Source organism: Lolium perenne, chromosome 5 (genome assembly GCF_019359855.2).
Source record: "Lolium perenne isolate Kyuss_39 chromosome 5, Kyuss_2.0, whole genome shotgun sequence".
Taxonomy (NCBI): domain Eukaryota; kingdom Viridiplantae; phylum Streptophyta; class Magnoliopsida; order Poales; family Poaceae; genus Lolium; species Lolium perenne.
In genome coordinates, this window is record NC_067248.2 from 240,996,245 (window position 1) to 241,068,333 (window position 72,089).

The 72,089-nt window shown below is 43.6% G+C and overlaps 3 protein-coding genes and 1 long non-coding RNA gene across 4 annotated transcripts; 1 reads left to right on the forward strand and 3 right to left on the reverse strand.

Moving 5' to 3' along the window:
• Window positions 1–16,175: 16,175 nt before the first annotated feature.
• Window positions 16,176–25,231, reverse strand: LOC127302438 (BAG-associated GRAM protein 1). The gene is made up of 18 exons (XM_051332909.2): window positions 24,799–25,231; window positions 24,666–24,707; window positions 24,457–24,554; window positions 23,558–23,633; window positions 22,836–22,964; window positions 22,710–22,756; window positions 22,221–22,344; window positions 22,013–22,129; window positions 20,950–20,979; window positions 20,767–20,866; window positions 19,760–19,866; window positions 19,394–19,537; window positions 19,213–19,317; window positions 17,707–17,853; window positions 17,426–17,479; window positions 17,154–17,217; window positions 17,001–17,062; window positions 16,176–16,516 (listed from the first exon to the last, which is right to left on the reverse strand). The coding sequence occupies exons 1-18, from the start codon at window positions 24,988–24,990 to the stop codon at window positions 16,376–16,378; spliced, it is 1,779 nt and encodes a 592-aa protein (XP_051188869.1). The 5' UTR covers window positions 24,991–25,231; the 3' UTR covers window positions 16,176–16,375.
• A 3,733-nt stretch (window positions 25,232–28,964) lies between these two features.
• LOC127302441 (uncharacterized) lies at window positions 28,965–29,698 on the forward strand. Its single transcript, XM_051332911.2, has 2 exons — window positions 28,965–29,152; window positions 29,234–29,698. The coding sequence occupies exons 1-2, from the start codon at window positions 29,028–29,030 to the stop codon at window positions 29,529–29,531; spliced, it is 423 nt and encodes a 140-aa protein (XP_051188871.1). The 5' UTR covers window positions 28,965–29,027; the 3' UTR covers window positions 29,532–29,698.
• A 301-nt stretch (window positions 29,699–29,999) lies between these two features.
• On the reverse strand, window positions 30,000–34,056 carry LOC127302440 (disease resistance protein Pik-2). Its single transcript, XM_051332910.2, has 2 exons — window positions 32,995–34,056; window positions 30,000–32,035 (listed from the first exon to the last, which is right to left on the reverse strand). Exons 1-2 carry the CDS (start codon window positions 33,985–33,987, stop codon window positions 30,194–30,196), a joined length of 2,835 nt encoding a protein of 944 aa, XP_051188870.1. The 5' UTR covers window positions 33,988–34,056; the 3' UTR covers window positions 30,000–30,193.
• Window positions 34,057–37,450: 3,394 nt separating this feature from the next.
• On the reverse strand, window positions 37,451–38,369 carry LOC127298315 (uncharacterized). Its single transcript, XR_011746114.1, has 2 exons — window positions 38,215–38,369; window positions 37,451–37,991 (listed from the first exon to the last, which is right to left on the reverse strand). It is a non-coding gene; the product is annotated as an uncharacterized lncRNA (long non-coding RNA).
• Between the last annotated feature and the right edge of the window lie 33,720 nt (window positions 38,370–72,089).

Here is a 72,089-nt window from a genome sequence, read left to right on the forward strand (position 1 = left end):
GTATTCTCTATTCATCGGATCCCAACAAACGCAACATATAGAATTACAGATAGATGATCTTGATCATGTTAGGCAGCTCACAAGATCCGACAATGATAGCACAATGGGGAGAAGACAACCATCTAGCTACTGCTATGGACCCATAGTCCAGGGGTAGACTACTCACACATCACACCGGAGGCGACCATGGCGGCGTAGAGTCCTCCGGGAGATGATTCCCCTCTCCGGCAGGGTGCCGGAGGCGATCTCCTGGATCCCCCGAGATGGGATCGGCGTTGGCGGCGTCTCTGGAAGGTTTTTCGTATCGTGGCTCTCGGTACTGGGGGTTTCGTCACGGAGGCTTTAAGTAGGCGGAAGGGCAAGTCAGGAGGGGGCACAGGGGCCCCACACCATAGGCCGGCGCGGCCAAGGGGGGGCCGCGCCGCCCTAGGGTTTGGCCGCCTCGTGGCCCCACTTCGTTTCGTCTTCGGACTTCTGGAAGCTTCGTGGCAAAATAGGCCCCTGGGCGTTGATTTCGTCCAATTCCGAGAATATTTCCTTACTAGGATTTACGAAACCAAAAACAGCAGAAAAACAGCAGAATCGGCACTTCGGCATCTTGTTAATAGGTTAGTTCCAGAAAATGCACGAATATGACATAAAGTGTGCATATAACATGTAGATAACATCAATAATGTGGCATGGAACATAAGAAATTATCGATACGTTGGAGACGTATCAGGCACGCGGTGGCGCCGGCAAGCACACAGCGCGCGGTGCCTCTCTGCGCGGGGAACGGCGGCGAGCGGCGAGCGGCGCCTTGTGATTAAGCGTCGGGACGGCGAGAGACGTACGGCGGCGAGCGGCGCGGTTGTTCGGCGGCTCGGGCGCGGCGACGGCGGCGTGAGGAGCGACGGCGACGGCGGGCAGGAGCTTCGCACGCAGATCGCGAGTTAAATCGTTCGCGCGGAGAAGAAGATGAACCGCCGCTCGCCGCGCGCGTATTTATAATAACCCCCTTTAGTCGCGGTTGGGGAGGCGACCCGCGACTAAAGGGTACCCTTTAGTCGCGGTTGGCCACACCAACCGCGACTAAAGGGTATTTTCGCCGGGTTTTTGTTTCCCGCGGAAAAATACCCTTTAGTCGCGGGTGGCGAGGCCAACCGCGACTAAAGGTATTTTTTCAAATTACTGTTCTTTTTCAAATTACTTTTCTTTTTCGAATTTCTTTTCTTTTTCAAATTACTTTTCTTTTTCAAATTACTTTTCTTTTTCAAATTACTTTTCTTTTTCAAATTACAAATAATATATCAAAAAGTAAAGAAAAATAAAACTAATTCATTTCAAAATTTGAAAAATACATATAATATATCAATAAATTCAGAAAAATAAAACTAATTCAATTCAAAATCTTAAAAATACAAATATTATATCAAAAAATTCAGAAAATTAAAACTAATTCATTTCTAAATGTTAAAAATACAAATAATGTATGAAAAAATTCAGGAAAATAAAACTAATTCATTTCTAAATCTTAAAAATACAAATAATATATCAAAAAAATCAAAAAAATAAAACTAATTCAATTCAAATTCTTAAAAATACAAATAATATATCAAAAAATCAGAAAAATAATATATCAAAAAATTCTTTCTTCCCGCCACTTTCTTCCCGCCTCTTTCTTCCCGCCACTTTCTTCCCGCCACTTTCTTCCCGCCTCTTTCTTCCCGCCACTTTCTTCCCGCCTCTTTCTTCCCGCCTCCTGTCTTCCCGCTCCCATTTTTCCCGCCATTTGTCACTACATATAGGTAGCCCGGCTTGGCCAGCATTATCACATCTCTACAATCTCTCATCACTCTCTCATGGCTTCCACCGCACCCACTCTAACCTACCAGCAGGTGGAGGAGCTTTGCGCCTCGAACTACCCTTGCCCTCCGGGCTACCGCATCCCTGCCGGCTGGAGCCTAAGCGCCGGCGGCGTGCCGGTCCCTCCCGTCCCTCAGGGTACTGCGCGCCGGGCGGCCATCACGAACCACTACTACCTCGACCTCACGTCGGAGCAGCGGATGAATCCCCGCTGGCATCCCGATAACCAGCATACTTGGGACGCCTTCTTCATCAATCGGCGTGAGAGGGCGCTCGCCAGGTATGAGGAGGACGGTCTGCCTCCTGGAAACTTCCACGAGGCCGGCCGTCGGCTATGGTGGTACGGCCGGACTCTGCAGAGCGTCATGGACTACATCACGGCCGGCGATATCCCCGCTGCGCTACCCTCGATTCGAGCCACGAGCGCCGCCCGGCAGCAGCGACGGCAGCGCAGCGGCAGCGACGCCGGCAACTTAGAAGGCGACGACTACCAGTACAACGGCGGCGGCTATGAAGACTACGAGTATGCATATTATACGCCTAGGCAGGAGTATGACTAAATCACTCCAAATTTCATGTATGCAGGAGTATGACTTAGTCACTCCAAATTTCCTGTATGCAGGAGTATGACTTAGTCACTCCAAATTTCATGTATGCAGGAGTATGACTTAGTCACTCCAAATTTCATGTATCATCAGTGCTATCTCGAGTCAATTGAATCATTCGAAAATGGACACCAAACACATCACGGGTAATATAATTCACATGATTCATTCAACAAAGTTTGGTACAATAAATTATTACACATCATTTCTTCCCTTGTGTCCCTACTTGCTTACGATTGTGCCGTATCCATGGAGCATCCTCATCATTTAACTTAATGCTTGGGTCGGTGTTCACTTTGAAGGGCGGAATTTCAGCAAACATATTATAATCTTCTGACATGTCTGTCTTGTCCTCCACTCCCACGATGTTTCTTTTTCCTGAAAGAACAATGTGGCGCTTTGGATCATCGCATGATGTACTGATCGTTTTCTTATCTTTCCGTTTCCTCGGTTTGCTACTCATGTCCTTCACATAGAAAACCTGAGCGACATCTTTCGCTAGGACGAATGGTTCGTCAAGGTAACCAAGATTGTTGAAATCCACCATTGTCATTCCGTATTGCTGGTCCGCCTTTACCCCACCTCCTGTTAGCTTGAACCATTTGCACCGGAACAAAGGGACCCTAAGGGAGGGTCCATAGTCAAGTTCCCATATCTCCTCTATGTAACCATAATATGTGACCTTTTGCCCATTCTCGGTTGCTGCATCAAAGCGGACACCACTGTTTTGGTTGGTGCTCTTTTTATCTTGGGCGATCGTGTAAAATGTATTTCCATTTATCTCGTACCCTTGGAAAGTCGTTATAGTCGAAGATGGTGTCTTGGCCAACATGTACAGCTGATCTACAACCTTATTGTCATGCATTAAATGTTTTCTCAACCAACTGCCGAAAGTCTCCATGTGGGCCTTCCTAATCCAGGATTCAGGCTTCCCAGGGTTGTCCGAGCGTAAAATATTCTTGTGTTTCTCAAAGTACGGAGCCACCAAGCTGGAATTGGTGAACCTGTGTGGTGTGCTTGATCGGAGAATGGCCGTCCATACATATCGTTGATTTCCTTCCGATCGTGCCTTTTCCACTTAGTCTCCCCTCGTGCCGCGATTGAGGAAGACCAATTGGCTTAAGGTCAGGAACAAAGTCAACACAAAACTCAATTACCTCCTCATTTCCATAGCCCTTGGCGATGCTTCCTTCTGGCCTAGCACGGTTACGAACATATTTCTTTAATACTCCCATGAACCTCTCGAAGGGGAACATATTGTGTAGAAATACAGGACCGAGAATGGAAATCTCATCGACTAGGTGAACCAGGAGGTGCGTCATAATATTGAAGAAGGATGGCGGGAACACCAACTCGAAACTGACAAGACATTGGATCACATCGTTCTGTAACCGTGGTAGAACTTCTGGATTGATTACCTTCTGAGAGATTGCATTGAGGAATGCACATAGCTTCACAATGGCTACTCGAACATTTTCCGGCAGGAGCCCCCTCAAAGCAATCGGAAGCAATTGCGTCATAATCACGTGGCAGTCGTGAGACTTCAGGTTTTGGAACTTTTTCTCCGCCATGTTTATTATTCCCTTTATATTGGACGAGAATCCTGACGGGACCTTCATACTGCTCAGGCATTCAAAAAAGATGACCTTCTCTTCTTTGGTCAGAGCGTAGCTGGCACGACCTTGAAACCGTTCCGGATGCCGGTCATCAGGGTCTTTCAAACTTTGCTGGTCCTATCGTGCTTCCTTTGTATCATTTGACTTCCCATACACGCCCAAGAAGCTTAGGATGTTCACGCAAATATTCTTCGTAACGTGCATCACGTCGATTGCAGAGCGGACTTCTAGGACTTTCCAATATTCTAGCTCCCAGAATATAGATTTCTTCTTCCACATGGCTGCGTGCCCGTCAGCTCCCTTCGGAACTGATTGTCCGCCAGGACCCTTTCCAAAGATGACTTTCAAATCCTTGACCATATCAAATACCTCAGCACCAGTGTGTTCCACAGGCTTCGGCCGGTGATCTGCCTTGCCGTTGTAATGCTTGCCTTTCTTTCTTACTGGATGACCTTTCGGAAGAAATCAACGATGTCCAAGGTACACGTTCTTCTTACAATTTGGCAAATGTACACTTTCAGTCTCATGTAAGCAGTGCGTGCATGCATTGTATCCCTTATTTGACAGTCCCGAAAGGTTACTAAGAGCAGGCCAATCGTTGATGGTTACGAAAAGCAACGCTCGTAGGTCAAATTCCTCTTCTTTGTGCTCATCCCACACACGGACACCAGGTCTGCCCCACAGCTGTAAAAGTTCATCAACTAATGGCCTTAGGTACACATCGATGTCGTTGCCGGGTTGCTTCGGACCTTGGATGAGCACTGGCATCATAATGAACTTCCGCTTCATGCACAACCAAGGAGGAAGGTTGTAGATGCATAGAGTCACGGGCCAGGTACTATGGCTGGAGCTCTGCTCGCCAAAAGGATTCATGCCATCCGTACTTAGACCAAATCTTATGTTCCTTGCGTCAGCTGCAAAATCTTTGAACTCTCTGTCGTTGCGTTCCATCTGCGGGGTGTCTCAACTCCCCGTCCGACTTACGGTCCTCTTTGTGCCATCGCAACAACTTGGCATGCTCTTTGTTCCTGAACAGATGTTTCAACCGTGGTATTATAGGAGCATACCACATCACCTTGGCGGGAACCCTCTTCCTGGGTTTCTGGCCCTCAACATCATCACCAGGGTCATCACCTCTGATCTTATAACGCAATGCAGTGCATACCGGGCATTCATTCAAATTCTCGTATTCACCGCGGTAGAGGATGCGATCGTTGATGCATGCATGTATCTTCGAACCTCTAAACCTAGAGGGCAGACAACCTTCTTTGCTTCGTACGTACTGGCGGGCAACTCGTTATTCTTTGGAAACATATTCTTCAACATTTTCAGCAAGTTTTCAAATGCCGAGTCAGCTACACCTGCATGTGCCTTCCATTTCAGCAAATCCAGTGTGCAGCCCAGCTTTTTCAGACCATCATCGCATCCGGGGTACAGCGCCTTCCTGTGATCCTCTAACATGCGATCCAAATTCTCCCTCTCTTTTTCAGTTTCGCAGCGTCTCCGTGCATCAGCAATGGTCCGACCAAGATCATCAACGGGATCATCACGTGCCTCTTCTTCACCTTCCCCCTCACCTTCCCCTTCACCTTCAGCATCCTCCATGAAAGTATCACCGAAATGAGCAAGATAGCTTTCATCGATGAAATCATCCCCTTCTTCATCTTCTTCCATTATAACCCCTCTTTCTCCATGCTTGGTCCAACAATTATAGCTTGGCATGAAACCGTGCCGAAGCAGGTGCATGTGAACATCTCTTGAGGAAGAGTAACCCTTCTGATTCTTACAGTTAACACATGGACAGATAACAAAACCCCCTGCTTGTTCGCATTAGCCACTACGAGGAAATCTTTCAAACCCGTACTGAACTCGCCGGAGAGTCGGTTACCGTACATCCATTGTCGATTCATCGCATTATTATAATATAAAATATATAATTAACCATCATGCATTTGTTAAACTAACTAGCTACAAACAATATAAATTAAACAATGAACTACACACACATGCATATTTTATCAACGACACATCAAAGGTTCAAGTTGCTAACCGCGATCGAGGAGGAAAAAATAAATGAGAAAGCTCAAGTGTGGCTCCAACACTTCATATCATGTTTGTTTCATGCTCTTGGGGCATTTCATCAAACACCTTATGTGCATAAGAGGAACCAAAAGCAAACCTAACACCCACTTGTGAAGTTTGTGAAGAGAATGGCTCCAAATGGCTAAGTGTTGGCTGCTGGATGGGTATATATAGGGGGGGGGGCGCTTTAGTCCCGGTTGGCCTGGCCAACCGCGACTAAAGGCCCTCGGGCACCTTTAGTCGCGGTTGGCCTGGCCAACCGCGACTAAAGCCCCCCACGTGCACCGGCTGGCCACCGAGCGCCCTGGGCCCAGGCCTTTGGTCGCGGTTCGTCTCCCGAACCGCGACTAAAGGTCCCATTAGTCGCGGTTCCTACAGCTTCGCGACTTATGGGGCTCACCGGAAGCCTGTTTTTCTACCAGTGCCTCTAGCCACATGAACCCAAATCTAACACTCATATTCACTTTTAGGCCCAAACAAGTACCATTTAGATCGAGCATCTACACTCACTTATACCACTAGCTTGATCGAATTCCTCTATTTGATATCATAATTTTAAAACCATGTGAGTTTCCACGTGATTTTTTTCATATATGATGAGTCTTTCTTAGAAGAACCTGACCTTGATCGTGGAAATTAACATGTTCAGTGCTGCCCTTCAGCCTACGATAATGTTCATCAACACATCAATTGTCATCATTATCTAATGAAACACAATACTTAATTCACATGGTCTAAACGAGTTATAGTGTATGATGTATAGTTCCATGATTTCGTGTTGAAATGAACTATGCCCGAGACGAGGTCTCAGAACAACAACTTGGGCGCTCTGAAGAAAAATAAAGCGGTGATCGTCTTCGCTGAACCATGCCCCTGCATGTGATGGTTGAAGCTATATATGAGTTATTCAAAACTGATTATAAATCCAGACTGTATTGAAGTTATTGATGTGATGAAGAGTGCCACACATAGAGACCTGCAGCTTCTATCTAGGAAGATTGCATGCATGTTTCTTTGTAGAGAGTTTAATGATGTCATTATTGTTCTAGGGAGTGTAATTTTGCAGCTCATGTTCTTTTTTTTTTTTTGAGGGGGCAGCTCATGTTCTGGCTAGAGAGACTGGATAATCCTCAAATATGGAAGGATGATCCACCTGAGTTCATTATTGATGTTCCGTGGTGGCTTTCTCTCAATAAAAATATACTACCCCTGTTAACCAACCCAAGACATTTTAATTAAATTCTGAAACGGAGGTATATTAACTCGGAATATACCATGCGCTGTTACTTGTTAGTAAAGGAACACAGGAAAAACGTATTGATCTTGGGACATCTGGCCGGTGGCCACGGTATCCAGGACAATCTTTAATTCATTGATCTGACGACGCTCTTCTAGACTCGGTCGAACTCGACGGCCAACGCGTTAATTAACCACAGTCCACTGTCCACCGTGAAATATTCGCGTTCATAGAAAGAATGAAATATTAACGGTGCTTCATGAAGTTGTCATGAATGGTTGGTTTGTGTCCAAACTTCTTGGCATTAAATTGGTAGTGTCTAAGGCTGGCCATAGTGGTAAGTATCATGTTGTAGTATCATGCATATGATACTTGTATATGGTACTATCTCTATAGTGGTTAGTATCATAAAGTAGTATCATAGTTATGCTATGTTATTACTTTTTAGAATCTCAATGCAAATGTGTGCACAAGATTTATTTGGCATTAACTTTTCTCGTGACATGCGCTATGATACAGTATCCACCTATGTTACTCTAATCTCCTCTCTCCTCCTTAATTAGCTGCCACATCAGCATTTTTGTGGGACCAATATGTATGATACTAACTATGATACTAGCACTATGGCCAGCCTAAAAGATTGGAGCTCGCTTGGTTGGACATAAGATTATTTTTCATCACGAAAATCTACTCGTTCCTCCCAGGCCTACTTCAAAAGATATTTTGGCTCATGCTTGTCTGGTTACCTTCGACATTCGTTTCCCTTCAGCACTTAATTAACCCCTGAGAAATATGGCCAACCAGTGTATCATATGAACTACTTGTAAGTTGCGAATAAAAATAGAAGTGATAAGATAATTTATGGTTTGTTTTAACAAAATAACTTTTGAAGACCTTTTTTATACCACGCCACTGTAAGTTACTGTAGCTCGGTGTAAAGTGACATAATTTGTTACTCTCTCCAACTTGTAAATTATCATATTTTCATACCAAAATTCCAAACACAGACGTTTCTACCTATACTTTTTTGTGTAGAAATTATTTTTTTGCGTAATTTTCTATGCAGGTACATATCAATTTTACTCAGTTACGACATCATGGTCAACATAAGATCTTTAGATTAGAAAATTCACTATTCATGCATACTATGGTTTTTTTCTATAACTTATACCTCCTTATTCATTGGAAAAAGAGGTATAATTGCATCAGGTGGTTCATCTATATATCCAGACATTTTGGATTGAACCTTTATCCAACCCCTGGTACTCGGATGGTAAAAGGACAGCGAAGTGGCACTTGATTTTTTTTTCTCAAGTTGCAGATACTATTTCCTAGATTAGCACATAACACCGCTATGACGATGGATGTTTTGAGATCTGAATAAAATACCATATCAGAAGCAATCTCCCGATAAATTCTTGATTGGAATTGGCGAGAAGTCAGCTTAACTGTACCAAGTCCTCGACCGTCCCAATCTCCAACTACAACGCAGAACTATCCTCCACAGTAAGAGGATCGGTGATAATGCAAGTATACCATTGGATCATATACTTAAACATTGAACAACCACAATGGAAAATATTCAGCTGCTAATTGCTCGTACAAGAAAAACAAATCTGCTACTTGATCAACACAAGTATGAAGTTATACATTTGAAGAATGGAGAAAAGCCTACTTGGTTGGGTGCGCAACTTTATTTTAGCCATGAGAGGTCATGTGTCGATCATGTCTGTCGTGATTAAACATAGAATAGTTCGCCACAAACAAATCAAACTTACAAATATGGAACCAATTCAACGGAAATTATTAAATTTAACTACCTTCCGACCTTGACGAAGGTTCAAAAGTCTCTCCGCATGCGACACGTGGCGCGTTGTGGTGCGAAAATTTTGCTGGGAAGTGATCTCCCTACTCACCAAGTGTCGCAAGGGAAGCAAGGTGGGGATGAGAGAGGAGAGAGAATGACATGTGATGGTTTAGTTTTCCCTTTATTTTTTAGATTCGTTTTTTTCAAAATAAAATATATTGAGAACCGTAAATTCAAATTACGAACCGTTTTCACTTTTGAGACCCTCGCGTAGATCTTCAAAACTAGATCCCATGTTGATAGATTTCAAGATACTTTTTTCGTACTTCCAATACTATGGTTGTACTCATGTTGTGTACCTAACTGCTCTTTCGGTACTTTTGTTTTTAGTGTATTTAGTGCAGTTTTTATTTACTCGGTCAGTGTACTTGCTCGTGTGTATGATTGTACCTGTACTTTTATTTTCTCGTGTGTGCGACTGTATTTTTTTACCAGTACTTGCTCGCGTGTGTGGTTGTACTTCTGTACATGTACTTACTTGTGTGTGTGATTGTACTTCTGTACATGTACTTGCTCGTGTGCGCAACTGTACATGTACTTCCTCGTGTGCATAGATGTACTTATGTACATGTACTTGCTCGTGTGCTACCACATATTTTTCCCGGATTCCGATCGGAGCGGATATTAACCGGTTTCGAATTCGAATGTGAATATAGTGACTGCAGATTCGAATCGTAAACGGGGCGGACTCGAACCGGAAACAAAAATATTCGGATGTATGCTCTTATCGATTGATACATATAGTTTTTGCAAATCTTGAGAGATTTGAACTTTCAATCTTATGTAGTTAAGAAAAAAAAGATACAATTTACGCGAAAACTCAAGTATTTATAGAATTTAGAGCTAAACATGCTCGCCAAATGAATTCGGTATAACCTAACCTTGTGAGATTGGCCTTAGCTCTTGATTCAAAATCGGATATCCGATTTAAAACATTCGAATTATCCTAATTGAATTTCGGATAATCCATATCAGCATGCTATTTTCTATACCATATCCTATACCGTATCCGGAGCACCACATCGGAATCGGACATCCTTATCTGTTGGATTCTTTAAAATCGAATATGGACAGCTTAAAACGGATTCGGAGCCAATTTCGGCACGAAAATTATCCTCCGTTTACACCCCTATCGATTGTACTTCAATACATCTGCTCGTGTGCGTGACTGTACTTCTGTATCTATACTTGCTTATTGGCGCGAGTGTACATGTACTTGCTCGTGTGTGCAACTGTGCTTTTGTACCCGTACTTGCTCGTGCGCGTGGCCGTACGTACGTGTCTGTACGCGCGGTCGGACGTACTAGAGCTGCTCACGTTCCTACTCGCGCGAGCGGGTCACGCAAGGCGGACACGTGTCAACCGGATTCGGAGCCAATTTCGGCACGAAAATTGTCCTATCCGTTTACACCCCTATCGATTGTACTTCAGTACATCTGCTCGTGTGTGTGACTGTACTTCTGTATCTATACTTGCTTATTGGCGCGAGTGTACATGTACTTGCTCGTGTGTGCAACTATGCTTTTGTACCCGTACTTGCTCGTGCGCGTGGCCGTACGTACGTGTCTGTACGCGCGGTCGGACGTACTAGAGCTGCTCACGCTCCTACTCGCGCGAGCGTGTCACGCAAGGTGGACACGTGTCAATCGTACGTACTTGTGCGGGACAAAGTTTCCCTTCGCAAAAGTCAGTCTCTATCTAGTGATGTCCTTGTTTGTGAACAATGCATCTAGGCATTTAAATCTCCATCTCCATCTCCATCTCCATCTCCATCTCCATCTCCATCTCCATCTCCATCTCCACTACTTTAAAAGAGCGAGAGCGTCCCATCCAACCAATCCCAACCCTTCAATTGAAATATCCAAAGGCTGAAATCTGTTGCATCTTTGATGCGAGCAGACTAGCAGACCACGTCTGCTCCACCCCTCCACTGAAAAAAAAAACGCAAACGTGCCTAACCGCACCTCCTGCTCACGATCCATGATTTCCTTTTTTTCCTCAGATCACGTAACTGAAGCTGTGCGCCCGCAGACGCAAGCCCTACGCACGCCGATGACAGCACCGTCACCGTCGCGGCCTGTCGCCGCCGCGCTTGTTCCTGCCAGCCGCCAAGCTTGATCCTGCACGATGCGTACGACACCTCACGCACGGCCGCCTGCTCTGCACCGTCGGGCGCCGACCGCTGCCACTGCGGCGCCATCCACCGTCGTGTCTCCTGCACCACGCTTCGCGCATGGCCGCTGCTCTGAACCGCCAGGCGCCGACCGCCGCCACTTCTGCGCAGTCCGCCGTCGCGTCCCCTGCACTAGCCTCCAACCGCTGCCAAGGCTTCATCTCTGAATGCTTCTTTTGAACTCTGCAAAATCAAGGTTTGATTTCAAAATTACAGAACGGCTGCCATCTACTTTCTCATGTTATCTTGGTATTACTGGTTATTCTGGATTTTTAAACCACAACCATAATTGTTCGATTAATGAGATCATAATGTCATCTTCTAGCCACAATCCATTCCAGAGATCATAATGTCATCTTCTAGCCATAATCCATTCCATGACATACAACCAACAGGAAAGAACAAGGTAATTAACAAGAACATTAAATATGCCAACGTCAATTAACCACCATTTTCTTTGATGGGGTCTGTGTGTATCTTAATGCTCCTACTATCAAGCGATCAACAAGGTAGTGTGTTGTGTCTAATATGTGTCATTGTTACTCTACACACCTCTTACCATCGTATATATTGGGCTGTTGTAGGGTTTGCAACATTTACCTTCCCAAGCCTATATTCTCACAAGGCCAGATGAAAGTTGCATAGTCAACGGGTGTGTCAAGAAATACGAAACGGATTTTGGCCAATCCAAATAAGGAAGTTGATAAATCCGGGAAAAGCACCAAAAACATTATTTGTACAGATGTTTTGGAGGGGTGAGGCAGGTACGCTCTTCTATGGTTTAAGTTGCATCTCTGTTTTCTGATAAATCCGGGAAAAGCACCAAAATCAAGGGGTGTGTAACTACTTTTGATGCTAACAATATTTGTTTTCTGATTGCAGGTCTTACTTATGATAATCTATGGACATTGAAGATGCATAGCATGCAGATGATCATGCTTTTCTGAACCTTGTTGTTAAAATGGTTGCAAAACAAACCACCAAATTTTACAACCCCGATAGCAACTACATAGAGCATGGCGAAAATAAAAGCCACATCAATATCATTCTCAAGTCATGGAATGTACAAACAGGAAACTAGGAGCATACAACAATCATAATAAAAGAATATGAAGGTAACAGACAGACATACCTAGAAAATTTGCAATTGTTACCACGGTGGCGGACCAATCAAAGCACCATGAAGTGAGCCGCTGACCTGTATCACCAACAATGGTGAAATGGCAAGGAAATTACATGAGGTCAAACCTGATGAGATAGTTATAGAAGTTTAGCATAGTGTACAGTAAATCATTACCACAAGGCCAGTTAATTTGCACTGATGACAGGTTGTACCATATTGTACAACTAAATACTATCTCTATTGTAGTTCTCCACATTTAGTGATTTCGCCTACAACTGACTAGAATATATTGTATATGTAAAACTGCATTCCTTATATTGTGTTTGCATCATTATCTTATTTTAGTTTCCTCATATATAGAAATATCCTGACCTTTATTTCTCATTTCTAATTTGCACAGTTGGAATTTTGTTTATGCAGCATATGTTGTTGCAGCTTCACATCCTCATCGCTCAATTAAGGTAAGTGTGGTTCGACTGATAATTTTTTTTACAACATTGGATCTTGGGAATTAAAAGAGCCAACCAGGCTACTGATGCTGTTACACCTCTATATTGTTTAAAGAAATCCTAACTTACTTAGTAGTAAAAGTAAGCTCTTGCAGGGAATGAACGAATCATGTATTTCCACAGCCCAACAAACTCTTTCACGCAGGAGAATGTGAAATGCTTTTGCAGAATAGCACTTTAATTTTGATGGCCCCGTTAAACTCGCCTCTTGAATTCTCTGGTAAATATTGAGGTTCACGCTTTGATTTAGAACAGTTACCAGCAGTCGATCCAGGGTTGATGGTGGCTTTTAAAAAGACTCCGGTTTACTGCCAATTGTTGAGGCAATGACATCAGTAATGCTAGACTGCTTAAATTTCTCCCTGTGATTACCCAGCCTAGGAAAGTACTTTATTTCACAGTTGAACAGCACAACTGTATAGAAAAATAGGTACAACATTATTCAAGCTCATGACCTGAGTTATCATCTTCTTGGATAAAAAACTCACTTCAGCACACGACACTGAAACTGCTTAAAATATTGCCGGTACAAGAAGTAATCTTGGTACTGTCTATATGTCACACTATCTATCAGTATTGTTTTTCAGTTCATGTTCTTACTTATATCATTTATTCGGGAACGTCAAAATTCTTAGCTGATAGTCAGTTCATTGCCACTACTGACTCTAGAGTCTAGACTAGCAGGAAAATTGAACGGAGAAAAGAAAAATGGTCAGAAAGTCATATTGGTACAGTGGATGCATGTCCAAACTACCCTACACCATATACAACTCATTATTATATTTTTACTTTTATTAACTTTTGATGATGTAGGAAAATGTGCACTCTATGATAAATTGGGCATGGCCATTGCCATGGGTTTGACTCATACAGCCGAAATTAGAAATCTATGAACAACTAAGTGCTATGGATGGACTTTTGAGTTCTCAAGCCGTAAAAAAACACACTTTCCACATTCATATAATCCTGTCATGATTTAAGGTTTTCATATTGATAAGCTGTACACCATCTACATGTAGTTGGAGGGCTTCTAGGGTAGCCTAAACTCATGGTTTACCTTCCCTTTCCTATCATTAAAGAATTGAATGCTATCTCTCATATCTAAGCTACAGATTTTATCATACTAACCGGTTTACCAAGTATTCCTAATCATGAAGTTGCACGAACACCAAATAATCCCATCACCAACAGAGATATGCAGCACACAATATATGCAAGCGGCCTGGTGCCCATAGTATCAAACATGCATATATAGAGTTCCACAACTGACAACTTGATTAGTGCAGTACATGGCACTGCACAAGCTCTCCAAGCATATAAGCAAGCATGATACCAATACAATTCATGAATCAAAGTACAATCGAGGGAGTAAATAGAAGATCACCCTTAAGAGTTGGAGATGCACGGAATCGGTAGTCCCAGAGCACGGCATCCTCGCCGGCGTCCCTCTGCTCTTGCTGCGATTCACCGGCGCTTGTCCCACGGGAGGAGGAGTCCGACGCCGTGGAGCCCTAAAACGCCCCACGAATCAGATGGAGACCTCCGCCGGCTTCTAGCTCGGCGTCGTCTGACCTGCCGCGAGCATGCCGAGATTGGCGCCTTCTGCTCTACACAGAATCTCCAGCGCCTCCCCAGGCTCTTCGGTGACCGAAATCTTGCGTGCCGCCGGCGCGAGGAAAGTGCAGCAGCAGCGGGGAGGCAGGGAAGGGGCTGGTCGTGGCGCCCTGACTGCACGAGGAGGGGGAGGGGCGGAACTCTAGACTCTAGAGGCAGCGGGTGAGGCAGGGGAGGGGAGGCCCTCGCTCCGGCGATGGGGATGCAGGGGATGGGGCGGCCCACGGCGCCGGCGGCGGGGATGTAGTGGAACCGGCAGAGGGGGCTTCCGAGAGAGTGGGATGTTGGAGTGAGGTCTGAAGGTGTCCGATTTGTGCTTTTTTCCTTTCTTTTCGCACGACTGAGTGATATGTTCGTCTAACACCAACTACACGTACCAAAATCTGTTTCCTTCTAACAAAATTAAATCTTCTAATATATTTTTGTTATTTTACTTGTTTAAATCTTCTACTTCCTTAGCTTTTTTCATCGCAAAAAAAAAAACTACTACTTCCTCCGTCCATAAAAAGTTGTGGGATATTTTGTCCAAATTTGAATGTACCTATACGCTAAAGTGTGTTTAGATGCATTCCAATTTAGACAAACTTTTGACATCATTTTATAGACAGAGGGAATATTTTTTTATCATTTCAATGGATTAAATAAAAATGCATCATTATTTTTTTATGTATGGCCATTATGTGGTTTGTAGTACTGAATGAGAGATATTTTATCCGACATCCCTAACTATGTATTTAGCTCGGTATCATGATATTCATCATATGTCTCACTATTATTTAAAAATTAGCTTTGTTGGTTTGTATGACACAATTCAGGACAAATGTTTTTATTTTTGTTGACTAGGAAATGAATGGTGATGGTGAGAAGTCGAGACTTCAAAGATGGCGAAAGCAGTATGGGTCCCTTGAATTTTGAAAGATGCCATGTGTCCATCATACGTTTCATGCGCAACTTACATTATAGGCCAATGTGACCAATTTAAATGGTTCGTTGAATTAAACTTAGAAAAAAACTACACATAATACATAAATAGGATTTATGAAACATGTGCCAAACTTTAAGAGACGTGCATTGCACGTCCAAGTTTACTAGTAAGTGCACAAGGGAGCATGAACGGTGGACTGCCAAAATTCCCTCTTTTTTTAAGGATAAAGGCAGTCCATCTGCAGTCGGATTAGATAGAATAAAAAAAATTATATACAGAAGAGTTGTACAAGCTTTTTAAGGAAATTCAGTTGGCATTGTGTCGCTTTTTTTCGAAATATAGTGGAACAAAATACAGCTACGGTTAGCACTAGCAGCAGTCTAGCAATGCCCGGCACAGAGAAACCATAACCGCGTGCTCACACACAGTTATAAAACATAATAAGAGGCTTGCAGCCCGCAAAGACCCATCAAACTATGGATATTGGACACAACAGCACTGCATATGTTTGCTATTTTTAGATGACTCGTTCATATTGAGACCTTACCTGCACTATGTTGGCCGCTTTACAAATATAAATTAACCAATTGGAAAAGAGTTTATATACTAGTATGAGATCTCGTAAACATTGTTCTTGAAGGCAGCTGATCATATCGAATTTTGGACTAGTTACAGTTACAGCTACAAAACCACCGTGCCTTCATCTGGGTATAACATTATAAACTACTATTAGGGGACGGTTGCTATAATCCTAAATACGACAGCATAACCACAAATAGTTACTGATCACCAGGTATGTTATCTGGATCTGCCGCCATGTTGTCTTGTTCGGTACGAACATCGTCTTCTTGGTTAGGGGGGTTAGCTTTGAGCATATATGACTCTGCAAATCCTAACATTTCTTGAACTTCCTTCTTGTACTGCAGGATATTGAACATAGTTACGTCAACTTTGAAGATTACTAAGCACAGATTTACCCAGGACACTTCTATCTTAAATTTCGAAATTCAAGACTTGGATCTCGACCCATGTGTCCTAAGCTATTTTAGTCTTAAAGAGGCTCTTAGAAACTGCAACATTCGATGGCTTATAGCAAGAAAATCAGTAAAACTACATAAGCTGCCAATCAAACAGTGATTTGTATTCCAATCTCAAATGCAAGTGCACACTCGGATAGGAATGCATTGCTAATCTGGGTGACCATTTGTATCTCATATCTAAGTTAAAGCTGATTCACTTATTTCCAAACGGAGGTAGTTGCTTAAATGTGAACTGAATAGCATGCAAGTTCAACACTAATCTTAAAATTCAAAATTTCACTAGTTTGTTAGTCAGAAATTCGGAAAAAATTACCATCAACTGATCATCTACAAACAAAATCTTAATTAATAGGTAAACGTATACCTCGTCCACAGCACCACTCTTTATCTTAGACTGCATTATGCACCATTTTTTGAAATGTGCACCTGAAAGTTCAGAGTCACCGCCACATTCATCATATTGCAAAATATCATTTGCAGTTTTGAGAAAAGACAAGAGTTAACACGAAGCACCAACCAGCACTTATTTTAAGACTGCACGAACTAGAATTAACAGTTTTCACAGTCCATCTGCAGTGTATCTGAAAAGTAACACATCAGTTAAATATAGCACTTAGTGGTAACACGGTTGTATCTGTAAAACTGTAAAATAAAAATATATACAATCATAATAGCAAGCGAGGATTAAAAACTGAGCTTGCCCAAAATTGCGATAGCATCAGCTTGCAACTTAAGTGCGAAAAGAAAAATGTAAATGTATCAGCCACATAAACGAACTGAACTAAGTACCTCAAAAAATGAACCAAAAGGAACATCATGTACTTGCTGCACAGTCTCAAATACCTACATATTAACCAGTGGAAACAAATATAATTTGTGATCTAAAATATATAACATAATGTAACTACTGCTACCTCTGTCCATAAAAGAATGTCGAAAGTTTATCTAAATTCTAATGTATCTAGGCACTATTTAGTGTATAGATACATCCAAATTTGGGCAAACCTCCGACATACTTTTATGGATGGAGGGAGTACCATTTAAGAAATAATAGCTTTATACAAGCATACCAGATCTGTTTTATCAGCTGAAAGAACCATATGCTGCCACTCTGTCATTGCTGAATACGGAGGGCACATAGGACTGTGGCATATGGATTTACAATTCAGTTCTCTCACTTGACCATCATACTCGTCTGCGACATGCCATTGGCCAAGCTACATTAAGGACCATGTTTGTTCAGACCAGTATCAAGTCAAAAGAACCAGTTCATAATAAGAGGATGAAGAGCATTATAAGCTTTTGTATTTTCTAACTGATCCAGCTGTTCAGGAAATGTTTATGCATATGTCATCGCTCACCATAGAACTCAGAATACGGAAGCTTATCGATTGTAGAAACATGCATGAGGGATGGCAACAAATTAATACACATGTAAAGTTTTGGACGGATCAATATAGAGTTATAGACTAGCATACAATATATGCAAACTTGAGTTTAAAAACTTCGAATGAGGCAAGTTGATTCAGGGCAGTAACCCTGGCATCGCACTGATTGCCTAGAAGAATTGCAAGAAAGTCCTACTTAAATGAAAGCACATAAGACCTAAACAATAATATCTAGGGAAAATGGTTATATGATTTATTTATTACCCAGGACATGCATCATCTTCCTATTAAGATGAGGCCCGTCGAAATGGGATTTTTCCCTACAGTTTCTTTTCAAATAAAAATGAGGCCCATCGAAATAGCGTAAAGGTACATAGACAAAACAAAGAATGAAGAAAAACTGAAAACAGTAAAAAGAAAACAACAATGTAGCTAGCTCTAGAAAGGACTATAAAGCAAAAAAAAATAAACTGAACCAACTACTCCCTCCTTCCGAATTTAGGATGCATATTAGGTTTGGTCAAAGTCAAACTTCATAAAGTTAGTCTCATTATGTATCAAAATATATTTACTTTTATAATACCAAATACATATAACATGAAAATATATTTCATGATGATTCTAATAACATTGAGATAATGTGGTATGATGCTATAGTTTTCTATATATTTAATTAAAGTTTACAAAGTTTGACTTTGACCAAAACTAATATGCATCCTAATTTGGGAGAGAGGTAGTATCTATCAAGAAAGAAAATGGTTATATCAAAAAGTACAAATAAAAGTAAAAAAAAAAAGGGCAATGAGGATTAATATTAGCTGCAACTGAGCATTAATTTTGGCAATCTAGTACTCCCTCCATCCTAAAAAGTATGTCTCAACTTTGTCAAAATTTGCATGTACCTAGATCTACACACTAAAACTCGTCTAGATACATGCATATCTAGACAAAGTTGAGACATCCTTTTCTTGAAGATGGGAGTATTATTATTAGATACTATTTATTGGGTTCAAGATATTAACCGCATCCACAGTTTTAAACTTTTCATCAATGCACCTTTTGGCCAATGTTCAATCATCCATGAACAGCTGGGAATGTAAGAATGTCCTTTCTTGGAAAAGCTCCAACGATGTGTACTAAGGACAATGATTCCTGTCTGAAAGAGCTGGCATTGTGCTGGATACTTACATTGATGTCTTTATCCTTACGAGCTGTCCGATATTCTGTTGTGTAGCTTGAGTCATCACTTAGTAGATTATTAAAAAACTGCTCTGCTGTACACGGAAATGTTCCCTGAAATGAGATTCAATTAAGGATTAGTTGTCTTGTCAATTGCAAATTCATTGAAGATATAGCTAGCCATTATTACATCGAATACAGATACTAGAACTCCTTCTTTCACAAAAGGTTGTAGTTGCCCTGTTAAATCAGCAAAATCTTCTGGAACATTTATCTCCTTCCTGCTATTCTTTCTTGAGCTACTGAGGGCACGCAATGCAGATTGGGCACGTTCCTATTATCCAATATCCAAAATCCAAATATATTAAAACAATCAATTCTGATAAACAACTTATGGAGATTACCACCTATCATGAACAAGTCCAGAAAGGTCATTCTAAACTAGTGCTCCAACAGTAAGAATCCAAATATGCAAACAGCATAAGGATCATTTATCATAAATTCTTAATCAGAAAATATGTACAAAAAGAGGACGAGGGTGTCAAACTGTCAATACCTGCTTCTCGGCCTCTATCATTGTATGAAAGTTCTTAACAGCTCGTTGCAATGCTCTAATAGTGTGGTTTCTGTTCCAAAACGATGCAAATTTATATCTGACTCTTCCTGCAGAAATATTATAAAATATGTGAAATAAAGCAATTGACCACACTTCCCAGTCTATATAACCATTACCCGTCCTTACTGAGCCTGCAGAAAAAAGGTATGGTTTTTGTTCTATACAATTTTGGCCACCACGAGCTCTTTTAATCTGTTTTGTGGCACGGATGCATGACCATTAGCACTATACACGCATTTATAAAAAAAAATAGGTTGCAGTCAATGTTGTTGCGCCAACATAAACTTGCAACTCAATTAATAGTGAACTCTTGCAAGCTACACAACTACACTCACAAAACTCAAATTTACATGGAGTCATTCACCAAAAAGAAATACCAAACAGAAGCAAGCATCAAGATCCAAGGTATGCTTAAGCTAGAATGAGTGCAGAAAATTACTCCCTCCGTTCCCAAATAGGTGGCATATAAATTTAGTTAAAAAGTCATTTTTTCTAAGTTTGAACAAATATATAGAAGGCTATCAACAACTACAATATTGAATAAATACATCATGAAAATATATCTTATGGTGGGTCTATTGATTGGTATTGTAAGTCTTCATATTTATATATATATATATATATATATACTTGGTCAAACATAAAAAGAAATGGCTTTTGACTCAATTTATACTTCACCTATTTGGAGATGGAGGGAATACATTACGTGTATGCACCTAAATATTAGCTAGATGCAAAATAATGAAGACCACATTATGTACGTACCTAGTGAAAACAGTGGCCATTATGATTTAATTATAATCCCAGGGTAGTTGGTACGCGGCTAATAATCAGTGGAAGGCTTTAAGTTTGCATTACTATCCATGAGTGCAAGAGCAACAATCAAGAAAGAGGCAAATGTCTGTTTGTTTAAGAACTATGCAACATCCGTGAGTTTTAAATCTTACCGTCGGGGTATCCTAAGGGAGGAACGCCATGTCCACCAGCTCCCATCCGAAGAAATATCGTAATTGCTGGATTAATAACTGCATGTTGACTTCTCCTTATCTACTTGTAAGCAAAAAAAAAAACATTAACATTTTTACAAAGGAAATGATAGAGAACACAGAAAGGTGTAGGGAAAGGCTCACCTCATCAATATCTCTCAAAGGGAGCACAACCTTCACGAATGAGAAAGGATGTTCTTAGTCACACAATATATCAACTATCAACCAATGAAACAAAAAGATTCATTTCCAATACAAGCTATCTAGTTTTACCAAAGTATAAGGGGCTGTTTGGTTCATGCCCAGGCCAGCCACGCCAAATCAAGAGCGTGCCAATATTTTGGCTAACTATTTGCTCGCCCCTGTTTCGCCAGTGGTTGGCGTGAAATCTGAACTGGGTGACCAATATTTTGGTGTGGCTCAGGGAAGTGGGCTTCAAACCAAACGGTGGCCTATATTACCGGTCAACGCCAAGATTTTGGTAAGGTAACCGTTGGTCATGATCCAAACATACCCTAAGTTACAGAACACATCAACAATGATACGATATTCAACCCAAATAGGTAAATTTAGTTTAGAAAATATCAGGGAACATTGGTTTCTAAAATGATTGCTGACAAGTACATTAAAGAACAATTCGCACATGAGATGAAAATATCAGGCCATGAAACTCAGCATATTTATTAGCGATAGTCTCCACTAGATCTCAAGCAGCAGGACAAGGCCATATATATGAATGTATATAATACCAAACTATGTCAGCATTTAAGAACCAGGACAAAAGGATCTGATCATCCAACTAAAACCAACTTCAACAAAATAAAAATCGACAAAATGATTCATCACGTACTTTGTTATCCTATAATTTCCTCACCCTGTTACCAAATAAATAGGCAACACAAGAAGATCTCAAAATATTTTCAGAATGCTAGAGGCACGGGGAACTCCCACATATTTGCAAAAACGAACATACACATTTTAGTAGATGAACACCAAGACAGGCTCTCCTTATATAGCTTAAAAACATCTATATAATATCTTCATATCTCCCGAATTGCCTCTTTAGAATTAGATACACAATGAAACCAACAGGGCATTAAAAATTGAACATTTTCTGGTGAACACAAAGAAAAATAAAGTGTTCTAAATAAAACACCAAACAAATGCATCAACCAAGGATGCAGTTGAATACTGTATGTAAGCTAACCTTGATCTGCTTAGAGAAGACGTTTGAATGGAAGCAAATGTGCCATGAAGAAACATACATTCGACCATGATACAGAAATGACCTCTCAAGTGCACATGAATAGCTGTGTTCAACAACCTGAAAGACAAAAGCAAGGACACAATAACTCTTGGAAGTTGGAGACTCTAGTATTAGATCTATGCACGAATCCAATTAAATAGTTACTTGCCTCATCTGGAGGGAGCCCAAAAATTGTCTGCAAATGACCTGGCTTTTGGTGAACTACAGTGGGGCCTTGTTTGTCCATGGAGATCCTTCTACGAGCATCAGCCTCAGCAGAGTTGTTTAGAACCCTAAAGCATAAAATATTTGATATGTCAGAAATTTCTCGATGGAGCTTACTGATTTAATAAATGAAACCAACAGAATTGGGCAACAAAAGGTACCGCATCAGGGTATTGCATATAGAAATCGTAAATTAGAGCACTATTGGCTTAATGAACACAACAGGGAGGCAATACTGTAGCGTCACTTATGTTGTCCAAAAAGGCAAAGTAAAATAGTGAAGCAATCAAGCAAATGACTAAAACATGTGAAAGCTTTTCAAGCATGCAAAATTTCACAGTTAGCATAATAGGATATCACACTTGACAGCAAACTAATAATAAGAACAAGACTATACGAAAAGTAAGATGTAATGAATAAGCGAGATATAGACCTGGAGGAGCTCTCATGAACCTTGATTGCCTTAATATGAAGACACACCTGTCAATACATAAAAGTACCAAAAGATTAAGGAAAAGGCCATTTTCTGAAACCAAGTGAGTTTGTAGAAATCAATTACCTGGCCAGATGAGCTATCAAGCGTATGCCAAACTGGTCCACTCTGCCCTTCAGACTCAACTGGAACAGTAACTGAACCAAGTGTTGTGCTCTTCCATACAATGTCCCAATCATATATTTTCACCTTTATCTATGGCAATGTACAGCAAGAAGCATGAGTTACAATTTCCTGAAGTACTACGTTGGAGAAGTCTTCTTGTATTAATATGACTGTTCTTAAGGAGAGGGTCTACGACAATATTGCCAGAACTGACTTTCTAGCTTGAGAACAGAAACAGTTAAATACCTCATTTGGCAAAGCTTTGCTTAGGGGTTATTAGTCTTCCCTGGTTTCTGTTAAGCTTGTTGAACTTTTTCAATACTCTCCAATTTCCTTGTATTTTAACATTTTGTACAGGTTTTCTCTATTTAATGATCTTCTTGTATTGAAGAATTTTCATAACAAAAATGGATGTATTCTTTTAGTGGAAAAAATGAGCAAGGGCGCAATTGCATCAAGGTGAAGTTACTATCAACCATCATGAAGTTACTATCAAACTTGTGCCAGCATCTTGTTAAAGCAAAAGATGAAGTACCATAAGCCAATTGTGTGACAAGGTTGTCCTATTATATCAATAACAATGCACTTCAAAGTGGTGCACCAAGTTTGAATATCTCGTAGCCACACTGCATGTTCTAAAGAAGAATCAAAACTAGGCCAGAAGAGAAAGTAGTGGCAGTAACCTTTACAGGAAGACTTTCAACAACAAAATTGAATTCCTCTCCCCACATTGGGTTTCTTGATCCAGGGACCATGGAGCTGTAGGGTGTAGGAGAAAAAAATAAAGGGGATCAGTAGACTACTAAAATGTTATTTTGCTGCAATCTATAATATTGTGAAGAAGAACAATAATATATTGTATTACGAAGAGTGTTCATTTAAAATTGTTTCCAACGACCATCTATCACCAAAGCTTTTCCCACAGAAATGTTTGTCATGTGGATCAGTTACTTCAGATTTTAATGGCATACTTGACAGTTGGCACAATCTTGAGGACACACACCCATTCGGCCCTCTCCAAATTATTTCCTCTACTACTAGATCCAAACTCAGCTTCCACCAAAGTACAGGGTATTCCACCTCTCCATATCTTGTATAATGGTCTAATGGAGTAACAACTGAACAGCTAATTTCACTTAGCTTTTGAACACTCTTCATTCTTCAAATTGCACCAAAAACTTTTGGACACAATTAGATTTTCTGTTGGGAAAGATTGAACCTAGATTATTCAATGCTGTACAAATTTACAGATGAATGACAGTACAGTCCTTTTTTCCAGGGAAAATGACACTACAATCCTGTCGTCCATAGTTCAATAGTTCAGTTCAATCAGTAAACATTTCGCACCAAAATGGTTTTTCTTGAGTAATTGTTCAGCTTGAACTACACGATTTTGAAAGGAAAACAATACTTTCTTGAGCTATAGCATGCGTTTCTGGATTCAGAAACGCATTGGGAACATATTCAGCTAATGCTGTCACCGCGAGTCAATCATCCAAATCAACTATCCACGGAATTGATCAGACTGATCGCATAAAGTAGTAGTACTGAATTTCCCAATCACCATGAACAAGTAAATCACCTGAACCGCTTCTCCTCGCCGCAAGTGATAAGGGCGTACGGGTCCGACGTCCCGTTTAGATTCGCGGCGATGAGGTTCTTCGCCGCTAGCAGCTCCAACTGGACAGACACACACAGCAGAGTCACACAAACGGCCGCTCAGACCAAATATTCATTCAGGGCCGCAACAAACAAACAATTCAGACAAGAGGGTGATGAGCGCGCGGTCACCTTGACGACGTACGCCGAGGGCCCGCTGGAGCCTCCCTTGTACTGCCGAGCGAAACGAACCGATCAGCACGCACAGACGAGCGCATTCAGTCGCGGAAATTTGGGAGGGAGGGACAGGCAGGCAAGCGGTTACCTTGTCGGCGGCGTCGAGGTCCCGCGCGAGGGTGAGGTGGTCGGCGGTGGGCGGGGAGGAGGGGCGCGGGGCGAGGAGCTCGAAGGCGGCGTAGAGCGCGACGAGGATCATGGCCGCGGCGCAGGTGACCTCGATCTCCCAGCAGGTGGGGAGGAGGAACCCGAGCGCCGCCGACGCCGTCTGCGACGACATGGTGGGGGAAGGGGCGGGGAGCGGGGAGCGGGGCGCTAGGGTTTCTGGGAGGAGGAGGGGAGGGACAAGCGCGCGATGGCCATGGGAGGGGAAGGGAGAGGTGGTTGTGGAAATGGGAGAGCAGGCGACGGGGCGGAGAAGGTGGAACCGGTCGGGGCTCGCGTGGCGCTCCCTGCGGTTACTGGATCCATCGCACGGCTGGCGGTGCGAGGACGTTGAGGTGGCGCGAATCTTGATGCGGTCTGGGGGCAGTCTGGACAGGACGCTGGTCGGGTGGGCCCCGACCGACGGTCGCGCTCCGGCACGGGGTCAAAACCGTTTTTTTTTCTCTCTGTTTGGAACTTTCCGTTTGGTACTTGTTTTTCCTTCGGACACAAGGAACGTTGGGTTAACCCTCGGCGACAATTCGAGAATTACAAAGGAATGGAATCCGCCCTTGTATATATCCTTTCGAGCACAAACAACATTCTGTACCTCCGTTTTTCTCGACTCATCTGGCCCTTTCTCCCTTCTTGCACTTCGTCGTTTGTCAGCACCGCATCGTCGCCCTCCTCTCCCGTGGTGTTCTTCCCCTAGTTCCGTGCCTCGACTTGTAGTGACATCATCAAGGCGCGCGGTGCATCGGGCTCGTCTTCGTCTTTTTCTTCAAGAAGCTCGACGTCCTTTAATTATAAGAAAAGAGTATATGATGAACAAAAAATGACATGGGTAATGGTCAAGCTAAAAGTAAAAAATAGAAAAAAGAAAAAAGATTGTATGAGCTTGTGAGGGGGGATTTCAATTAGGGTTAGCACTTCGATCTAGCCTAACGATGCTTATTTTATGTTGGGAAATGATGGGTACTCATCGTCTACACGGAGTTCAGCCACCCAGTCGACCTATATGGCAATACCCAATGGGAACAAGACATTTGGAGGGGAGGAAGTGGTAGTGGGAAATGAACGGCCAACTGATTATCGAGAAGGTGTTTATGTGGACCTACTGATCTTAAAGATCATTTCTTTGTATTTTTTCCGTGGACGTACTAGCAGACACGAGATAGAATTTTAAAGCTTTAGGAGACGGCGCCTAAATGGAGAGTCACACTAATAAAAAGCATGTCATTGGAGGTGGCGCTTAACGATGACGATGATCAATCTAAAGGGAAGTGGGTTACTAAATCTCGAAAGTTCATTGTCAAGTCAATGTCCATATTTTCAACAATAAAATTGACAGATCATTCAAACACATGAGGAAAGTTAAGATATCCTTCAACATCGAATTTTAGCTTTGGCTAATATGGCACAATGGCATTACCACTAAGGATAACATGGTGAAAATGTAATGGATGGGGAGAGTAACTTGCTAATTTTGCACGAAGAAGAGACAAGTACGACATCTATTCTCGTGTTTATTTCTTAGAGGATGGAGGCCATGTTTCTACAAAGGGTTGTGCGAGAGAGTCGTCCTAGTCCAAACAATGCACATATGAATGGCCGTTTGTGGGAGGAAATCGAGGTCATTGCAATTACCAATGCACATTTGCGACCCGTGTCATGTTGTAATCCCGATTTTGCTTTTGTTAGTCACCTCAAACTTAATAGGATTGTCCTTGATATGTTGATGATAGTGTGGCCCAACCTTTTATTGGATCAGATAGAAAAAAGAAACTAGACACTTTGTTTACAGCAAGAGACTAGACATTTGTTATTATAGAAGAGAAAAAAATGGTGGGAAATAGAATTTCCTTTTAGGGCAAAACATGCCTAACTTTATTGATTTTTTTTGAAACGTTCACCGGGGGGGAAAGACTCCCCACCTGAATATATTGCTTCAAAAGGGCATTACAAGACCAGGCTCCTGTCAACCCCCAAGGGGTTGACATTGGTCAGGATATATAGTTTGTTACATCAGAAAAGAGGAGGAGATCGACATAAACTCGCAGGTTCGTCAATTAAAAGAGGAGATAACATGCATACACAGTACAATGAAGTGGCAGGAAACGCAGCCGAAGGGTATCACAATACCGAGATCTTGCAAATGTCAGACCTTCATAACACAAGCGGACATCCAAAGGTTGGCGGTTCGGAGCAATGCTGGTCAACGAGTGTCGTCTGCTTTGTCGAAGGGCCATGCTCCGCCGAGATGACATTGGAGATGAGAAGTTAGCAATGCCTTCGAAGGGCATTGCAAGGCCGAGATTCCAGCAGACTTCACGAACCTTAGCCAGTAGCTCAGCCATGGGGATGACAGAGGCACTTGTGGGTGACGGAATGGCACTTACGCCATCGAAGGAGATCGATCAGCCGAGACCGCAACGGGAATAGAGAGGTCAGCACAGTGTCAGCAGTCATCACCCTCGAGCTTCCACATCTGATCAAGAATGGGGATGAGGGCACCATATGGCAGCGGTGCAAGGCTTCGCGCCGCTGTCATGAACAATCCAATTAGGCCACCCGAACAGCGATAGGTTCCACCGCGAGGCCTTCAAGAAGGATAAATGACACCAATGGTGCCATCATCGCTGGGTTTTCACCCGGAACCATCACCACAAGCCGTGCGCTGCCCTGCGAAGGGACAGATGGGTATTCCATCGCGACGCCTTCAGGAAGGTTGACGACGCCCACGGGCGCCGTCGTCACTCAGCTTTCGCTGGGACGTCGCCCAAATGCCCACGGGAGCTGACCTGAATATGGTGCACGCCGTCGATACGGATGTCTTGGAAGGGGCGTCACGACAGGGCGAGGCGGGTCAGGGGTGGCGTCGATGTCGAAGAAGAAGAGGGCCCGTCGCGCAGCACGTGGCAGAGGGGGCGGTTGGGTCCGGGGCAGGCCTCGATCTGTTGATTCAGAAGCAGAGGAGGCCCGACCCGGAGGTGGACTGGAGGCCGGCCGGTGCCCAGACGGCTGCTGGGACGGATCGACGGGGCGAGCAGCAGCCTCGGCCGTGAGGTGGTCGACGTCGGGGCAGCGTGTTGGCTGCGGGTCGGCGTGACGGCGGCGGGAGAAGCAGGCGGGAGCGGCGGGCCGGGACACCGGCCGAGGCGGAGGCCGATCGCCCACCTGGTGCTTGCTGCGGGCGGAGAGCGGCCACGGCGGATGACGACGGGTGCGCCGTCAAAAGGTGGGAGGGCGAAGGTGAGGAGCTCGTCCGGGAGAGCAGCCGCACGCCCGCGGCAGATCCCGGCGGCCGATGAAGAGGAGCCGCGCGGCAGCGATAGATCCCGGCTGCCGTCGTCGACTTGCGCGAGGAGCAGAGGAGATGGGGTTGGAGGGCCGATGCCGCCCGATTCGAGTGGATTGTTGGGGTTAGGGGCTTGGATTTTGGGAGGAGATGGCCTCCATTGCCGCCGTCCGCCGGGCGGCTCTTCCTCCAAACAGCGGCGGGGGTGGAGGGCTCGGGGAGGGGTGGGGTGGCGGCGGCGGCGCGGTCGCCTCGGAATCGCCTGGGGCGACCCGGAGGCGGGTTAGGGTTTGTTAACAGAAAGTGCTCCTTTATTGATGAATGTTGATGTTTACAGGAATAGAAATAAACTAAGGAAGCATAATCAGCCACAATGGCAACCCTCATCTAAACCTAAACCATGTTTTGCTAGGCAATGTACCACTTCGTTGGAAAGTCTCCCCTCATGAATAAAGGAGCACTGTGCCATCTCTCTTGCCATGGCTCCAGTCTCTCGGACAATACAGCCCTGTAGAATTTCCAGTTCCAGAGTGTTCACAGGTACCAGCCCAGTTCGTCGTATGGGCTTTGGAGAGGGCCTTCTCCCGTGTACTAATGCTGAATGTCATTATTTAGCTCAAAAAAAAACTGAATGTCATTATTTTCTGCTTGTGTTCGTATGCACGTGTTGCTTCTCAAGACAAAGACAGTACAACGATGGCATATGCTCCGGCACCTTATCCATGTCACCGGCCAGCAGCCAATAGGAAGCTGACGTGACGCCTGCGTGGGGCCACCTCTATCTCCCTCGAATGGTTGCATCTGCACATTGAGAGTTCGAGACACGCTTATGCGAATCGCCGCACCACCATTACCGCGGCAACTCGAGGCCAGCAATGCTTCTCCATTCCATGGCGCACGTCAACACCGCCGCCGCCGCCGTGCAGCATGCAGCCGTCGGCGCGGCTCCAAATGCCGCTCCGAAGAAGAGCAGCAACACAGCCAGATGCGACACCAGAAGGTTCAGTAGTTTTCAACTGTTTTTTCTCTTCTGAAATTCTGACGCGTATCAGTAATATCCTTTGATGTGTTCTTCTTGCAGGGCGTTTCTGCACGGCGTGTTGATCGCTGCCGCCGGCGCCGGCACGCTGCTGGGCCACGTCGACGCCGCGCCGGCGGCTTCCAAGAGGCGGGCGCCACCGCCGGCGGAGGAGAAGGAGAAGAAGGACCCCAACATGAGCGGCGTGCAGGCCAAAGTCATGGCGAGCAGGAAGAGGAAGGAGGCCATGAAGGAGGCCACGGCCAAGCTGAGGGAGAAAGGGAAGAAGCCTGCGGATGCTGCCGCCCCGACTGTAGTAACCAAAACGCAGATCAAATCGGCAGCGGCCGTTGTAGAGTGAGTACATGTGTGGCTGCTTCTGCGTGCATCACTCGATGCATATTTCCTTCTTTCCGGAAAAAGATTACTCGTTCTTGACAAGCACATAGTACTATATACTAAAGATCATATGTTAGGAAAAAAAAACACATGTTCATTTCATGATTATATATTGTTTTTCTTGTGATACAGGCATGAATGCACTCTTACTTTTGAATAACTTTGTCGGGGGAGATAAAAAAAAATGCCAGTACAGATCAATGATGTAGATCAAGCTAATCACCGAAATTCAGTATAGAAGAATACAGAAAAGAACTCAGAAAATTAGTTACATGGGTCTGAATAGTTATCTTGCCTTCTCTCCTCCACATACAAGTACAACAAGCGAAAAAATTATAAATTGATGGTATCATTTACTGTATCAAGAAGCGAAACAAAGGCTACATCTTCATATTTAGGAAATAATGTCGTTTTGAAAAAAAAAATGATCTTCACAACGTAACTCTCCTGGTTACTTCTTTGTAAGAATATGTTAAGAAATTACTGACAGTACAAAAATATAGTACTACATTTTTTCGATAAGGAAAAGAAAATATTAATGCCTGACAAAACTAACTGATCTGAAAAATTCACATAACTTTGTGTACAACATCTATTCCCGATCAAATTGGACTATTTCATAAGCTAACTCCTTGTTATGATGGACTTGCCGGTGATAAGCTTGGGGCGCTTTGCAAGTTCAAATCCACTAATCTGCCTCTGAAGTGCCTTCTCCAGCTGCGGTTTGTCACCGCAACTCGTCAAGACAAGTTCATTCAGGTTCTTCAGGAACAATACACGGGACAATCCCAGCTCATTGTCATGCAAGCTAATGCATTTCTTTACTTCAAGCTTCTCAAGCACGGGCAACGTGCCTTCCTCAATTTTTATAGTTTTGATGTTCTCCAAGCCTTCAATGTAAAGCAATTTGAGCTTCTGAAATGTACCTTCGCTGAAACATATAAATCCCTCTGCAAAGGACTCCTCCCAGAGTGCGAGAAGAGTAAGGTTGGGTAGCTTCCCAATCACCTCAATGGCATTCTGCTTCAACTGTGTCCGAAGTAGCTTCACCTTGCCTAGATCGTTGAGTGAACCCATCCATTCAGGGAGATTGCCTAAACGACCACACAAGCGCAGTGAAGTGAGATGCTTTGGTGGTGATTCCTTCGTGTCCTTCAGAAATTCAAGCGACTCGGAGCGAACTTCAAGTCGCTCGAGACGAACAAGACTTGCTATGGATCTACATAGATCCATCCATACTTCCTGATTTGGAACTACATCCACTCCTAGCCTGCGCAGGCTAGTTAGCTTCCCCAAGTTCCTTGCCACTTCGCTTCCTTGTGCGATGTGCACCACCCCTAGCACTTGTAGGTTCCTTAGCTTCTCAATTCTCTCAGGAGTTGTTACACTGAACTCACCTGCGCAACATGAACATGGAGATTCAACCCTCATAAAACCATGGCACCCGAAAACCAAGTCCGCCATGGTATTGCAGAGGTTTTCGTTGCAATTGCATTTAACCTTGTCTGTCCTTGTTTTCTCCACCAAGTCTCTTGCAAAGTTGACGCCACCAACAAGGTGACGTAGCTTCTCCAGTTTGGTTATACCAACCGGGAGCTGTGTCACCTTTGTGTCTTGAACATCCAATGTCTCTAGGTACCTAAGGTTTTGCAGAGAGGACGGAAGTCTGGAAATCTTTGTTTTTCGCAAACCAAGATACCTTAAATGATACAATCCCCCGATGTCCTTGAGATCATCATTCTTTAGCTCAACTGTATCTTCCAAGTCAAGAACTCTCAACAAGCGTAGTTTAGAGGAGATGAGGGATGGAGGGCACCTTCCAAAAATTGTGAGTGATCTCACCTGAGACAAGTTTATGGTTGCCATATTCTCATCATTACTCTTCCATCTTGTCACTACCAAGTGGCGTATCTTACTTTGTGGAGCCTCATTGCACTGCTTATCCATGATGAAAAGTTGATTCTCCTCCATAGACTTGGACAAGATTATTTGGAGCACCACACCATGAACACGACAACGTTCAACCCCCATGCTAGCCCTGGCCTTCTCCGAAGGCTGGATCATGCTTCTACTGATAAGTTCATTGTAGTACCTCCGTCCTACTTCCTCCATGCTCATGTCACGTGGCTTTGTGATATAGCCTTCTGCCATCCACCGACGCAATAAGCGGGTAAGCCTGATCTCATGATTCTCGGGGAAGATACTCAGGTATAAGAAGCAAGACTTGAGATGATACGGTAATCCATCATAGCTTGAGGTAATAACTCTTCTTATATCTCGATCGAACTCCAGCTCCGACCCAAGGTGCTCTCGCAGATTCATCCATTCTCTACTTGTTTTGGGCCTGTTAGCCAATAGACCACCTATGGTGGCTATAGCAAGTGGAAGGCCCCGACATCGCCTTAATATAAGATTGGCTTGCTCCACCATATCTTTCGCCGGCGTATGATCAGTGGTCTTGTAAATCTTGATACACACAAATAACACAGAATGAGAAACAATAGTCATAACATACAAAAAAAAAGACAAACTAAAGAAATATCTGTCCAACAGTAAAACGAAGTACAATACTATTCCATCCTAGCAGAACTCTTAAATTTTTAATTCTTATCCATGTGTGAAGATTACGATAGCTAATAGTGCCACATTAATCTTGGTTTTTCCGCCCATTCCGCAGTTGGTTCACAGATTCATATATTTTGTAAGTCGACTATATTCTGAATTTTATTCTTTGGATGATGGAAATTAGGTGATTTTATATTTGTTTCATAATGTGCAACTTTATAGAACTATTTTTTAAAATGATATACAAATAACAAACCTTTTAAGGGCCTGACTAAGTCTCAATCACTTAAAGAATCTTCTTTGCTGATTTTATAATTTATTTCATATAGATCTATAGTAGTATTCACTATGCCGTAATAATTTGTCCATCTAATGCAAAACGTTAAGTGCTATCTGAGCAGGCTGAGGAAATCTTATTTTTCATAAGAACTTCACAATTTTTTAAAAAATCTATATTCATCATTTTGCGGTATCTTTTTCATATAACTACAGAAATAGAGAGAATATTTGTTTTTAGAGTTTATTAAATTGTAAACTTGTAAGTATGCTGGAACCAGTGATTTACGAAATTTCTTTGAACTTTTGGTAATTTTGGTGGGTTCCAAATATCACTTTCTCAAAAATTTCGAACTATGTTCGGACGAAATTCAAATTTAATGAAATTTTGTTTAAGTTCGAAGGAAAAATACTGAAATAATTTCTAAAAATCCCTGATTGAAACAACATACTAGCGAGTGAGGAAAAGGCGACCAGGAACGAGCAATAAAACACCTTTAAATTGCCAGGTTGATGTCAAAAAGAATTAGTATTATTTTTTGAACAAGTTCAAAAAGAAAGGTGTTAAGGAGCTGCGAGCGCACCTTTCGATAGAGGAGTTTCCGGGCCTCGTCGCCTTCGACTTCGAGGGGCCTGAGCTCGTAGACGTGTTGTAACTCGTCTCCGGCGCACCGCCGGGCAACATCTTCTCGCCGTGTCGTCACAACGACCCGGCTCCGGCTGCCGGTGCCGTTGGCGCTGACAAGGCGCGGCGATATAAGCTCCCACTCCTCGCGCGTGGCCACGTCGTCCACCACGACTAGGCAACTCTTCTCCTGCAGCCACGCCGGGACGCCACGGTCGTCGTCAGGCTTCATGCCGAGCTGCTTCTTGAGCCGCTGCACCAGCTCGTCGGCGCTGTCCAGCGGGTGCGGGACGGTGACCCAGGCACGGCAGTCGAATCCGTCGATAAGGTCATTGTTGTTGTAGAGCATCCTCACCAGCGACGACTTGCCCATCCCGCCCATGCCCCACACGGACACCACCCTCGCGCCATCGTTGGTGACCAGTTCGGCCAGGTCGCCCATCTCGTCGGCCCGCTCAATGTCCTGATGCTGTTCGCCGTAGGCGAGCTGGTGGTACCCGTCGTCGGCGTGCCCGTGCTCGTCCGCCGCGGCCGGCGGGTCTTTGTCGGCGACGAAGACGTTGTACCGCTGGTTGCGCTGGTTGAGCTCCACGACGCTGGCCTTGAGCTCCCGGATGCGGCCGGCGACGCGGTGGCGCGCGACGATGCCGGGCCCCCACCGGAGCCAGCGAGCGCGGGAGGCTTGCAGGGTGAAGTCGAGGAGGCAGTCCTCGAGGTCGCAGGCGAGGTCGCGCACCTGCTTCACGCACGTCTTCACTGTGTCCTTGCACGCTGCGCCGGCGGAGGACTGAACCCGTAGGAAGGACTGCATCATCTGCAGCTCATTGCGGATGAAGTCCACCTCCCTCCGCACCCCCAGCAGGAGGGCCGCCTCGTCCACCATCGCCGTCCCCGCGCTGCCCAGCACGCCGTCCAGGACCGTCCTGGTCAGGCTCACCGCCGTCGCCTCCATCTCTCTCCGACTCTGTGTGTGTTCTTCTACTCCCTCACAGGCCTGCTCCCTCACTCTGTCTATTATCTTTTCTTGTTTGCGATGTGCTCTGCTAGATAGAGCCGGTGGTGGTCTTATAACCTTGATCGACGGCCGGGGCACTGATAAGACGAAGACGATAGATTATGCCGGTCAGTCAACGGCGAGCTAGCTTCCAGAAATGCAAGACCGCGAGTCCGTCCATGGCCGTACACCCTTCCGCGTGCACGAAGCTGCCTAGCAAAACGAGTCTTCGAGTCCACCGCTGGCTGGTTGACTGCGGCGGAAGAAGCCGATGAGCAGAGCGAGTCATGCACGCTCGATCGATCGCACGCGCTACATTATACAGGTACAGTGACGACTGAAATTTCCAAGGAGAAACTACCTGGGCGAAATGTCGCCACGGCGCGAGCTAGCTAGAGGAGCACCGATCGTAGACACGCCGGTGGTGATCCCCTCTGAACACACCGCGCCGCGTCGCTGTCGATATTTTCTCCTCGTCGATCGCTTCCCTTCAGCGTCCAAGACGCGTGCGGATGCACCGGCGTGTCTTCCTGTCCACGGCCGTGCGCCATTAACGTGCGTGCAAGCCATTGATTAGTCTGCGGTGGAAGCTGCTGAGCAAAACGACGACTCTTGCACAGCTCGATCGCGCGCGGTAGGTACAACTGACAGCCGCGCTTTCCAATAAAAAACTACCTCTAAGAGAATCGGCGCGATTGCGCGCGCGAGGGAGGAAGCACAACACCGCCGCCTGGAACACCGAATGAGACACGCCAGCGCATATTGCCCCCGTTGCTGAAGACGAAGCAACAAACTACTACGTGTGAAATATGGTTGGAGATAAACAGCTACACCCGTAATAGCAGGGTTCATAATCTCAACGAAATTTCCCAATTTCACTAATTTTGATGGGTTCACGATCATCTGACGAAAATTTGGACTATACCTACACAAAATTCAAAGTAATTCAAATTTGGCCAGAATTTTATTAAAATTTAATTTAAAAAGCTGCTCGAAATATTTTCCAAAAATTATGAGATTTCCGAAATTTCGTTGATTTCAGGGGGTTAAGAATATTATAGGTGCCTAGCTCCCGATCGACCGAGAGTTATCTTAACTCTAGATGTATCTAAGTCATCTATGATTTGATCAATCTGTCTTCTTTTTCTTTTCTAGGCTTTTTTCATGTGTAACTAGAACGTCCAATAACAAGTTTAAAAACAAACAACTACAAACCTAATTACAATTTAACACCAAATAATTATAAATAAGATAAGACAAATAAGATTAAATATAAAATTCAAAGCTGTGTACATGTATGCAATTACACATCCATGTGTTGTTTCACAACTTACCTGCGGAAAATCTATCTATCTATCTATCTATCTATCTATCTATTATATACTAAAAGCATAATACGAGGGTCTAAAATAGAGGCACTACATTGATCCACATCATCAGAATTATTTTGACCGTTAGATCTGTAATTTTAATGGACAAGATTTAAAAAGATTACGTAACATATTCGCACATATATTTTATGGACATACACTTTCACATGTCCGTGACAACCTCCCTTTTAGTGGATAAGATTTAAAAAGATTACGTAACGTATTCGCACATATATTTTACGGACATACACTTTGACATGTATGTGACACATAAAAAAGAGTAGTCCAAAAAGTTACATTACAAATCCTCTCACGTGTTCCAGACAACAAAAAAAAAGATCATCACGTGTATTACACCTGAAAGGAAAGTTCAAATTGCCTTTCCGTTAGGATTCTAATCCAAACTAATTGTATGTTAATAATTTAGCGATAAAAAAATCTAGATTTTAATCGGAATATAGAGTGACTGAACATATAAAACTAAACTTAAAAAATAACTAATACCACTACTAAAGAAATTTTCGGAAAATTGGTCTAATCAATATCCAATTATCCACATGTGCACCATGAGACTATAAAAATTGGATTCGTGCTTTATTTAAAACACGGAGGCTATACAAATTAGATTCGTGCTTTATTTAAAACACATACATGTAACACGATATAGGGTCAGTCAGCATAAAAGCCGACATGCCGAGCTCGAAGATGGCCATCGGCATACATGTGGGTATGCAGGGGTTTTCTGGGATAAACCTTTGGCAAAATCCGGCCGGCGACATACATGTCATTATGCAGAGGGTGCCCGTCTGAAAAACTATAGCCTCCAACATAGATTCCTGCCACGTCGCATTGCAGTTCCGCCAGCCTGACAGAAGCCTGATGGTGGTACGTAGATGTATGTTGATGACCACATTAGAATCGCTCAGCATATACAACGGTAGGAATTTTTATAAAAAACAATCCGATCAATACCCAGTTATCCATGTATCATGTGGCCTGAGGGCCACTGTGCTAGTTACATATAAAGTTAACAATTGCGCACACATATGAAATTGCACATCTATGCGCACAAAGACCATAGGTGCAACTACACGTTGATATTCAATTACTTCTTATGCTTTTGCACGCTAATGTCAGTTACACATGATAATATTCAGATGCAATTTCGTGAAGGTTTCATCTCCAAAAATTTGACCAGGCAGCAGTGTGTCTTCCCACACGTTCCTCCACTCATAAAACGTGTGCACAATCTTTGTGACGATTAGGCTACTTCTAGCGTTTATTTTTCTTTGTTCCATCTTAGACGGTGAATAATAAATAGACGCTGACAGCGCCGGGGGGCAAAGGCTCCTGTTTCTCCGGCGGCTTGGCTCCGCGCTTCCGGCGATTGGGAGACGTCGGAGGTCTGGGGAGGCGGACGAGCGGGGACAGGGCCCCCATCCTTTGGGATCGAGGCGGACGGCTCCTGAGGGGGAGCGGCGGGCGCCGACAGCGTGCGAGCACTACTAGATATCCCCTTTTAGCCGAGGGTCAAATTACCGTCGGATATTTTAATTCACCCTCGGATACAATTATATCCGATGGTTCACCGTCGGCAATCTCCCGTCGGCTACGCTCGATCGGCCATTGCAATAATAACCGACGGTACGGTCAGCTAATATCTTTTCCCACGGTAATAAACCGACAGTGAGCCGTCGGGCATGATATGGTCACCGGCCATCACATAGTAACTCGACGATGCTATAGCCGACAGTTCCCCATAGAATATATATTATCCGAGAGTTATTGTATCCCGTTGGTTTTCGTAATAGTGCACGGTACATTTAACCTGTCGGAGTTGATTATGACCAAGATGATAAAAAAACTCAGTTTACTGTGATTATTGACCATGGGGGTCGCTTCATATATTTGAAAGGCTGGTCAATGACATCTCCGCCCAGATTTCTAGCGATCTAAAAAAGGAAAAACAAATTGTGGGTTCACTTTGTTTTTCTGATTCACTCTTCCTTTATTTCAGCTCTTGTTGGTATATTTCAGCTATATCGCCAAGATTTGTGGATCCACCTTTGTTGTATCTCCATTTGTTCTAGCTGGTGTCTCCCGGGATTTTGTATACATCCAAGAAATAAAAAAAAAATTGGTGACAGCTAAATATATTCAGCATTACAGAGATTTCATGGATTGCAATCAAGAACTACAGAAAAATGTGATCCCAATTACAGTCCAGCGTGTCCAATTCCCGAAGCAGCGACGGCGCGAGCCCGTGGCGTAGTGATACGTGGTATTGGTGGTTAATGACGCCTCAGCTCCTGCCGGCGGAGACCTAACCTCCAGATCTGGCTGCCTCCCGTGCGCGGGCTGCTAAGCTCGCTGACATAGTTGTCAGTTGTCACCGCATCCTACATATGGAGAAACGGAAATAGACATGCTCAGAGAAACCAATACAAAGACACGAAGAGAGTCTGGGAGGAGAATTACAAAATAAATCTGATTTTGTTGGTTATCGAGAATCCAAGATTGCCTGAACTTGATCTTGTCGTCGTGGCCGCTGCACGCCACGGCTATTGGCTCCCAATTGGTGCGAACGGGAATCTGCTCCAATTTAGAAGATCGGACAACAATTGATTAGTACTACTAGTTAGTAGAAAGGATGAATCTGAGCTATGTACGTAGATACAGATGAGAGGCCAATTGATTGACAGCTGAAAAAGATGACCATGTGCCAGACCCAATACCCAACCGCCATGGATCTGATCTTGCAGCACCATGAAAAGTACATAATTTGAGGAGACAAACAACGGACGGAGAATTATACCAGCTCCGCCGACCTTGAGCATGAGACGCCGGTGCTGCGATACGTGTTGGAGGAATCGTGCCCTCTTCCTGCGTCGTTGACACTGACGGCTGCTCGCCTCCTGCCCCTGGGCTTGGGCAACTTGTGTGTGGAGGTTGGTCGAGGGCGAGGTCATCTCTCAGAGCATGTCTAACAGGCCCCGTATTTCGCTGCCCCGTATAACTCTCTTATTTCGCCCCGTATCGAAAAACTGCTCTATTTCGAGCCATTCCGTCTAGCAGACCCCATATTTCACCCCGTATTTTCAAAAATAAAAACCCCGGGAAGTTCATCTTCATTGATCATACTACGGATCATACATACATTCCGATCATACTACGGATCATACTACATCTAACTACGGATCAACCTACGTCTACTCGTCAAGGATGACGTAGGGGATGAAGGCGATGGAGGCCGCCTCCTCCTGCGCCTCCCGCGCCTCCCGCGCCTCGAACTCCTGGACGGCGGCGATGGCCGCCGCCTGCTCCTCTGCCTCCGCCCGAGCTTTCTCGGCGGCATCCGCCTCGGATTCGGCCACCGCACGACGGAAGGCCGCCTCCTCCTCTGCCGCCTCCTCTTCCTCCTCGCCGCCTCCGCTTCCTCCGCCGCTGGTGCTGCCGATGGTCGCCCTCCATGCCGCCATCGCCGCGCGGTCGCGCTGCCACTGCGCGCGCCACTTCTCGAAAGCTTCGCCGCTCATCGGCTTGAGCGGCGGGTCTTGCCGGTACCACCGCCCACCCGCGGCGTACTCCCGGAGCGGTTCCGGCACGTACAGCGCGCCGGCGTACTTGCAGGCCGCGCGACGGCTCCCCGCGGCGGAAAGCTTGCACTTGAGCCGCCAGGCTTCCTCCACGGTGTCCGGCGAGCGGGATCGCTTCGATCCGCTCGCCGGAGAGGCTCTACTACGGCGGCGGGAGTCCATGCAGGTGGCGGCGGGTGGAATGCGGTGCGGGGGAGCGACTAATTGCTCGCCGGAGCAGGAGGAGGAGGCGGCGGCGCACGGCGGAGCTAGGGTTGCGAGTGAGGGGTTAACCCCTCACTCGCACCTGCGCCCACTATATGTACGGGGCGACGGGGCCGATTTCCTGGGCCCCGTATTCCGCCGAAACGGGGCGGCCCGAATACGGGGCCTGCTAGACGGCCCAAACCTCCTCTGCCCCGTATGTCGCCGGAATTTTACGGGGTGGGCGGGTTATACGGGGCCTGTTAGACATGCTCTGAGGTCGTAGGAGGAAGGCAGGGATCGTGATTAGTGGAGCGAAAAATTGGGGGCACGAACGACATAAGGACGCGGTTTAAATTGGGGGCACACCGGCACACAGACGAGATAATTAAGCACGCGGTTTAGTTTTCGTCGACGCGCGCAAATCTCCCGCGTGGTGCGAATTATATAAACTTTGAACATATGAGCATGGACGAGCTGCGTGCGCCGCCAAAAAATTTATTTATCAGATATATACTATAATATAAATTGAGTAACATACTGAATAAATATAATGGTGGGTTGGTGAAAATATTTACCGGATATAAATCTAATGCAAACTATATGCAAAAAATACCTCCAAATGCAAGGAAAATGCATATTTAAGTACACATTTATATGTGTAACTCGATCCTATCCAAAAATACATATGCAAAATTGTAGTGCTTGCTCCGGATAATCCAAACCTTTTCATGCATTTCATTGGTTTTCACTTTTTACTAAATTCTAAATATGATCTAAGAAATATGAAAAATGGTGTTCGAAATATATACGAAATTCCAATGTTTGCCCCGTCGAACACCACCATTCTACCGCCATTACCGCGATTGTGTACCGGCGGAACCCCAGTCGGAGCCACCGCAACCCATGAGCTCGTCCACCAGCATCCCGTGAACTCCTCACAACCACATGATTTCCTTGTTGTGCACGCGATGCAAGCCTCCGCTTCTCACCATGATGCATCCTCCCTCTCCTTTGTATACTTCTCCTTTGCCCGCCTTTGTGTTCTTGGCCGCTCTACGGAGCCATGAGCCGTCAGTCTTCACCACTACTTCCACGACTGCATTCGCCGTGCTTTATAACTTTAACCGTGGATTAACATGTTGGCCGAACCCATGCTTAGCCATGTCGTCCATAGAAACATATCTCCGAGGGTTAACGTCACCGTCGGTTATTACTATTTCCCGTCAAATATCTCTAGTTATGACCGACGGTACATTCAAACCGTCATGCATTGTGAAGAATAGCAGAGAGTTACCATATGACCGTCGGCTATAAAAGTCAATCCCCGACCGTGAAAGAAAAACCGTAGGATATTCTGACAAACCGTCGGCCATTCAGTAGGATAATCGACAGTTCGTTATAGCCCCTCATGTAATTGAATATACCGTCGGTTATTGGAGTTATACCCGAGGGTTTGTTGGTAACCGTCAAACATTCAAGCTACCATCGGATATTATTGTATTAGCCGACGGGCCGTCGGATATTAAGATTCACCGTCGGAAATAAGGGGATTTCTAGTAGTGGAGGTTGGAGTCCTTGAGGTGGTGCGGCCGCCAGATCCGGGGGAGGAGGAAGCGACTAGGGTGGAGGTTCCGGATGGGCCGACCCATCCACTGCTTCTCCTCTGCCCGGTGGGGCTGCCCAACAGGCCTCTGCTGATGGGCCTTCCGCGGGAGGGAGACCCCAGCCAGGTTTCAAGTTTCCCCTCGGGCCTAGAGGGGTGGCCTCCTTGAGCGGGCCTAGCCCATTTCGCAGAAGTCGACTCGGTGGCACGGGTCTAAGTGGTTGTGGCTGCCGAAGGACTGCGCAAATCCAACCCTAGGTTTCCCTGCGAGTGTGAGTGAGTCGCGGCGGCGCCCCTTTCGCACGCTGCGTCATCTCCCTTCCCCGTCCCCTCTCTCCAGATCTTACACGGTAGTGGTGGTGATGGGGCAAGATGGGCGTGATGGTCGAGAGGGGAGGGATGGCTACGGCGATGGGAGGAACAAGAGGAGGATGGATGGGTACGATGATGGCGAAGCTTGGAGGCAGGATGGCGGTGGCCGGAGAGGGCAGTACCAGGAGGAGGGATATCAGCGTTACTCAGACCAAGGCAAGGAGGACTGGGGTCCGCCACCGCCCTGGTGGCTGGAGCCTGAGGAGGAACGGGAGCGGGAACGCATCAGGAAGAAGAAGGTGACAGAGGCCACGAGGGCACGGGGCCAGCAACAGCAGCTGGGCCGACGTGGAGGGGGAGCTGGCAGCCAGAGAGGCAAGGCCAAGGCTCCCGCCCAGGGTGGCGGCGGCTCGTCGTCGACGCAACAGTTACCGAAAGAGAAGGGCAAATGGAAGCTCGGTGCAGCAGGGGCTGTGACCGGCGGGGAGTGCTTCCGGTGTGGCCGGGAGGGCCACTTCCAATCTGAATGCACCTTCGATCCCATATGCATCCTTTGCAGCAAGGAGGGACACAGCTCTCTAACTGTCCTGCAAGGGGAAAGCCTATGATCTTGCAGACCATGGGGCATGCTATCACCGGGGGTGGCTTCTTCAACATCGATGTGGAGCCACTCCAGCAGACGAGCAAGGAGGGGCAGTTTGCGGCAGTCATCAGGTTCGATGAGAAGCCCTTGACCGAGGCTCTGCTGTCCAATGAGCTGAAGATCCTGCTTGATGATCTATGGGATTGGCAGGTGGTTAAGCTCTCGGATTCAGAGTTCTCTGTCTGTTTCCCGTCGCGTGAGACGTTTCTCATGTGGACCCATAGCGGGCGTCTCTTCCTTCCCCTCAGTGAGTCCAACACCTCCATCCGTGAGGTGTTCCTTGGCTGCGGTCGTCCAAGGCGCTGCCTACGGTGTGGGTGCAGATGACGGGTCTGCCAAGCGACATGATAGAGAATGAGTGTTTGATGGCGAGCATGACCATGATTGGGAGGCCGGTGGATGTTGATGAGCTGTCGTTGAAGAAACACATGACGGAGCCGGTGCGGATTCACTACCTATGCCGGTACCTAGAGAGAATCAAGGGTTCAGTCCAGCTTTTTGCCAATGGGGAGCCTTTCACTATCTGCGTCCAAGCTGAGCTGGGTAGCCGAGGTGCTGGTGGGTCTGGGGGATCACCACCGCCTAAGCCCCCGGCGCGTCGCGATGACCCTACCGATGTTGGCTCGGAGGAGGAAGAGTTTGAGCCATGGAACCGCCACAGCAGGGGGAACAAGGAACCTCAAGACAAGGACAAGGACAAGTCCCGCCAGGCCGCCGAGGGTGGTGGCAAGGGGGTGGACACGCGGTCGGCCGCACTGGGCTCTTTCAGCGCCCCGCAGCTGAGCAAGCACGACGGGCACAACTTTGACCAATACGGGTCCAACATTAACTCTCTGCATCTGGGGCCGGTCGATGGCGCTCGTGGGTAGGCGACATCCATCGTCTTAGAGGTGGAAGAGGTGGCAGAGGTCGTGCTGATGGAGGTGGAGGAGACGCGGTTCACCCAGCTGGGGGTGGACTCTGCAATGGTGTCTGGGGACACGGACTCCCAAATCACCGACCCGGTCTCGTCGTGGCTCCTCGAAAGCCTGGCCAAGGGCGCTGCTGCGAGCCCCTCGCTGTTGTCGGCCGGGGCGGCGATGGAGCTGAGCGCGATGACGGTTGATCAAGCTGACAAGGACGACTACACGCAGACAGTGGATGTGACCAACACGGTCGCGGCGCCTGGTCAGCTTACGGGGCACGGCAAGGACTACGACAACTTGCGCAAGGAGGCGACGACAGCGATGTCATTGGCGAAGGGCAAGAGGACCAAGGTGGTGGTTGTCGGAGTGGACAACGGGAGGTCGGCGCTCTCGACGGTACGCAAGAGCGGCGGAATAAGGGAGCGGCTTGATACGTCCAAAACGTATCTACTTTCCCTAACACTTTTGCTATTGTTTTGCCTCTAATTTGTGTATTTTGGATACAACTAACACGGACTAATGCTGTTTTCAACAGAATTGCCCTGGTGTCTCGTTTTTGTGCAGAAACTCAACTTTCAGGAAAATCCCCGGGATTAATTCCAATGGGCCTATTTTCACAGAAGAATAACGGAGCCAGAAGACCAGAAGGAGGGGGCCCACGAGGCAGCCACCCCACTAGGCGGCGCGGCAGGCCCCTGGGCCGCGCCGGCCTATGGTGGCGGCGCCTCGGGCAGCCCCAGGTGCCCCCCTCTGGACTACTTAAGGGCTTCGACCTAAAAACGCACGGGGGTTAGACGAAATCGCCAGAAGACATCCAGAACACCGCCGCCATCGCGAAACTCCGTCTCGGGACCAGAAACTCCGTTCTGGCACTCCGCCGGGATGGGGAATTGGAGGAGATCATCGTCATCATCACCACCGACGCCTCTCCATCAACCAGCCATGTTTCCCCCATCCATGTGTGAGTAATTCCCCCGATGTAGGCTGAAGGGGATGGTAGGTATTGGATGAGATTGGTCATGTAATAGCATAAGATTGTTAGGGTATAGTGCCTAGTGTCCGTAATTGGTACTTTTATGATATTGTTGCAACTTGTTATGTTTAATGCTTGTCACTAGGGCCCGAGTGTCATAATCTCAGATCTGAACATGTTATCAATTCATGATGATATTCATTGCCTTATGATCTTACATGCAAGTTGTATACACATATTGCTGTCCGGAACCCGAGGCCCCAAAGTGACAGAAATTGGGACAACCGGAGGGGAAGGCGGTGATGTGAGGATCACATGTGTTCACGGAGTGTTAATGCTTTGCTCCGGTGCTCTATTAAAAGGAGTACCTTAATTTCCAGTAGATTCCCTAGAGGCCCGGCTGCCACCGGCTGGTAGGACAAAAGATGTTTGTGCAAGTTTCTCATTGCGAGGACGTACGACTATTTATGAAACACATGCCTATGGATTGTTTAGTACTTGGATACTGTTTTATTATTATCTGCAAATGCCCTACCTTGATTGTTACATGAGTTTTTCTCATCCATGCAACGCCCGTTCATCCATCCATGTGCCTACAGTATTTTAATCCTGCTGTTTACTATAATCACTACTGTTGTCTTTGTTACACTGTTGCTGATATTTCACTACTGCTACTGCTATAAAACTGTTGCTACTGATAAACTCTTGCGAGCAAGTCTGTTTCTAGGTGCAGCTGAATTGACAACTCCGCTGTTAAGTCTTACAAATATTCTTTGGCTCCCCTTGTGTGGAATCAATAAATTGGGTTTTACTTCCCTCGAAGACTGTTGCAATCCCCTATACTTGTGGGTCATCAAGACTATTTTCTGGCGCCGTTGCCGGGGAGCATAGCTTTATTTGCAAGTTCACTTGGATTGATATTGTTCGCTGCAAATTCTCCATCATGGGTAAACCTCGCGATACTAAAGTCGCCATATTACCATCCACTACAAGAAAAGGTACAACTCTGAGTACCTCTGCTGCTCTTGATTCACCATCTGTGATAAGTCAACTTATTTCACCACCACAAGCTTCACATGCTGGTACTTCTGCTGAATCTGAAAATTCTTATAATATTGATGATGCTTCTGCTGTGCTTGATGATAGTGGTTCGTTAGGATCTTTTCTAGATGCTACAATTGCTAGGTCTAGACAAATTGAAAATACTGAAACTCCTAATGAAAATACTGTTACACCTGTTAATTCACCTGAGTCTGAATACTCTAGTGATGATCTCGATGAAGATTATGTGGAACTTGATGATGATTTTATTGATAAATGCAATGCTACTACTGGTGCAAGTAATATTAAAAAGCTTCTTGCACAACATACTGTTAGATATAAGTTGTCTCCTGATCCTAAATTTGCCACATCTCCTATAAACATTAAGGATAAGGATTATGATTTTTCTCTTGATTTATCTCATATATCTATTGTTGAGAAAACACCTTTTTGTGGTACTGAAAAAGAAAGTGCTGTAGAACACATGATTGAGCTGTCTACTCTGAGTAGCTTGTTTTCTGATGATATCAAGAAGCGTACTTATTTTGTTGCTAAATTTTTTCCTTTCTCTTTAAAGGATGATGCTAAAACTTGGTATAATAGTTTGCCTCCTGATTCTATTGATAGTCCAAGTGGTTTGCTTGATGTTTTCTTTCGGAAATATTTTCCTGCTAGTGCTCAACACATTGCTTTGCAGAAAATTTATAGTTTTGACCAGGAAGATGGAGAGAAATTGCCTGAAGCTTGGGCAAGATTTTGCTCTCTTATCAGAGCTCGACCTGGACATGATCTGGAAAAGCATGATTTACTTGATATATTTTATAGTGGACTAACCATTGAGTCTAGGGCATACCTGGATAGTTGTGCTGGTTGTGTTTTCAGGAAAAGAACTCTGGACGAAGCCAAAGAATTATTGGCTAGAATAGGCCGAAATCATGATGATTGGACTACACCTGAACCAACCCCGACACCAATATTGAAGAAGAGGGGTTTGATTAAATTAAATGATGAAGATATGAGGGAAGCCAAGAAATCTCTTAATGAGAAAGGTATTAAATCTGAAGATGTGAAGAACTTACCTCCTATAGAAGATTTATGCAAGATAACTCCCCCTTCATCCATGATTGAGGTACATTCTCTTCAACGCTTTACTAGGGAAGATATTCCTTATTCAAAACTTCGTGCTCAATGCTTAGATGAGTTTGATAATTATATTGTTAAGCAAGATAATTTTAATATGAGAGTAGAGAATCATTTAATGGAAAATTATCAAGCTATTACTAAATTGCATGATATTGTGGAGAGAACCTCCAATGATGTTAAGATGCTTGTTAAACATTTTCATATGATTCAAACTCAAATTGATCAACTCACTAAAGTGCAAAATGACTTGTTAAAAATAGTTCTAAAGAAAAACATGCTTATGAAGTAACAACTAGAGGCGGTGTTTCTACTCAGGATCCTCTATATCCTGAAGGGCATCCCAAAAGAGTTGAACAAGATTCTCAACGAATTGAACCTAGTGCTCCTTCTAAGAAAAAGAAGAAGAAAATAAAACTGTTGTAGAATCCTCTGAGCTTGTTAATGATCCTAATAGTATTTCTATTTCTAATGCTGAAACTGAAAGTGGTAATGAACATGATAAAGATAATGATAAGAATGATGCTTCTGATAAAGAAGAGGTTGAAGATGAACCTGAAAAGCATGCTAAAAATAAAAAGTATACTAAAGAAGATTTTATTGCTAAGAAACATGGTAATGAAAGAGAACCTTGGGTTCAAAAGCAAATGCTTTTTCCTGCTAAGAAACTAAAATCAAAGGAAGAAGAACACTATAATAAATTTTGTGATTGGATGAAACCTTTGTTCTTGCAAATCCCTTTGACTGATGCTATTAAATTGCCTCCTTATTCGAAGTATATGAAAGATATTGTCTCTAACAAAAGGAAAATTCCTAATGAGGAGATTTCCACTATGCTTGCTAATTACTCTTTCAATGGCAAAGTTCCAAAGAAGCTGGGCGACCCAGGTATACCGACTATTCCTTGTTCCATCAAGAATAATTATGTTAGAACTGATCTATGTGATTTGGGAGCAGGTGTTAGTGTTATGCCCTTTTCTCTTTATAAGAGACTTTATTTAGATAAGTTGATACCAACTGATATATCTTTGCAAATGGGTGATAAATCTACTGCTATTCCTGTTGGTATATGTGAGGATGTTCGTGTTCAATTTACTAATAACTGCTTAATATTAACTGATTTTGTTGTGTTGGAAATGCCTGAAGATGATAATATGTCTATTATTCTTGGGAGACCTTTTCTTAACACCGCAGGGGCTGTTATTGATTGCAATAAAGGAAAAGTTACTTTCAATGTTGATGACAAGGAACATATTGTTTATTTTCCCAAGAGGATTGATAAAGTATGTGGAGTTAATACGATTTCTAATGTGAGAACTATCAAAGTGGGAGTTATTGATTGACCTATATATGAGCCTAAAGAAGGTTATCAAAATATTATGATTGGATCCATATCAATACAATACAAGGTAACATGTTTATTTCTTCTTATGTTATGTAAAATTTATTTGGTGGCAAGACTTGATCAACCTTGTTAACAAGTACCTTTTATATGCATAGAGAAGTTAAACAACATTTCTTTCTTCCTCCACTTGTTTTACTTGCTGTAGCACTACTTGTTTTGCAAGGTTTATTAGTTGTTTAGAGGTTTGAAAATCTTTTTCTGCCCAGTAATAATAATTTTAGGGACATAATTTTAACACCCAGAAATGTGCATTTTTCAAAGTTTTCAAAAATTTACAAAAATTATACCGTTGGTCTTATTTTTCGAAGAACTACCTGGGAGCACCTGGGGCTGACCAGTGGGGCACCCCAGGGCTGCCCCCATGTGCCGGCGCGGCCAAGGAGGGGGGCGCGCCACCCTGTGGTGTGGGCCCCTCCTTGCCCCACTAGCTCATCTCTTCCTCCCATTCTACTCTCTCTCCCGAAAAAACTCGTACCAATTTCTCTCACTCGCGTTTTTGCTCAAGAGCTCGGGATTCTTCGATCTCCTTGCTCAGCCTAGATTTCTGTCTGAAATTTGGCACATTTGCTCTCCGGTATGTGACTCCTCCGATTATCCAAATAGAATTTTGTTTGGTTGAGTATATCTTGAATATTTTTCTGCTGTAGGTAACATGTTTAGTGAGCTTGCATGCTTGTTCTAAGTTGTAAAAATTAGTTTTGATGCATGTTTAGTACTCTACCAAGTTCCTATAGTAGTTTCCCTCAATTATATGTCTCCAAATCAACTTTTATAATGTTTGTTGAAAAATTTCAGAAAAGGAAGATGGATAACTATAACTTTGGAGAAGTGTTTGAGAGAGAGACGACAAGCACGGGGAGGCCCTCAAGGGCAGCCACTCGAATTAGATGATCCTATAATGAGGATGTCATCGCACCGAGCTTCGAAGTTGAAGAGGATAATGGAGTCCCTAATGCTTCATCCTTTCCATGTTATGACTTCTTGCGTAATGCAGGGCTGATTGATGATTTCTTATTCCTCATCAATAATGTGGGCTTATCTACCTATATGGAAGATGAGAGGGATCAATACTACATGCTAACTAAAATCTTTGTTGAAAGCTTTCAGTTCAACAACACGCACTACCAACCATCAGTTACATTCAGGATTTATGATAGGCCTATCACTATGAAGTTGAAAGATTTTTGTGTTGCATTGGATATTGCCCCTGTAGGTACAGCGAAGAAGATCGAGAATAATCCCAAGGCTTTGCTGGAGCTCCGATGTCTACGGGAGCTTCTATTCTTGTAGACAGTGTTGGGCCTCCAAGAGCAGAGGGTTGTAGAACAACAGCAAGTTTCCCTTAAGTGGATCACCCAAGGTTTATCGATCTCAGGGAGGAAGAGGTCAAAGATATCCCTCTCAAGCAACCCTGCAATCACAAAGCAAGAAGTCTCTTGTGTCCCCAACACACCAAATACACTTGTCAGATGTATAGGTGCACTAGTTCGGCGAAGAGATAGTGAGATGCAAGTAATATGGATGAGTATGAGTGGTAATAGCAATCTGAATAAAATATGGCAGCGAGTAAACATGCAACTAAACAGTAAACAAACGGAGATTCGATGCTTGGAAGCAAGGCCTAGGGATCCTGCTTTCACTAGTGGACACTCTCAACAATGATCACATAATAGGACTACTCTACACCCTCTTGTTGGATGATGAACACCACTAACTGTGTAGGATTACACGAACCCTCAATGCCGGAGTTAACAAGCTCCACAATATTCAATGTTCATATTTAAATAACCTTAGAGTGTAAGATAGATCAACACAATTACACCAAGAACTAACATAGCATGCACACTGTCACCATCACACTATGAAGGAGGCATAGATCATATCAATACTAACATAGCAATAGTTAACTTCATAATCTACAAGAGATCACAATCATAATCTACGCCAAGTACTACACGATGCACACACTGTCACCATTACACCGTGGAGGAGGAATAGACTACTTTAATAACATTACTAGAGTAGCACATAGATGATATTCAACTAGATCACATAAAGAGAGAGATGAACAAGATAGCTACAGCGGAGCCCTCAGCCCCGGGGGTGGATTACTCCCTCCTCATCATGGAGACAGCGATGGCGGTGAAGATGGCAGTGAAGACGGCGGTGGAGATGACTCCGGGGGCAATTCCCCGTCCCGGCGGCGTGCCGGAACAGAGACTTCTGTCCCCCGAATTGGAGTTTCGCGATGGCGGCGGCTCTGGATGGTTTTCTCTGGTTTCGTCGAACTGGGTCGAGGTTTTAGGTCGAGGGGGCTTAAATAGGCGAAGAGGCGGCATCGGAGGGTCAACGAGGCGACGACACACTAGGGGGGCGCGGGCCCCCCCTTGGCCGCGCCAGGGCCATGTGTGGTGGGCCTGTGGCCCCCCTCTGGCCTCTCTCGGGTGTTCTGATGCTTCCGGGGATTCTAAGATGCTGGGCGTTGATTTCGTCCGATTCCGAGAATATTTCCTTACTAGGATTTCTGAAACCAAAAACAGCAGAAACCAGCAACTGGCCCTTCGGCATCTCGTCAATAGGTTAGTTCCGGAAAACGCATAATAATGAAATAAAGTATGCATAAAACATGTAGATATCATCAATAATGTGGCATGGAACATAAGAAATTATCGATACGTCGGAGACGTATCAGCATCCCCAAGCTTAGTTTCTGCTCGTCCCGAGCAGGTAAACGATAACAAAGATAATTTCTGGAGTGACATGCCATCATAACCTTGATCATACTATTGTAAGCATATGTAATGAATGCAGCGATCCAAACAATGGTAAATGACATGAGTAAACAAATGAATCATATAGCAAAGACTTTTCATGAATAGTACTTTCAAGACAAGCATCAATAAGTCTTGCATAAGAGTTAACTCATAAAGCAATAATTCCATAGTATAGGTATCGAAGCAACACAAAGGAAGATTAAGTTTCAGCGGTTGCTTTCAACTTGTAACATGTATATCTCATGGATATTGTCAACATAGAGTAATATAACAAATGCAATATGCAAGTATGTAGGAATCAATGCACAGTTCACACAAGTGTTTGCTTCTTGAGATGGAGAGAAATAGGTGAACTGACTCAACATAAAAGTAAAAGAATGGCCCTTCGCAGAGGGAAGCATCGATTGCTATATTTGTGCTAGAGCTTTGGTTTTGAAAACAAGAAACAATTTTGTCAACGGTAGTAATAAAGCATATGTGTTATGTAAATTATATCCTACAAGTTGCAAGCCTCATGCATAGTATACTAATAGTGCCCGCACCTTGTCCTAATTAGCTCGGATTACCTGGATTATCATCGCAATGCATATGTTTTAACCAAGTGTCACAAAGGGGTACCTCTATGCCGCCTGTACAAAGGTCTAAGGAGAAAGCTCGCATCGGATTTCTCGCTATTGATTATTCTCAACTTAGACATCCATACCAGGACAACATAGACAACAGATAATGGACTCCTCTTTTATGCATAAGCATTCAACAACAGTTAATTTTCTCATATGAGATTGAGGATATTTGTCCAAAACTGAAACTTCCACCATGGATCATGGCTTTAGTTAGCGGCCCAATGTTCTTCTCTAACATTATGCATGCTCTAACCATTCTAGCGGTAAATCTCCCTTACTTCAGACAAGATGGACATGCATAGAAACTCACATGATATTCAACAAAGAGTATTTGATGGCGTCCCCAGGAACATGGTTATCGCACAACAAGCAACTTATAAGAAATAAAATGCATAAGTACATATTCAATACCACAATAGTTTTTAGGCTATTTGTCCCATGAGCTATATATTGCAAAGACAAAGAATGGAAATTTAAAGGTAGCACTCAAGCAATTTACTTTGGAATGGCGGAGAAATACCATGTAGTAGGTAGGTATGGTGGACACAAATGGCATAGTGTTTGGCTCAAGGATTTGGATGCACGAGAAGTATTCCCTCTCAATACAAGGCTTAGGCTAGCAAGGTTGTTTTGAAACAAACACAAGGATGAAGCGGTGCAGCAAAACTCACATAAAAGACATATTGTAAACATTATAAGATTCTACACCGTCTTCCTTGTTGTTCAAACTCAATACTAGAAATTATCTAGACCTTAGAGAGACCAATTATGCAAACCAAATTTTAGCATGCTCTATGTATTTCTTCATTAATGGGTGCAAAGTATATGATGCAAGAGCTTAAACATGAGCACAACAATTGCCAAGTATCACATTATTCAAGACATCATACCAATTACTACATGTAGCATTTTCCGTTTCCAACCATATAACAATTAACGAAGCAGTTTCAACCTTCGCCATGAAAATTAAAAGCTAAGAACACATGTGTTCATATGAACCAGCGGAGCGTGTCTCTCTCCCACACAAGAATTTATTCAAACAAAAACAAAAACAAAATCACACAGACGCTCCAAGTAAAGTACATATGATGTGACCGAATAAAAATATAGTTTCAAGAGAAGGGACCTGATAATTTGTCGATGAAGAAGGGGATGCCTTGGGCATCCCCAAGCTTAGACGCTTGAGTCTTCTTGAAATATGCAGGGATGAACCACCGGGGCATCCCCAAGCTTAGACTTTTCACTCTTCTTGATCGTAGTATATCATCCTCCCCTCTTGACCCTTGAAAACTTCCTTCACACCAAACTCGAAACAAACTCATTAGAGGGTTAGTGCATAATCAAAAACTCACATGTTCAGAGGTGACACAATCATTCTTAACACTTCTGGACATTGCTCAAAGCTACTGGAAGTCAATGGAACAAAGAAATCCATCCCACATAGCAAAAGAAGCAATGCGAAATAAAAGGCAGAATTTGTCAAAACAGAACAGTCCGTAAAGACGAATTTTAAAGAGGCACCAGACTTGCTCAAATGAAAATGCTCAAATTGAATGAAAGTTGCGTACATATCTGAGGATCACTCACGTAAATTGGCATAATTTTCTGAGTTACCTATAGAGAATTAGGCCCAGATTCGTGACAGCAAGAAATCTGTTTCCGCGTAGTAATCCAAATCTAGTATGAACCTTTCTATCAAAGACTTTACTTGGTACAACAATGCAATAAAACTAAGATAAGGAGAGGCTGCTACAGTAGTAACAATTTCCAAGACTCAAATATAAAACAAAGTTACTGTAGCAAAATAAACACATGGGTTATCTCCCAAGAAGTTCTTTCTTTATAGCCATTAAGATGGGCTCAGCAGTTTTAATGATGCACTCGCAAGAAATAGTATTTGAAGCAAAAAGAGATCATCAAGAGGCAAATTCAAAACACATTTAAGTCTAACCCACTTCCTATGCAAAGGAATCTTATACACAAATGAATTCATGAAGAACAAAGTGACAAGCATAAGAGGATAAAACACGAGTAACTTCAAGATTCTCAACATAAAGAGGGGAAACTTAATATTATTAAGATGCCTATAACCATGTTTCCCTCTCTCATAATAACTTTCAGTAGCATCATTGATGAAATCCACAATATACCCATCACTTAAAACATTCTTATCATGGTTCATATGCATAGAAGTATCATTCATTTCGGCATAAGAGGAATTCTTCTCATTAATAGTGATTGGAGCAAGATTATTATCAAGAATTTGAACATGGTAAACAAGTTGCATATTAAGGGAATTGTTTTTGGTAATCCAATCATGACTATGACAAGTTTCATAAGGATAGTTATAACCTATATCATAGCATTCTTTATAATAATCATCAAAGGTTGGAGGCATAGTGTCATCATAAGAAATAGAATAGTTATCTTTCACAGTCGGTTTATCCGTGACCATACCATCATTGTTATTAGAAGGAGATGTATCAAACACATAATGATCAGTAGCAAAAGGATTTTCAAACACCTCTTCCCCAAGCTTAGAGCTTTCTATATCATTATGGGAGGAAGCATGGATAACACTGATAATATGGCAATTATTATCATCATCATTTTCAGAATTAGTTTCCCAGAGATTTGCAATATCAAAAGTAGTGTGCTCATTCAAATCATGATCACTAATGTATGTAAAGGGCATAGGAAGATCATTGTATTCAGATTCATTATCATAATAATCATTAGGAGCAACATACTTACGGTTACCTAGCGTTATCTCATTCACGCGGGGATATGCCGTCACCGCTTTCTTTTTATTCTCCTTCTTCTTCTTCTTCTTCTTCTTCTTCTTCTTCGTTCCCTTCTTCTTCTTCTTCTTCTTCTCTTCCTTCTCCTCGTTCCCTTCTTTAGGAGGAAGAGGCTTGAAGGGTGGCTTGTCCGCATAACCTGATTTACTTTCAGAAATAATAGAAGAAACTTGGGAGGATTCCTCCTTTTCATTAATTAGTTCAAAACACACAGCGGTCCTATCATATTTGGGCAAGGTGTCATCTTCTAAAATATTTTGTATGTAAGTATTTGTATGGCTATTATCAATGCAATAAGAAAAACACCCATGCAGGACATCATCAATATCAAGATCATTAATATCTAACAAAGAAATTTTCCTTGATAACTCTTCACACCACAAAAATAAAGTGAGTTCATCATGCTGATTAGGAGTAATTTCATCATCACAATACAAATTTGCAGCACTCATTGGGTTCAAATTATCATTGGAGGAGCATTGAAAATTAAAATGACCCACTTCATGGCAAACTTCACAAATAAAAGGATAGAGGGCACAAACCTTTTTACCAAGATCATCTAGAGTCCTAGCCCACTTTCTAGTTTTTTCATTAATATGATGGATACAATATTCATATTTGATTTGATTAATTCCACAAGGTCTGTGCATTCCACAAAAATTAACATGCTTATAGGAAATAACATTCTTAGGAGTTTGAGCATGCTTATTGCAATCATTAACAACAATTTTATTCTTCATGCAAGCCTCTTTAAAAGGTTCATGATACTTATCAAAATTCTTTTTAGGCAATTCCAAATGAGAAGCAAAGGCTTTAAAAAGATTTGCAGCAACTTGAGAGTCAAGACCATAAGTAGCACTCATATTTCGAAATTTATCAGTATCCATAAAAGCTTCAATGCATTCATAATCATAATATATACCTGACTCTTCACCTTTGTTGTTCTCCCATCCTTCAGCGTTCTCCTCAATCCGATCTAGAAGATCCCACCTAGCTTCAACCTCCTTGCTTGTGAAAGATCCCTCCGAACAGGCATCCAGATAGTCCTTGTGTTGTCCTGAAAGCCTCGCATAAAAATTGTTAACAATAACATTACGGGGGAGCTCATGGATGGGACATTTGAGCATTAGTGACTTCAATCTCCCCCATGCTTGAGAGATACTCTCTCCATCACGAGGATAAAAGTTATAAATGTAATTCCTATCAATATGCACTTCATGAGGAGGATAAAATTTAGAGTAAAAGAGATATACAATTTCCTCCCAACCAAGAGAATGACTATTCTTCAACAATTTATACCAATGCGCCGCTTTACCAGACAGCAAAACAGAGAATAGCTTCTTCCTTACTTCATCCATAGAGATACCTGCACACTTGAATAACCCGCATAATTCATGCAAAAACAGTAAATGATCTCCAGGATGGACAGTTCCATCCCCTTCATAGCGGTTATCCATAACACGTTCAATAATTTTCATGGGTATCTTGAAAGAAGTACTTGCAGTAGGTGGATTTAAAATATCAGAAGCATCATTAGAGTTATCGCATATGGGAGATAAAGCATTATCAGAGCAAAATATTTCTTCCAAAGCTGAAGAGCAAAAAAGATTATTTTTATATAAACTAGCTTCCCCAAGCTTAGACTTATCCATAGCATTAGTAGTGATTGCGATCATACTAATAACATTGCTACTAGCATGCAATTGAGGCTCCATAGGTTCTTTAATTTTCGCATCACACAATTCATGTCTTAACTCAGGAAATAAAATAAGAAGCCCATTGTTGTCCATTATGCCTAACTAGTGTAAAACAAGAAACAAAAAGATGCAATTGCAGGATCTAAAGGAAATAGCTTCGAGCACACACACAATGGCGCCAGAAAAGTACTGCTACCTGGAACTGGAGTATGAGTGCCTTTTACCTTTCCTCCCCGGCAACGGCGACAGAAAAGTGCTTGATGTCTACGGGAGCTTCTATTCTTGTATACAGTGTTGGGCCTCCAAGAGCAGAGGGTTGTAGAACAACAGCACGTTTCCCTTAAGTGGATCACCCAAGGTTTATCGATCTCAGGGAGGAAGAGGTCAAAGATATCCCTCTCAAGCAACCTTGCAATCACAAAGCAAGAAGTCTCTTGTGTCCCCAACACACCAAATACACTTGTCAGATATATAGGTGCACTAGTTCGGCGAAGAGATAGTGAGATGCAAGTAATATGGATGAGTATGAGTGGTAATAGCAATCTGAATAAAATATGGCAGCGAGTAAACATGCAACTAAACAGTAAACAAACGGAGATTCGATGCTTGGAAGCAAGGCCTAGGGATCCTGCTTTCACTAGTGGACACTCTCAACAATGATCACATAATAGGACTACTCTACACCCTCTTGTTGGATGATGAACACCACTAACTGTGTAGGTTTACACGAACCCTCAATGCCGGAGTTAACAAGCTCAACAATATTCAATGTTCATATTTAAATAACCTTAGAGTGTAAGATAGATCAACACAATTACACCAAGAACTAACATAGCATGCACACTGTCACCATCACACTATGAAGGAGGCATAGATCATATCAATACTAACATAGCAATAGTTAACTTCATAATCTACAAGAGATCACAATCATAATCTACGCCAAGTACTACACGATGCACACACTGTCACCATTACACCGTGGAGGAGGAATAGACTACTTTAATAACATCACTAGAGTAGCACATAGATGATATTCAACTAGATCACATAAAGAGAGAGATGAACCACATAGCTACAGCGGAGCCCTCAGCCCCGGGGGTGGATTACTCCCTCCTCATCATGGAGACAGCGATGGCGGTGAAGATGGCGGTGAAGACGGCGGTGGAGATGACTCCGGGGGCAATTCCCCGTCCCGGCGAAGTGCCGGAACAGAGACTTCTGTCCCCCGAATTGGAGTTTCGCGATGGCGGCGGCTCTGGATGGTTTTCTCTGGTTTCGTCGAACTGGGTCGAGGTTTTAGGTCGAGGGGGCTTAAATAGGCGAAGAGGCGGCGTCGGAGGGTCAATGAGGCGACGACACACTAGGGGGGCGTGGGCCCCCCTTGGCCGCGCCAGGGCCATGTGTGGTGGGCCTGTGGCCCCCCTCTAGCCTCTCTCGGGTGTTCTGGATGCTTCCGGGGATTCTAAGATGTTGGGCGTTGATTTGGTCCGATTCCGAGAATATTTCCTTACTAGGATTTCTAAAACCAAAAACAGCAGAAAACAGCAACTGGCCCTTCGGCATCTCGTCAATAGGTTAGTTCCGGAAAACGCATAATAATGACATAAAGTATGCATAAAACATGTAGATATCATCAATAATATGGCATGGAACATAAGAAATTATCGATACGTCGGAGACGTATCAAGCTCTATCGAGAAGTTACCAATGATGATAGCCGCACCATTCAGCGCGGCACGACAAGAAACATTCAACTCCATGCCATTAGATATTTCGCTTACTATCTTGCTACTAGCATTCTTGGTAGGGAGAACACTAGCAATATTTCTAGTTATCATCTTGCTTTCCTAGTTGCTGCACTTACTGGAAAGACACCTTATCATCTTGGTGCTCTTGTTGCTCGTCGTTTGTCTAACAAGGGGCCTATTTTTGGAGGAATTGTCGCCTTACGCATTATTACATATCTAGATCTTCCTCTTGACCCTACTGATGAGAAATTAACTCCTATAAAGCTTGATATTGCTGCTATGAAGAGTCACCAATTTGTTACAACTGACTCTAGTTTGGATAATATTGTCTATAGAATGTTATTTATTGACGGGGATGAGACGGAAATCCCTTTGCCCCAGACCAATTTGTTCAGTGTTCACAGGAAACCGTGGTCGCGCTCTAAGGAGGAGGTGGATGATCAGCTGAGGATACATGGGTTCCACCATCAGCATGACTCCGAGGACGCCGAGCCCTCCTACGGCTACACCGTCACGTATCCTGGTGCGTCTTCCAGTACATACCCAGAACAGGATCCATCTTCATCGTACTACGGAGGTGCCACTTCATGGGCACCATGGGATTGATCTCCACTTAGGACAAAAGCCTAAGCTTGGGGGTAGGTATACCGGCATCACTCATTCATTGCATATTACAATTGCTGGATACTTGTACATACTTGTTTAGCTTCTTAAAGTGGTTTTCTAATAAGAGGGAGATGATATTTGGGGAAGTGCTGATTGAAAACAGATTCTGGACTGATACCAAAAACAATTTCAAAAACAGCCAGAATGTTATTTTGCGAAGCCAATTTTTGTGCATGTTCCCCAGGTTATTATCTAACTTTCATTAGTTGAACACTTTTCGAGCTGAGCAGCGGACGATTTTCATAAAAATCGATTACTGTACTGCTGTCAAGTTTGACGAATTTCTGCTGCTTTGTGTTTATGTGGCTCTTTTAGTTTTCATTTTCTTGTTTTTGCTTTGTTTCTTTCCTAAAACACAAAAAGACCAAAAATATTTCTGTTGTTTCTCTTTACTATTTGTTTATTTTGGTTTCTTGCTCCTATTTTGCTCTATTTTCTATCGTTGGTTTGCTATAAGAAAATCCAAAAAGATTTTACTTTGTTTGCTTGTTTCCTTTTGTTCTTGTTTCCAATTCGAAAACACCAAAAATATTTGTTGTTCTTCTTTGGTTTTGTAAAGTTCATTATGGAGTTCAGCGGTCTTCAGTGGCTGGAGCCTGGTTTTCATTCCATATTATTAAAGCTGCACAAGTAAAAGGCAATAATGACGATCTAAGACAATTCGACTGTGGTGAGAGGCTGGTATGAACTCTATTTGTTTTCATTTTTGTACATATACTCATCCATATGAGCATGCTTAGTTGGTTCATGTGAGGTATATGTCATTTAAGAAAGTCTAGTAGTTCATGATCTCTCATGTTTAGCTCCAGTTTATTAATATGAGTAGCATGTCATAGATATTTGCTTGCATTGTTTTATTCATAAATAGGTATGACATTGTGGTATCCTCCTCTGAATAATTCATTTGAATTGACTTGGCACATGCTCACGCATGCATAAGACTGAACAAAAGTCAATTAAGCCTCGATGATTTACTTTGCCACAGAGTTCTTGTATCACTTTTATGCCTCCGTTAATTTATTTTGCCGCAAGCATGATTATGACGGTTACTGCTCTATTGATTGTCGCTTCCCAGTCTATTGCTAGCCTTCACTTGTACTGAGCGGGAACGCTGCTTGTGCTTCCAAACCCCTGAAAACCAAGTTATTCCAAAGTGTCCACCATAAATACCTATGCATGGCATTTCAAACCATTCCAAGTAAATTCTCATGCGCTACCTTTAAACCTTCAAAATACTTCTCAATTTGTGTCGATGTTTTATAGCTCATGAGGAAGTATGTGGTGTTTATCTTTCAACCTTGTCATTTACTCCTGACAGACTTTCATCAATGGACTAGTGGCACATCCGCTTATGCAATAATTTTGCAAAAAGAGCTAGCAACGGGGTTCCCAGCCCCAATTAATTAACTTTCATCAACAATTCTCTTCACATGTTTTGCCCTGATTTATCAGTAAGCAACTTAATTTGCAAATAGACACTCCTCCATGGTATGAGAATGTTGGAAGGCACCCGAGGATTCGGTTAGCCATGGCTTGTGTAAGCAAAGGTTGGGGGGAGTGTCATCCATAATGAAACTAAAGTACGTGTGTAAACAAAAGAGAAGAGGGATGATCTACCTTGTTGGCAGAGATAACGTCCTTCAGGGGAGCTGCTCTTGAAAGTCTGGTTGACGAGGTAGTTGGAGTGCCCACTACCATTCGTTGACAACAACAAACACCTCTCAAAATAATTTTACTCTTGTTTTAAAAATAAAAAGCTCTAGCGCATGTTAATCCCTGCTTCCCTCTGCGAAGGGTCAATCTTTTACTTTTACATTGAGTCACCATCCTTTCTTTGAGCACTTTCTTGAGAGCACAACTATCATTCTTAGTAGAATATGCTTGTCCCAAAAATGTGATTAACTGTGGTATAACTTTGAAGCTTTTATCTTTGATAATCTCTACTTCCAGTCTTTCCATGAACTTCAAAGGTGCCCGAGCATTTATGTTTTGCTGTACAAATACGGGCAAGTGAGATACCACTTTATCATATCCTTTTATGAACATTGCAATCTTGCTGATAGACATGATTCATGATGCTTATTATTAATTTGTTGGTACCTTTTCCATGATTGACATAGCTATTAGATGACTTTATTTGCATGTATCTTATTATGAATTGCCTAAGTACTTGTCCATATCATGAGAATATTTGCATCATATGAACAAATGTGTTCGTGAAAGTTCTTTTATCGCACTCAGTTGTTAACTGAATTGCTTGAGGACAAGCAATAAGCTAAGTTTGGGGGGAGTTGATACGTCCAAAACGTATCTACTTTCCCGAACACTTTTGCTATTGTTTTGCCTCTAATTTGTTTATTTTGGATACAACTAACACGGACTAACGCTGTTTTCAGCAGAATTGCCCTGGTGTCTCGTTTTTGTGCAGAAACTCAACTTTCAAGAAAATCTCCGGGATTAATTCCAATGGGCCTATTTTCAAAGAAGAATAACGGAGCCAGAAGACCAGAAGGAGGGGCGCCACGAGGCAGCCACCCCACCAGGCGGCGTGGCAGGCCCCTGGGCCGCGCCGGCCTATGGTGGCGGCGCCTCGGGCAGCCCCAGGTGCCCCCCTCTGGACTACTTAAGGGCTTCGGCCTAAAAAACGCACGGGGGTTAGACGAAATCGCCAGAAGACATCCAGAACACCGCCGCCATCGCGAAACTCCGTCTCGGGACCAGAAACTCCGTTCTGGCACTCCGCCGGGACGGGGAATTGGAGGAGATCATCACCATCATCACCACCGATGCCTCTCCATCGACCAGCCATGTTTCCCCCATCCATGTGTGAGTAATTCCCCCGCTGTAGGCTGAAGGGGATGGTAGGGATTGGATGAGATTGGTCATGTAATAGCATAAGATTGTTAGGGGTATAGTGCCTAGTGTCCGTAATTGGTACTTTTATGATATTGTTGCAACTTGTTATGCTTAATGCTTGTCACTAGGGCCCGAGTGCCATGATCTCAGATCTGAACATGTTATCAATTCATGATGATATTCATTGCTTTATGATCTTACCTGCAAGTTGTGTACACATATTGCTGTCCGGAACCCGAGGCCCCAAAGTGATAGAAATTGGGACAACCGGAGGGGAAGGCGGTGATGTGAGGATCACATGTGTTCACAGAATGTTAATGCTTTGCTCCGGTGCTCTATTAAAAGGAGTACCTTAATTTCCAGTATATTCCCTAGAGGCTCGGCTGCCACCGGCTGGTAGGACAAAAGATGTTGTGCAAGTTTCTCATTGCGAGCACGTACGACTATTTATGGAAAACATGCCTATGGATTGTTTAGGACTTGGATACCGTTTTATTATTATCTGCAAATGCCCTACCTTGATTGTTACATGAGTTTCTCTCATCCATGCAACGCCCGTTCATCCATCCATGTGCCTACAGTATTTTAATCCTGTTGTTTACTATAATCACTACTGCTATCTTTGTTACACTGCTGCTGATATTTCACTACTGCTACTGCTATAAAACTGTTGCTACTGATAAACTCTTGCGAGCAAGTTGTCAACACCCGGATTTTTAAGTCCAGATGCCTATTATGCCATTCCTCGCAATCCCAGGAATATTGTTTTTGCGAGACATAATAGATTGATATCACAACACATCATTCATTACAACACATAATCGTCTTACAAATAAAGGATCACATGATCCAGTCTCATTACAATAATAGAAGTTCTATTTATTCATTACATAACACATAGCGGAAGCGAAAGTAGCGTAGTAGTAGTCCATCTATTCCACAGGCAACTGTTGACGTCAGGAGTGATCCTAGTTGTCGTAGACGTCCTGCTGTCCTTCTTCCGGGTTCTGGTACTCGTCTTCATAGTCTGGCCATTTGAATAGCCAGGGACACAGCCGTGAGTACTTCAACGTACTCGCAAACTAATACTAAGGTAAAATACTATCAACTATAGTAAGGGGGTTCTAAGCTCTAGTTTCATTTGCATAAAGCCAGTTTTATTTTGTAAACACTTTAATAATCAAAAACCTTCATTTGCTCAACTAACTCAAGTGGGAACATTAGTGTCATTCCCACAACTCAGTTGTGATTCAAAGTCCAAGTCACCTTTCAATCCAAAATCACAAGTCACCATTTATATTTTTAGAAAAGTTCTGATGACGGAACAGTATGGCCTTTCCAACTGTCCATAACCGAGGACGCGGCTATTCGAATAGGTTTAACTCTGCAGAGGTTGTACACTTGTGCCACAACAATTGCAATAGTTCGTCGGGGTAATCGGCCTGATTTATCGTACGCAGTACGCGAACTACCAATCCTAACCTTTCATTTACATATTCTAGTATGAGCACCTCTCACCATGAGCTTGGCCTCCCGGTGAAAACCGCAGTCAACCCGGGAACTGCACAGGGCTTGGGCCGGACATTCACCTCATTTCACGTCATTTCACATCACTTCACCAGTACGGAGGCAGCCTCAAGCATAACCCCTATGATGCTTGTTCAGAGGGAACCCATACTAAAATACATAAGTTTCCAGCTAAGCCTTACCCAGATTCAGGTATTGTGGGGGTACTTGTAAAATTGGAATGGTATCGCATCCGAACCCAACCATCAGTGTTTTTGTAAAATTCACCAAGTCATTCACCAGTCATATTCACCTTCAAAATCTCTCAATAGAATGACTCATCATTCCAAGGTTTTCAAAGTCATTTCAATTCACAAGTTCCCAACTGGAGTAGTCACTTTTAATATTGAGCACTAGCAACTAGTCATGAGGGGTGCTAAGTATCTTGGAGCTTGCTAGGCTAAGTGTGATTCTCTTGTACTACTCTATAATTCAACCAAGTGAATCATAAATCAAAAAGTAACTTTGATAAATAAAAATAAGTAAAGCTTGTAAAGTAAAAACTTGGGATAGGTTCATAAAGTAAAATGTAATGGTGCCTTGCTCTAGTAGGGAACCTTGCAAGAGTGTTAGCTTGCCTTGATTGGTGATGTGATCAAAGTTTTCTTGCTCTTCCTCTTGGTAGAAGACCTCTTCCTCTTGATAGTCTCCGGTACTAGCGTCTATAAACGAATACGAGGATACAATCACCAAACAACACTTAAGTAGTCTTATTTAGCCTTAATGGCTCACACCATTGATCTAGCATCACTACTTACATTTATTCACAAATTATACTAGGGTTTCTTTATTTAACATTAGGAAAATAATTTCCTCTCATTGAAAATTGGAAGTAGGGTTTATCTTTGGTTTGGAGAAATAATTTCCTCTCATTGTATTCTTCTTAAGATTTAATTTCTCTTAGGAATAATATATATGACCTAGGTTGACCAAAGTCAACCTCTTCATACTTATCATTTGAGAAAAATGATTTAAATGAGGTTCCATACCTCATGCAATTTAATACTAACATGATAGTGATTTAATGCCACCAAATAACTCAATATGAGAGTATATAGACCATGGTCACTATCTCATGTTGAATTACTTGAGAACAAGATTTAAATGAGAGGAATACCTCTCATATGATTTAACACATAGTTGTAACTAATTTAATAAAAACTACTATTGAGGTGATTTAATATTCTCAAATAACCAGGGATGATCCCTTGTTGGCCAAGGTCAACACTTCACACTTAGTATTTGAGAAAAGGGATTTAAATGAGATTCATCATCTCATGTGATTTAAATACCATGGCAAATGTAAATACTATTTAGATTTAAAAATCTACAAGTGAGCAAGTATAAGCCTAAGTAATTAAAGGTCAACACATTACTTCAAATCACTTGTGAGAATGATTTAAATGAGGTGCTACACCTCATTGGTTTAAATTCCTAAAATTTGGATATATTTTAAATGGGCTAGTATTGACTACATAGCCAATATTTTGATTCTAGCCCATGATCATATACAGAACATATATCATATTTTTGCATAGTAAATTAGAGTTTGTTAAATGTGAATTATTGCAATTGGATTCACTTCAAAATTCATAATGGTTGATTTTTAAAATTTATTTGAATTCAGAAAAGTATCTGTTTTGTTATTTTTGCTATTCAAAAACTACACCACATATGAGGTTGAATCCAGTGGGGTTAGTTAGGGCAAATCATAAGCTTTCCAGAACATTTGGATTTGCTAAAATTGAGTTTGTAGAATTTGAACTATTCAAATTTGAAGTGGGCAGCAGTATTGGATTTTGCTAAATAGATTAAATCGAATTTGAATGAACTGGGCCGCGCGGGAAAGTAACTGGGCCGATTTGGTTTGAAAAGAGGAAACCCAGCCCAGCAGCTTTTCGCAGCCGCGGGCCAGCTGACATGTGAGGGGCCACCCGTCAGTGGCTTAACTCACCGAAGCGGTATGGGCTCACCTCGTCCGTTAGATTAGAGGCGGATCGGGTGGTCGACAGTCGTCGTCGACGGGGGAGGAGAGCTCACGGCGCCGGCGAGGTAGGGGGTTGGGGAGCGTCCTGGGCCGCCGGCGGTCGAGGGCGAGGTGCGAGGCGTCGTTGGCGAGGGTGAAGAGGTCCCGGGTACAGTGGCGGAGCTTGGGGAGGCGCGGATCGATGGCGATGGTCTGCGGACTCCGGCGGCGCTGAGCGTCAAATTGCGGCGGGCTAGTGGCTAATTGAGGAGGGGAGAGGGTCGAGGAGCTCAAGGAGGAGGAGGGGAGAAACTTTGCTGTGGAGAATTCATCAAGGGGTCGCTCCTATTTATAGCTGGCTTGGGTGCGGTGGGTGTCCGTGGAGGTCGTCCATGGCGCGGCCGTCTGGAGTGGTGAAGGGGCAAGGTAGGGGTCGCGCGAGGTAGGCGATGACTAGGCGAGGCTAGTGAGCGTGAAGGGACGGAAAAAGGGGGTCTGAGGCGGGCTGGCGACGATCGAGTGCTGGCAGTACGGGTGCGGCCGGGCTCGGATCATTGCGACGGTGACGAGGCGTCCGCGAGCTAGTGAGCATGTCCAGTAGGTTGCTGGTGGTGTGGTGATGGCGCGTGCAAGAGGGCAAGGCGAGGGGAGGACGAGGGCGACCGGACACGGTGGCGTCCTGACGCGTCCAGGGTTGGGTCGGGGCGCGGTCACCGCGTGCCTGGCACGTCCTGGGCTTGTATGGGCACGCTTCGTTCGGCCAATACCGTGCTCGCTTCGATCCAGGGAGAGTACAGGCATGCTCAGGGAGGTTCGGTGATGCTCCAGGACAAGGTGGATGTGGCCAGAGATGAGGGGTGAGGTAGGGTGGCATGGTAGTGCCTAGCATGGCCGGCATGAGGAAGTTTTTGATCATGCACCTATTTTAGCAGGTCTGCAGTGCATAGGATGATGCAGAGGAGGTACAAGGATGTTGATGATCACAAATGAAAAGGGGTTTAGGTTAAAAACCAGAGGATAATAGCATGTGTCACTTTTCCAGATTTGTGCACACAAGGTGCTCGACACAATGGCCGCAAGAACATTCTTGTCAAATTTTGGATTTCTTTTTGGTGGAGCTTAATCATATAAATAAAGGGTTGGAATGGTGGTGGTGGTGTTCATTTTGGTGAAGATTTGCAAAGTTTCAAAAAGTGTGTCATCTTCTCTTTAATTCAAAGTCCTCTCTTGTTCATCTTATTCTGGTCAACCTGGTCAATTTCAGCGAGAGATGGTCAACATGAAAGTTGTTGACCTTGACATGGTCTTGGATGACATGGTCATAGTTGACCAAGTTTAGTTTAGGAAGATTCAGATGCAGGGGGGTAAAGTGGTGAAGATTTTATAAATGGGTCATATGACCATTATCATATGTATGTCAAATTTGAAATTTCCCTTGATTTGAATCTGGTTTCTTTTATGCATTTGTGTTTGTTTTTGTTATATAAGAGTTTTAGAATCCATAGGGCAAGCAATGGTGGCCTCATATGAAGATTTGTAAAAATGCCCTTAGTGTAGGTGAGAGAAATGGGGATTTTCTCCCTAATTGATTTCCCTCCAATTGATTTGACTTTTATTGACTCTAAAGTGGTTCTTATTAGTTTAGAGACATTTTCAAACCATTGAAACCATTTCAAATGGTCTTTCTCAAAGATTTGTAAAATTGGCCATAACACATGAGAGATGACATGTCAAATTTCCTTAAACTTGTAAAGTGTTGATCTTGCTTTACTTGGACATGGGTTAGGGTCAATTTAGGGTTATATGAAGTTTAGAAATGGTGGCACACCATTTGGTCAAGGTTTAAAGTCATAGGGCAAGAATTGGGTATTATGGCTATGTGCCACATATGCCTCTATGCATATGTTGCATTTCATTTTAAATTTGACTTGGCTTGACCCATTTGGTGTTGTTGAGTGTTGAAATGGTATATAGGAGTGATCCCCCCATTCACAACAAGTATTAGGGTCAATCTTCTCAAATTCACAAATTTGCTATTTTACTCTCATATGCCTCTATGGCATTTTTAGTTTCTTTTGAATTTCTTTGGAAACCACTTGAAATTGGTTTGATAGGTACTAGGTAAGGTGTATGAAGGTTTTCCAAACCTCTAAGCAAAGTAGAAAGCTTAGGGTAAAGTTTTATAAATATAGCCATAGGCACATATACCTTTTTCTTATTTAATTTCCTTTTATTTTATTTTAGCTAGGTTGGTGAAAAGAGAGGTGAGGTTTAGGGTTTAAGATTACTTCAATTACTAATAACAAGCAATCATAGCAATAACACAAGAATTAAGCAAGATCACTATGTATCATACTTAATTAATAAAAGTTTTTGTTGGTTCCAAAATTTGGAACTAGGGAAGTTCATTTGTTTTGTTTTGAAATTCTTGGGATGTTACAAACCCTTCCCCCTTAAACAAATCTCGTCCCGAGATTTTAAGAAAAGTTAGGTTCCTAAGAGAGATTGAGTATTTTGATTAACAGGAAGACATACTTGGCATGGTCTGGGGTGCTTCACGAGCTTCGATGCTTGATCATGTGGTAGAGACGGCCGTTGTTGTTGTTCTGGTTCCTTCTACCTGCGAAGCGACGCTGTTGCTGAGCAGGGGCAGCGGTATTGGCGGCAATCCTGGCAAGCTTTTTGGGGCACTCATTGGAGAAGTGACCCACAACTCCACATTCATAGCAGTTGACGGTGGACTTGTCTTTGGGGATTACGGGGGTAGCGTTGCTTCCAGTCCTTGGGGCAGTATTGGTGTTGTTGTTGTTTCCATTGTTGTTGCTGTTGTTGTTGTTGTTATTGCCTCCGGGCTTCGGGGGTCCTCCGTTGTTGTTGGTGTAGTTGGGGCGATAATTCTGGGCAGGGGGCTTGTTGTATCTTGGGGTAAATCCTCCAGAAGAGTTATTGCGGTACTTCTGGGTATGGTGGGGTCCATTCTGGTTCATCATTCTGCGCTTGCGGTTCTCATTGGCCTGATGCAGCTTTCCTTCCATTTGTATGGCTGAGTCCACGAGGGCTTCTAAGTCAGCGAACGGAATGTTCACTAACACAGTTTGCATCTCGTCGTGCAGTCCGTTCAGAAATCTCTCCTTCCTTTTCTCATTGGTGTCGGTCTCATCCGGGGCGTACCTTGACAGAGTGAGAAACCTGTCGCGGTATTCCACCACGGACATTCTTCCTTGTTTGAGTTCACGGAACTCGTCTCTCATCTTCTTGATCAGTCCTTGGGGCACATGGTACTTGCTGAATTTCAGCTTGAAGTCTTCCCATGTCATCATCTGTCCCGCATTCATTGCACGGGCACTTGTCCACCAGGCTCTGGCAGGTCCTGACAGGTAGTGGGTGGCGAACAGTACTTTTTCTGCGGCTTCAACTCCCGCAACTTCGAGGTTGTTCTCCATGGTCTGGAGCCAGTCATCAGCATCAAGGGGCTCTTCAGTCTTGTTGAACATCGGTGGGTTGGTATGCTGAAAGTTCTTTAGCTTCGATCCAGGGTGATCGTGGTTTCTATGGCCTTGATTGTTCTGAGCTATCTGTTGCAGTGCGGTAATGTTGGCTTGGCGTTCAGCTCTTTCGGCTTCTCGGTCTGCCATCATCGTCTGCAGCAGTTGCATCATTGCATCCTGGGTGGCGTTGCGGGTTGGTGGGGCCATCTAAACATTGATGTAGATGATAAGATAAGAGGGAATTTTCTATGGTTTGTTTTGTTAAAGTTTAAAAAGTTCATAATATTGAAAACTTGAGTAGTGTTGCGGGGGTAAAAACCAACAACACTTTTTCATTCATACCAAGCATCATACATTACAAAGCTCACACACCGTTGGTTTGAAGAACCATTCATCGCTTCTACGATACAAGGGGATCCTGATACAACTCACACATACGAAAGTGCTTAAATGATACTACTCTTCAGGGGGGGGGGGATTCTTCTTCACGGGTGAGGTGCTTGGCGAGAGGCGAGGGCGTTGTCCAAATCTCTGCGGGTTTTGTACTGCCTGAAGTCCTGAGGTGCTTCATAGGGGTTCATCTTGGGTTGTGGTGGGGGCATGGTCATCGGTCTTCCCATGGAGTCATGTCTTGGGTAGTAGATGAAACGAGTGTTCTTGATCCTGTCCTCATTTTGTCCACACAGACAGGAAATTGCTTCTTGCATAGCTTTGGCTAGTCCTTCCTTCCAAGTGTTTCCCGTTACAGAAAACCATATGGTTTCCCATACCGGGGCATCAAGCTTCCTTCGTAGATCAGTAGAAACGTCCCACCGAGGTGGTTCTCCTAACTGAGCTTTGAGGGGTATTCCGAAGAACTCGGGATACGGGTGTCCTAGATAGTCCACCAGTTGCTTCAACTCCTTTTCGATCCTTAGGTCGCCTCCGGAACCAAGCTGATAGCACTCCCAATTGTACTCCATCTGTGAAGAATTATGATGAGTAAGTTAGAGAAGTGTGTCAAAATTTTAGGTAATAGTATAAGAAGAATAGAGCATAACTTTCTTATTTTGAAAAAGATCTCACTGATAAGAGGGAGAATAAGTTTTCTTAAATAGTCCTTCATTTGTTTTTGAAACTAAAATTTTCAGACGTCCATTCTAACTAGGGTCTCCTAAGGTCAACAATGGCTCTGATACCAACTTGTCAACACCCGGATTTTTAAGTCCAGATGCCTATTATGCCATTCCTCGCAATCCCAGGAATATTGTTTTTGCGAGACATAATAGATTGATATCACAACACATCATTCATTACAACACATAATCGTCTTACAAATAAAGGATCACATGATCCAGTCTCATTACAATAATAGAAGTTCTATTTATTCATTACATAACACATAGCGGAAGCGAAAGTAGCGTAGTAGTAGTCCATCTATTCCACAGGCAACTGTTGACGTCAGGAGTGATCCTAGTTGTCGTAGACGTCCTGCTGTCCTTCTTCCGGGTTCTGGTACTCGTCTTCATAGTCTGGCCATTTGAATAGCCAGGGACACAGCCGTGAGTACTTCAACGTACTCGCAAACTAATACTAAGGTAAAATACTATCAACTATAGTAAGGGGGTTCTAAGCTCTAGTTTCATTTGCATAAAGCCAGTTTTATTTTGTAAACACTTTAATAATCAAAAACCTTCATTTGCTCAACTAACTCAAGTGGGAACATTAGTGTCATTCCCACAACTCAGTTGTGATTCAAAGTCCAAGTCACCTTTCAATCCAAAATCACAAGTCACCATTTATATTTTTAGAAAAGTTCTGATGACGGAACAGTATGGCCTTTCCAACTGTCCATAACCGAGGACGCGGCTATTCGAATAGGTTTAACTCTGCAGAGGTTGTACACTTGTGCCACAACAATTGCAATAGTTCGTCAGGGGTAACTGGCCCTGATTTATCGTACGCAGTACGCGAACTACCAATCCTAACCTTTCATTTACATATTCTAGTATGAGCACCTCTCCCCATGAGCTTGGCCTCCCGGTGAAAACCGCAGTCAACCCGGGAACTGCACAGGGCTTGGGCCGGACATTCACCTCATTTCACGTCATTTCACATCACTTCACCAGTACGGAGGCAGCCTCAAGCATAACCCCTATGACGCTTGTTCAGAGGGAACCCATACTAAAATACATAAGTTTCCAGCTAAGCCTTACCCAGATTCAGGTATTGTGGGGGTACTTGTAAAATTGGAATGGTATCGCATCCGAACCCAACCATCAGTGTTTTTGTAAAATTCACCAAGTCATTCACCAGTCATATTCACCTTCAAAATCTCTCAATAGAATGACTCATCATTCCAAGGTTTTCAAAGTCATTTCAATTCACAAGTTCCCAACTGGAGTAGTCACTTTTAATATTGAGCACTAGCAACTAGTCATGAGGGGTGCTAAGTATCTTGGAGCTTGCTAGGCTAAGTGTGATTCTCTTGTACTACTCTATAATTCAACCAAGTGAATCATAAATCAAAAAGTAACTTTGATAAATAAAAATAAGTAAAGCTTGTAAAGTAAAAACTTGGGATAGGTTCATAAAGTAAAATGTAATGGTGCCTTGCTCTAGTAGAGCTTTGCACAAGGGAACCTTGCAAGAGTGTTAGCTTGCCTTGATTGGTGATGTGATCAAAGTTTTCTTGCTCTTCCTCTTGGTAGAAGACCTCTTCCTCTTGATAGTCTCCGGTACTAGCGTCTATAAACGAATACGAGGATACAATCACCAAACAACACTTAAGTAGTCTTATTTAGCCTTAATGGCTCACACCATTGATCTAGCATCACTACTTACATTTATTCACAAATTATACTAGGGTTTCTTTATTTAACATTAGGAAAATAATTTCCTCTCATTGAAAATTGGAAGTAGGGTTTATCTTTGGTTTGGAGAAATAATTTCCTCTCATTGTATTCTTCTTAAGATTTAATTTCTCTTAGGAATAATATATATGACCTAGGTTGACCAAAGTCAACCTCTTCATACTTATCATTTGAGAAAAATGATTTAAATGAGGTTCCATACCTCATGCAATTTAATACTAACATGATAGTGATTTAATGCCACCAAATAACTCAATATGAGAGTATATAGACCATGGTCACTATCTCATGTTGAATTACTTGAGAACAAGATTTAAATGAGAGGAATACCTCTCATATGATTTAACACATAGTTGTAACTAATTTAATAAAAACTACTATTGAGGTGATTTAATATTCTCAAATAACCAGGGATGATCCCATGTTGACCAAGGTCAACACTTCACACTTAGTATTTGAGAAAAGGGATTTAAATGAGATTCATCATCTCATGTGATTTAAATACCATGGCAAATGTAAATACTATTTAGATTTAAAAATCTACAAGTGAGCAAGTATAAGCCTAAGTAATTAAAGGTCAACACATTACTTCAAATCACTTGAGAGAATGATTTAAATGAGGTGCTACACCTCATTGGTTTAAATTCCTAAAATTTGGATATATTTTAAATGGGCTAGTATTGACTACATAGCCAATATTTTGATTCTAGCCCATGATCATATACAGAACATATATCATATTTTTGCATAGTAAATTAGAGTTTGTTAAATGTGAATTATTGCAATTGGATTCACTTCAAAATTCATAATGGTTGATTTTTAAAATTTATTTGAATTCAGAAAAGTATCTGTTTTGTTATTTTTGCTATTCAAAAACTACACCACATATGAGGTTGAATCCAGTGGGGTTAGTTAGGGCAAATCATAAGCTTTCCAGAACATTTGGATTTGCTAAAATTGAGTTTGTAGAATTTGAACTATTCAAATTTGAAGTGGGCAGCAGTATTGGATTTTGCTAAATAGATTAAATCGAATTTGAATGAACTGGGCCGCGCGGGAAAGTAACTGGGCCGATTTGGTTTGAAAAGAGGAAACCCAGCCCAGCAGCGTTTCACAGCCGCGGGCCAGCTGACATGTGAGGGGCCACCCGTCAGTGGCTTAACTCACCGAAGCGGTATGGGCTCACCTCGTCCGTTAGATTAGAGGCGGATCGGGTGGTCGACAGTCGTCGTCGTCGACGGGGGAGGAGAGCTCACGGCGCCGGCGAGGTAGGGGGTCGGGGAGCGTCCTGGGCCGCCGGCGGTCGAGGGCGAGGTGCGAGGCGTCGTTGGCGAGGGTGAAGAGGTCCCGGGTACAGTGGCGGAGCTTGGGGAGGCGCGGATCGATGGCGATGGTCTGCGGACTCCGGCGGCGCTGAGCGTCAAATTGCGGCGGGCTAGTGGCTAATCGAGGAGGGGAGAGGGTCGAGGAGCTCAAGGAGGAGGAGGGGAGAAACTTTGCTGTGGAGAATTCATCAAGGGGTCGCTCCTATTTATAGCTGGCTTGGGTGCGGTGGGTGTCCGTGGAGGTCGTCCATGGCGCGGCCGTCTGGAGTGGTGAAGGGGCAAGGTAGGGGTCGCGCGAGGTAGGCGATGACTAGGCGAGGCTAGTGAGCGTGAAGGGACGGAAAAAGGGGGTCTGAGGCGGGCTGGCGACGATCGAGTGCTGGCAGTACGGGTGCGGCCGGGCTTGGATCATTGCGACGGTGACGAGGCGTCCGCGAGCTAGTGAGCATGTCCAGTAGGTTGCTGGTGGTGTGGTGATGGCGCGTGCAAGAGGGCAAGGCGAGGGGAGGACGAGGGCGACC

Coding starts and splice junctions, on each gene's coding strand:
- LOC127302440 (XM_051332910.2), bottom strand. CDS start 33,987: ATGGAGGCGACGGCGGTGAGCCTGACCAGGACGGTCCTGGACGGCGTG. Junction 32,036..32,994: donor GGAAACTCCTCTATCGAAAG/GTGCGCTCGCAG, acceptor GTGTGTATCAAG/ATTTACAAGACCACTGATCA.
- LOC127302441 (XM_051332911.2), top strand. CDS start 29,028: ATGCTTCTCCATTCCATGGCGCACGTCAACACCGCCGCCGCCGCCGTG. Junction 29,153..29,233: donor GCCAGATGCGACACCAGAAG/GTTCAGTAGTTT, acceptor TTCTTCTTGCAG/GGCGTTTCTGCACGGCGTGT.
- LOC127302438 (XM_051332909.2), bottom strand. CDS start 24,990: ATGTCGTCGCAGACGGCGTCGGCGGCGCTCGGGTTCCTCCTCCCCACC. Junction 20,980..22,012: donor TCTTCTCTAAGCAGATCAAG/GTTAGCTTACAT, acceptor TCATTCGTGAAG/GTTGTGCTCCCTTTGAGAGA. Junction 19,318..19,393: donor TTCTAGTATCTGTATTCGAT/GTAATAATGGCT, acceptor ATCTCATTTCAG/GGAACATTTCCGTGTACAGC.